This window comes from Carlito syrichta, unplaced genomic scaffold (genome assembly GCF_000164805.1).
Source record: "Carlito syrichta isolate Samal-C Ts95f unplaced genomic scaffold, Tarsius_syrichta-2.0.1 Scaffold246438, whole genome shotgun sequence".
NCBI lineage: Eukaryota > Metazoa > Chordata > Mammalia > Primates > Tarsiidae > Carlito > Carlito syrichta.
The window spans coordinates 102,103-174,191 of record NW_007190534.1 but is presented as its reverse complement, the minus strand read 5'-3'; the positions used below and the strand labels follow the sequence as shown (position 1 = coordinate 174,191).

Here is a 72,089-nt window from a genome sequence, read left to right as displayed (position 1 = left end):
AACAAACTGCCAAATTGTCTTCCAAAGTGGCTGCACAATTTGCATTTTCACCAGCAATGCGTATAGTTCTTGTTCCACATTCTTGCTAGCATTGGTGCTGCCAGTGTTTTGGGAGTTTGACCATTCTGGCAGATGTTCAGTGAGATCTCATTTTAATTTTCATTTCCCTAATTACATATAATGCGTAAATCTTTACTTACACTTGTTTGTATTCATATATCGTTTTTAGTGGGGTGCCTGTTCAGGTCTTCTGCACACATTTTAATTAAGTTGTTTATTCTCTTACTGTCGTTTTTGAAGGAGTCTTTATATATTTCGATAAGTGTTTTTATCAGAAATATATTTTGCAAATATATTCTCTCAGTCAGTGATATGCCTTCTCATTCTCTTGATGATGTTTCTCAAAGAGTAAAAAATGTTAATCTTAATGAAGTCCAGTTAATGAAGTCCAGTTTATTGATTGTTTATTTTCTGCATAGTGCCTCGATAGCACATTTTTAAAAATCTCAAAGAGTCTTTATTTTATCCTATGCTATCTTCTAGGATTTTTGTGTTTTGCATAGAAGTCTGTGATCCATTTTGTGTTCATTTGTTTGAAGGGCAACAAGGCCTATGTCCACATACCATTTTTGCATGTGGATGTACAATTGCTCCAACATCATTTCTTGACCATTAAATATTTTGAAACCCAATTTTTAGGTTAAAATAGGTTCATAATTATTATATTTTCTTGTTTTATAGTAACTTTTTTGTTATTAAATCAGACATAATAGTTCAGATAAGTGAACAAATTTTGAAAAGAGAATGCATAATCTATGAAATAATAAAGAAATATTTCCCAGATGGAGCAAATACACATATCTGTAACAAAAAGCAGAAAAACAAAAGGAGCATCTTCTTAACATATTGCGATAAATTTACAATGTCAAAGATAAACAGTTTATAAAGACATAAAAATAACTACTAACAAAAAGTAATAAACATATTTTTATTAAATAACCTATTGTCAAAACTTGATTCAAGAAGACAACAAAGAAAGATATTTATTTTTGAAGAATCGAATCATTTTGAATTTCAAATTTTGCACATAGCCAAAATATGATTTAAGTGGAAAAGAATAAAAATTATGCTTATGATAAGTGTTGTAAAGACTAAGGAATTTTAACACTAATAAAACACATCTGAAATAAATCAAAAGAATGCCATTCAGTGAAACAAAAATAAATTCGCAAAGTAATATGTTGGATACATGAAAAGGGTCAAAAGCAAATAATTGAAATAATACATAGAGATAAGTTTAAATTTATCCTAATTTTTTTTTTTTTTTTTTTTATAGAGACGAAGACTCCAAGTTGCCCGGGCTAGTCTTGAACCTGCGGGCTCAGGCAATCCACTTGCCTCCGCCTCCCAAAGTGCTGGGATTACAGACTGAGCCACCAAGCCTGGCCAATCCTAATTTTTATAGTAAGTGTAAATGTATTCAATTTTTCTGAAAAAGACATAGATTCTCAAATTAGATTTTGGAGAAAACAGTTCTAGAGTATTTGTAATAGAAATGCTTAAAAATATTACCAAAAAAGATTGAAAATAAAAACATGGAAAGGAATTGCCAGAAATGCATATGACTACAAAAAATAGTAATATTGGTTATAATTGTAAGCAACATAAAGAGTTATAGAGTAAATATTTTGGAAGTGTGATGTTCTGTTGTTTGGTTTAAGCAGTAAATTAATAGCTATAAATGTTCGCTCATACTAAGGAATAACTTGTATGTATTAAATATTTCATGATATAGAGATGCAAATCAAGAATGTTTTCAAATCCAACTACATGAAACAAATGTAAAAACTAAACATATTAATGTGTATAATTCCCAGATTATGTATATATATTCCCAGATTAAGTATGTACATGCTTTTGTCCTAGCAGCAAATTATGCTTCATATATTTGTTCTGTGGACTTTAAACATATATGAGAATTTCCTATGAATTTAAAAATTTTAAATGTTATTGTTAGCAACAAAGTAACTTTTATTATATTTGTGAAAGCTATAAATAATATCATTACTTGACTATATCGAGGCCATTGCATTGTTTTAGTTTTAGTCTTGCACTTGATTTTTTTATTAGAACAATCTTTACTTTGTACTTTATTATTGATGTATCACAGTTGTAATTATTTGGAGAGTGCATGTGAAATTTTAATGTATGTATACAATATATAATCAAATCAGAGTAACTAGAATGCCCATCAATCACCTTATTTATCTTTCTTTTGTGTTGAGAGTATTACAATTTTTTCAGCTTTCTTGAAATGTATAATAAATTATTTCTGACTATAACTTTTCTATTGTACAAAAACTTATTACTTCAGTCTAATTGTGTTTGTGTGTCCATTAGCCTCTCTTCATTCCCCAAGTCTCCACTTTCCTGGCCATTGGTAACCATCATACTATGCTCTAACTCTGTGAGATCAACTTTTTAAATTCTCACATATAAATAAGAACATGCGATATCTATTTTTCTGTGCCTGAGTTATTTAACTAACATAATGTTTTCAAGTTCCATCCATGTTACTGCAAATGATATAATTTTATTATTTTTTATGGCGGAATAATATTCCATTGTGTATATATACCACATTTTCATTTTATTGCATATGACCAATAGTGTTCTAGAATTCTCCATTTCACCATTTCACATTCCCCATTTCACACAATCTTGCCAGCATATATATATATTTGATAACAGTCATTTGCTAATAGCCATTTTATCTGGGATGAAATGTTAACTCATTGTAGTTTGATTTGCATTGTAGTTTTGATTTGAATTCCTTTTACAATTAGAGATATTGAACAGTTTTTAATATTTTAGTTGGCCATTTGTACATCTTTTTTGAGAAATGTCCATTCAGGTTTTTTACCCATTTTAAAATCAAATGATGTGTGTTTTTCTTATTTAGTTTTTTGTGCTACTGGTTTATTCTGGTTATTAATCCCTTGTCAGGTGGATATATTGTCTTGTTTTGCTTTTGTTGCCTGTGTTTTTTTAAGTCCTACTCAAAAAATCTTTGCCCAGACTCAGGTCTTGAAACATTTTCCCAATGTTTTTGTCTAGTAATTTTATAATTTCAAGTCTTATGTTTAAGTCTTTAATGCATTTTTATTTGATTTTAGCATATGGTAAGAGGTAGAGTCTAGTTTCATTCTTCTACAAATAAATATCGAGTTTTCCAGTAACACTTACTGAAGAGACTTTTTACCAATGTGTGTTTTGGCACCCTAATTAAAAATAAGTTGGCTGCAAATATTTAGATTGATTTATGCAGTCTTATTCTGTCTCTTTATTCTATGTGCCTGTCTTATGCCAATATCATGTTGTTTTGGTTACTATAGATTTGTAGTACATTTTGAAGTCATGTAGTGTGATGCCTCTAACTTTGTTCTTTTTGCTCTGAATGGCTTTGGCTCATCATTGTTTTTTGTGGTTCTATAATCATTTTAGAATTGTTTTTTCTCAACAATATATTTGAAAAATATCATCAGTATTTTGAACTAGATGGCCTTGAATCTGTAGATTGATCCTTTGTATTTTTATGTTATCAGTTGCAATGTCTTTTTTTCATCTCTGATTTTATTTTTGTCTTCTTTCTTTTCTTAGTCTGGCAATAGGTTTGTCACTTTTGTTTAACTTTTTAAAAAACAAATTTTCATTTTGTTTATCTTCTATTTTGTTTTTGAGTCTTAAGTTTGCTTATCTCTGCTCTTATCTTTCTTATTTCTTTCCTTCTATTAAACTTATGTTTGGTTTGTTCTTGAATTTCTAGTTCCTTGAGGTGAATTGTTAGACTATTCATTTGAAATTTTTCTACTTTGTTGATATAGGTGTTTATTATTATAAACTTCCCTCCAAGGAATGCTTTTGCTGTATTCTATGCATTTTGGTATGTTGTGCTTTTATTACTATTTATTTCAAGAAATATTTATATCTTCTTTTTAATTTTTTGACACATTTATTATTCAAAAGCTTGTAGTTTAATTTTTAAGAATTTATACAGTTGAAATTTGATTTTTTAGAATTTATTACAGATCTTAATTTTCCACATATTCTACCTATTTATATTAAACTTTTAAGATTTACATATGTAACATACCTATATTTCATTAATTTTATTTTAGATATAAATAATTTATTCTGCATTTGTTTTACCTACTTTATTTTTTACTCTGACTCTTTACTCTTATTACATTTTTAGTTCCTTAACTTTTACTTTGCATATTTACATATTTTTGCCTTATGTTTATTTTTTATCTTTTTATCCTTTTTTCTTGTTATATTTAACTTTCTATTATAACTTTTTGATCTCAAAACTATTTTTTAAGAGGAATTCTTTGGTTCTGGCTTGAATCCTTGTTTATTTCATACCTAAAATCTTTGTTTAAAATAATTCCAAAGGGAAAGACAGATTATTAATTTTCAGGTGGAAGTGCCACAAATTAAATAGAAAAGAAAACTGAATAGTCTAGTAAGCATTCATTATGTAATTTAGCTGAAAGCAATGATAGTATCCATCTGGACTTATTTAAATAATTAACTTATGAAATTTAGAGAGAACTTGGAACAATGAAATCTTGAAGTAACATATATATTATTTGAAATAACTAATTTACTATAAAATCATAAATTAAGTTATAGAACTCGAGAGGTTTTCTTTAAAAATAGCTCTTTTAATCTATAGCTGTAAATTTTAAAAATCTGTCTTGTTCAAAAACATGAGCTAGTGTCTTGACTTTTTTATATCACTTTTACTCAGTAAAATTTTTTCGAAAGAGGTAGCAATGCAGTATTATCTAATTATAAACATATTTTATTAATAGAGATTTTGAAAAGATTATACTCTTTTGTTGCTCTATATCTGATAAAAAAATATACAGAAATGCCAGCATATAGCCATAGAATCAGAATTGTTCCTGCTTGGGTATGAGGATAAGTCTTATTTTTGCTGTCCTGGAATATTTACCTTTTTTTTTTCCTTATTTACAATGCTTGGGCCCATACTTTTACCAAAGAAAAATCTTTTAACAAAACTCAAAACTCTATTGCTTTTTATTGTTTCATTACACTTCAACTGTAGATGAACTCAACTATCCCATTTCTTCATGAGTACATCCAAAGAGACAAAGATGTGCAAATTTCTTTAGAAATTCACAAGCATGACAACTGGTTTAATTTCAAATCCATGATCTCAATTTCAAAGCCTAGAAATCAAGGGAATTCCCTGATCACCTTATTTAGCTACTCTTCACAATGATAATTTTATTACTTTGAATTTATCTTTCATTCTATTTACCTTTCTTGCCTCATCTGTTAAAATGAGGAAACCCTTTTTTTATATCTAAGAGTAATAATTTCATCATTATTTAAATATGGATTATATGATTTCTTGCTTATTTTCTCTCTGCTTTTCCACATGACCGTTCATACTGATTATAAAACATTTTTATTTAAACAACTACATTTTACTGATTAGCTTCACCCAATTATGCATCTGCCTCTCTCAATACATTATATTAAAAATTTGTTTATAAAACAACACTTTTCCCTTGTTGTCACTCACTTTATGTTGTGCTTGGTATACCAAGGGTCTTCCTGGGGCCTACTTTAGTTTTCTAATTAGTGAAAGGACAGGCCAAGAGCGGGAAATGCATATTTTTTTACTCTTCTTCCTAAATCTTAATAGTATGCTTTTGGAGAAATGAACACTTTAGGTAAAATTAACTTTGCCGGCTTTGTCTTTTCAGAAACAAACTTCCTGGTGCCAGGTATCAGAGGTATCTCATAGTGTCAATCAACCTTGCCTAGAATAAAGGGAATTTACAAAGCCTAAGGCATCATACATTGGTCAAGGATTGTAAAAGTCATGAAACTTGTAATTACAAATGTTATGAATGCCCAAAGTGGGAGCAGGTAGGGATTCAATCTTCCAGTAGAATGGGCCCTATCTACAGGGAAGTCAGGGATCCCCCGAAGCTACCCACTGGGAATGCCTCAGAGATAAGGAAAGAGTGCACACTCCATTAGCTCTAAGGAATATCATCCAGGAAGGTGCAGGTAGATTAGAATCCTTGTCACGCCCTTCTCTAAGGGTTATGATAAAGTGGGTGAACATTAGTGGGTCTCTGTGTCACAGGATCTCCAAGACATCCACAGGTGGTCAATAAGGAAGTCACGGAAGTCATGTCTACCTGAGTGCAACATCTCCAAGGAAAGGATTTAAGCCAGGACTCAGGGGGCTATGGGACCACTCTCACCTAGAGCATAGGCCCGCTCTCTTTCTGTGGGGGGCAAACTTTTTTTAAATAAATCTTATCTTCTCTCACCTCTGTGTGTTGCAATTCTTTGCTTTTTACTTGGATCTCTGGGTCGCCAGTGGGCACCCCTGGTTTGCTGAATCCGGCAGTACTGCACCCCTCTGTGCCGCACCTCTCCCTATCCATCTCACCCTCACCCTATCTGGACTGTAACAATTAGTGTCTGAGCAGTCATTGTCCATGCTATATAATTGTAACTAATTGGAGAAATCTTTTTCTGCCAAAGACCTTTATTTTATAAATGCAAATTACATTTTTTAAATTCAGAAATTATATGCATTTTAGAAACACAGTCTTTATGTCTCTTTTTCTTGAAATGCTTTTTCTCTAATATTATGATTAAATATGTTCTTGATTTTCTACTTTATATTTTTCATTCTTCTCTTTTTACCTTGGGAATTTAACTTCTTCTGTTTTTTAACCTTATACTCAACCTTAGGTCTTGTTCCTTTTCAGCTTTCTAGCTTCCTAAGCAAATTTTTCCATATTCATAGCTTTAAAGGCCACATATAAAATGACTCACACATTTACATGTTCAACCCAGCAATTTTATTTAAGATTTAGACCCACATATTCAATTGTTTTATTGAAATCTTCACTTGTGTGTCTCAAAAGAAGCAAACTCAACATGTCCGGAATGAAAGTCTTGATTTCTCCCCCTTACCCAAAACTGTTCCTCCAATTTCCCGCTAGTAAACAAACTTGTTATCCTTCAACCAAGTCAAGGAATAAACAGCATTTTTAAAATTAATATTCTCCCTCTTCTCACCCATTTATTAGATTTTTCTTGACTCTATTTATTATATTCAGTTTCCACTAGTTCCACCCTAACCTAAAATTAGTGTTCCTAGACTATTAGTATAGTCTTCTAATTGACTTACCTACTCTGACTTCCACTGCCTGACACACAAAATTCTAACTTCAAACCAGCCAAATTCTACTTCTTAATATCCCAAAGACCTCTTGATGATCTTATCATCAGAACAACATAATGAAAAGTTCTTTATATATCCAGTCTTACCCAATTTACATCCTGCTCACCTTCATGATCATGATTATAAGCACACTTATCTTTCCATAACTCTATGTTCTTTTAAATTACAGAACAATTCACATAATATTTATCCTTCTGAAAACAATATTTGTGAAAGTGGCTCTACCAGTAGGAAGGTCCTTGCCAGATGCAAGTCCTTGACTTTGGACTTCCCATCCTTCAGAGTTGACTCTCCTCTGGAGCTGACTGCAACCCACCACAGTGCTCAGATTGGAGCCCCTGGTGCACAGGATCATCTGTCATTTTCAGCGCTGTCTTGAGAGGAGGCAGCTGAGCACTGTCACTCCTCACCACCTGGCACCTGGCCCACAGCATCACCTGTGGCAGCAGATGGAGCACAGGCAGCAAGAACCGTGGAGAAAGCAGGGCATGGAAATCTGGAACAGACTTCCACCATCAGTGAGGAGACACTGAGCAGCATGATATTTTCTGTCCCAAACCATGCAGAGACCTGCATTGCACCATCAGCTCTGTTTAGCCTCCAACCTGGGACTTAGAAACGATCTCCTCATTGAACTCAGAGGGACAGATGCCCTCTCCCTCATGCTGGAACAGGCACAGACACATCAGATTTGAGTGGGAGACCTAACAGCAGAAGCAGCAGTAGACAAGTCAAATGAGTCTGAATCTGATCCAATTTCCTCCCACAGTACTCTGTGGATCATCTAGCTCACCCTGAGAGAAAGCCTATCAGCCTGCACTGAGAACAGGGGGAGAGGAGGACTGGAAAACAGAACCACTCCTTAACCTAGTGGTGGCAGCTTAAAGGAACCTAGAGATACAGAAACAGCCATAGAGCAAGTTTTTGGTTTTGTTTTGATTAGTTTTCATTTTTCTCTCTCTTTCTTTGTTTTTATTTACATTTTTGTACTTGTTTCATTTCTGTTATTTTAATGCTGTTTTTCTTAGATTTTGTGTTTGTGTATAAGTCCTTATGAGGGCAAGTACATCAACAGGGGTTTTGTGTTTGTTTATTTGTTTGTATGATTATATTTTTTGATTACTATCTTTTTTCTTTGTTTATTCATTAGTTGGTATGGCTATGTTACCTCATCATCTTCTTTCTCTCTCTCCACCATCTTTTCATCTTTCTTCTGCCTTTTTCCATTCTCTTCTATTTTCTTATCTCATTTTGCTTTCAGTGGGCAAACATACACCCCCACTGCATGGACAGATTGTAAGGCAGTAGGAAGAGGCCTCCAAGGTGTGTGCACACCTGTTAGCAGACACTGGGACTGCAGATAGCTTCTGAATCACAGCTCCCCTTTAATTAAATCTCAAAACTACAAAAACACCAGTCTTTCACCCTGAGTCCTGCTCAAAATTGAGCAAAGCCAGAGGATCTACATAAGGAAGAAGATATTGAGCAAATAGAAGTAAAAACTATCCCTCTATCACTAAACAACATAATTAAAGAAGAGGTTATTTTTAAAAAAAGAAAGACTACCTACACAAATGAAGAAAAACAAAAGGAAGAAAATGGGTCTCATACAGACCCATGGGAAGACAAAAACTGTGAATATAGATTTCAAAACTCAAACAATGAAGAGACTCCAGAATGACTAGTCTCAAACCACAAACCCAGACATTAATATACTAATAGAGAGAATAAATAAAAATGAGGAGAGACAAGAGGAAAGAATGAAGGAGTTGTGAAATGAGATGACAATAATAAAGAATATAGTGAATGAAATAAATAACAAACTGGTAAACATGAAAAGCAAATTAACCAAGCAGAAGAAAGTATCTCAGAGCTTGAGGACCAACATATGGAACTAACCCAAACTGTTAAAAACATAGAAATGAAATTTAAAAGCACAGAACAAAGCCTCAAAGAGATGAATGATTTTATCAAGAGGTCAAGCCTAATATTAATTGGAATCCCTGAGGAAGATAGAGAGACAGAGATCACCCTGGAGCAAACATTTTGTGAAATTAGCCAAGAAAATTTCCCTCATCTCATCAGAAATGTGACCATTCAAACACAAATGATTCAGAGAACCTCTGTAAGACAACAAAGGAGAAGAACAACTCCTAGACACATAGTAATTGACTTACACAAAGGTAGGTATCAAAGAAAAAATTCAAAAGGCAGCAAGAGAGAAAGGTCAGACTACCTACTGGGGAAGATCAGTTAGAATAGCAGCAGACTTACCTACAGAAACATTACAGGCTAAGAGAAAATGGAGTCCAATATTCAAAGTTCTCAATAACAAACGATTTCAACCAAGAATTGCCTGCCCAACTAAGCTAAGTTTCATCAATTATAGAGAATTAAAATCCTTCCAGAGAGTCAATCCCTAAGAGTTTATGTCACCTCTAGACCAGCTCTACAAGAAACACTTCAAAAGTATTAAACACAGAAGAAAGGAAAAAAAAAAATGATAGCACTCTTCCTAAGAATGCAGGAAATGATTGAAAACACACATAAATCAACCCCAAACTCAAAAGAAAGACAACAAATAAATAAACAGCAACAACAACAACAAACTCTACAAGAACCTTACACTGAGATAAACGCTCACATCTCAATAATTAGCCTGAATGTGAATGCACTAAATGCAACACTGAAAAGCCAAAGAATGACAAATTGGATAAATTATTCTGAGGTAACAATATGTTGTCTCCAGGAGACTCATTTCACCAGAAAGGGCACTCACAGACTCAAAGTAAGAGGGTGGAAAACAAATTTTCAGGCAAATAAAACACAAAAGAAAGCAATGCTATGATCTTAATATCAGACAAAATACCCTTTAAGCTGTCAAAAATTGAAAAAGATACAGAAGGTCACTATATAATGATGAAAGGTTCAATACATCAACGAGAAGTATCCATCCTAAACATATGTGCATCCTACATAAGAGCACCAACTTTCAGAAAGCAACTTCTAGATAAACTGAAAAAAGATATTAACTTTAACACTGACATAGCTGGGGACTTAAATACCCCACTCACAACCCTAAACAGATGATCAAGACAAGAAATCAGCAAGGAGATCCAGAAGTTCAATGTGACACTTGACCAAATGGACTTAATTGATACTACTTCACCCAACAACCATGGAATATACATACTACTCATCACCACATGAAAGTACTCTAAGATCAACCACATCATCAGCCACAAATCAAACATAAACACATTTCATAAGATTGAAATATTCCATGAAACTTCTCAGATCACACTGGACTAAATATAAATATCAAACCAACAAAGTTCCCTCAAAACTCACAAAGACATGGACATTAAGAAATATGATGCTGAACAACTCCTGGGTTAACATGGAAATCAAAACAGAAATTAATAGATTCCTGGAAACAAATGAAAACAAAGAAGCATCTTACCAAAATCTGTGGGATGCCATGAAAACTGTCCTAAGAGGGGAATTCATATTTCTATGAACACACATGAATAAAATAGGAATATCACAAGTTAACATCCTAACAAATCACCTAAGGAACCTGGAAAAGGGAGACCACCAAAATCCTAACTTCAGCAGAAGAATCTAGATCACCAAAATAAAAGTTCAGTTTTGGGACATAGAAGACAAGAAGATAATACAAAAACCAAAGAAATAAAAAGCTGGTTATTTGAAAGGATAAACAAGATAAATGAACCCCTAACTATACTGACCAAGAAAAAGAGAGAAAAAGCCCAAATAATCACAATCAAAAATGCAAAGGATCAGGTCACACCTGACCCCACAGAAATACAAAAGATTATCAGACATTGCTGTGTACACTTATATGAAAACAAACTTGAAAACCTAAATGAAATGGAGGACTTTCTGACATCACACAATCCTTCCAGTTTTAAACAAGAAGAAATTAAGACCCCAAATAGACCAATAACAACCCAGGAATTAGACTCTGTAATAAGAAAACTATCCACAAAATTAAAAGTCCTGAACCAGATGACTTCCCAACAGAAGTCTACAAAACATACAAGGAAGAGCTGATACCAATCTAACTGAAAGTATTCCAAGCAATCAAGAAAGATAGACCTCTCCTAAAATCATTTTATGATGCTAACATCACATTGATACCCAAACCACATGGATAGTTTTCTCTACAAAGAAAGAGAACTACTGTCCAATATCCTTGGTGAACATAGATGTTAAAATTCTCAACAAGGTTCTAGCAAACTGGATCCAAAAACACATCTCAAAAATCATTCACCATGACCAAGTAGGCTTCATCTCCATGAGGCAAGGCTGGTTCAACATCCACAAGACCATAAACATAATTAAATACATCAAAGTTGCAAAAACAACATGACTATATCATTAGATGCAAAAAACTCTTTTGTTAAAATTCAGCAAATACATTTTTTTGATAAAAATCCTGAAACATCTAGACGTAGACGGAACTTACCTCAAAATAGTAAGAGCCATCTACGAGAAGTGCACAGCCAACATACTGCTAAACAGGCAGAAATTGGAACATTTCCCCCTGAAAACCAGAACAAAAAAAGGATGCCCACTTTCACCCCTCCTGTTCAACATAGTAATGGAAGTCCTAGCTAGAGCAATCAGACAAGAAAAGGAAATCAGGGGTACCCAAATAGGAAAAGAGTAAGTTAAGTTATCCCTCTTTGCAGACAACATGATTCTATGCCTCAAAAACCCAAGAGAATCTTTCAAAAACCTCCTTATACTGATAAAGGACTTTGGCAAAGTTTCAGAGCATAAAATAAATGTTCAAAATACAGTCACATTCCTATACACCAACAATAAACAAACAGAAATCCAAATAAAAAGCATGATCCTGTTCACAATAGCCACATAAAAAAAGGAAATAAAAAAAAGGCATCTTCCTAAACAGAGAAGTGAAAGATCCTTACAATGAAAACTACAAAACTCTGTTCAAAGAAATCAAAGATGACACAAGCAATGGAAAAATATTCCATGTTCATGGATTGGAAGATTCAGCATTGTTAAGATGCCCATCCTATCCAAGGCAATCTGCAGATTTAAAGCAATACCCACTAAATTACAAGAGGCATTCTTCTCAGACCTGGAAACAACAATACAGGAATTCATTTGGAAAAATAAACAATCACAAATAGCCAAAATAATCCTCAGCAAAAAACAAACAAACAAAAAAAAAAAAAACCAAAACAGGAGGTATTATATTCCCAGACTTTAAACTTTATTATAAAGCTATAATAATCAAAACAGCCTGGCATTGGTAAAAGAACAAGCATATAGACCAATGGAACAGCATAGAGATTTCAGAAGGAAAACCTCAACTTCTCAACCAACTCATCTTTGACAAAGCATTCACCATCAACCACTGGGGAGAGGAGAACCTGTTTAGTAAATGGTGCTAAGAAAACTGGCTGACCATATGCAGAAGATTAAAACAAGATGCCTAACTATTCATACACAAAAATTAACTCTAAATAAATCAAAGATCTAAATGTAAAACCTCAAACTGTGAGACACCCTTAAAGAAATTCGAACTGGCAACCAATCAAAACCCCAAGTGCCGATGCCATAAGGGATAAGATAGATAAGTGGACTACATCAAACTGACAAACTTCTGCAAAGCTTAAAGAACCATCAAGATAGCGGGAAGACAACCCACAGACTGGGAAAAAGTATTTGACAACTGTATATCTGACAAAGACCTAACATCTAGGATCTATAAGAAACACAAATGTGCTGAAAAAACAAAAGCCCTGTTACAAAGTGGACGAAAGATATGAACAGACACTTCTCAAAAGAAGACATACAAGCAGTCAACAAATACATGAAAAAATGTTCAGCCTCACTAATAATCAAAGAAATGAAAATTAAAACCTAACTTCAATCAGGATGACCATCATCAATAACTCAAAAAACAGCAGATGCTGGAGAGGATGGAGGGGAGAAAGTAACACTTCTACACTGTTGTTGGGAGTGTAAGCTAGTACAACCTCTATGGAAAACAGCTTGGCGATTTCTAAAAGATCTAAAAATCAACCTTCCATAAGATTCTGCAATCCCCCTACTGAGAAAATACCCGGAGGAACTCAAATCATTCTATGAAAAAGATGCCTACACATATATGTTTATTGCAGCATTGTTCACAATAGCAAAAATATGGAACCAACTGTGCTGCCCATTGAAAGAGGACTGGATTAAAAAAAAAATGTGCTGCATATGCATGTTGGAATATTAGGCAGCCATAAAGGACAAAATTATGAACTTCACAGCAACTTGGATGGACTTAAAGTCTATAATACTGAATGATCTATCACAGAAACAAAGAACTGAGTATCACATGTTCTTACTCATAAGCGGACCTTGAACAATGATCTTAATACTATAAGAAAGGGATTGGAGGTAGTGGGAAACTGCCAGGGGAGGGGGGGGTTGGCAGTAGTGGGAAACTGCCAGGGAAGGAGGGGCACACCTCATCAACAAGGGTACCTGCATAATGAACATTTGTATATCTAACCCTGAATTGTACCCCACATCTTTAAAATAAAACATTTTTAAAAATAGAAAAAAGAAGATCATATTTGTACAAACTCCACTCAAGTGATTTGTTTAGCTAATCCTCATACTTTTTTTAAGTATCAGCTAAATTATCTTTAAATTCCTAAAGTATATTCCATTAGCATGATTTCTTAATATCACATAATTCTTCATCACAATTATCAGACTAGATTATTATAATACTTTAAATACTTTAAGTTCTTGCATGCATGGTGATAGCAATTTGTGTGTAAGCTCATGTGTTTTTTTTTTTTTACAAATTTCTACTGAATTCTGAAATTGACAACTTTAGCCAAGGCTTATATAATTAAGAAACAAAATGACTTACGGAAAAAAGATGTGTAGTCACTGTGTGGCAGAAGAATGTTCCTCAATAAATGTGTAATAAGAATTATTTAACTGAAGAAAAGCAGGGCCCTTACGAGTTTCTTAATTAATTCCAAAAACAAGAAGTTTATGGTTATACATTTGGTAGAATATCGGTATGTATGTCTATAGATTCACACCAACAATGTGGTCTTTGGATTACTCTCTCTTCCTTACTCCACCACCATACTACATGTATCATCTATATGGTGCCGAAAAGTATATACATATTTTAAGTATGATGTTCTCTCAAAGGATGGCATTAATCAAATGAATGCCAGCAACCGCATGTGACAGGTAGGATGGTCACATAAAATGACAGAAGCACAGTTGAGTGAATGTCCTACTACATATTGCTACTGTAACTTAATTCAGCTTAAAAAAGTAATACATAGATAACATTTCCTAAAATGTGTATACTTTTTGGCACCGCTGTATATACATATATATGCAACAACAAATAATTTTCAAATCAAAATTGTTAATTACGAATAATGGAAGAAAAAAGAAAGGAAGGAAGATAATAATGTATAAAAAAATCTTATTTAGGAACAAAAATCTAAATGGATAAGAGATGTGAAATGTGATACCTCACGCTGCTGCACAAAACTCAATGATATGCCAATAAATATAAGTTTTTATCTACAAAAAAGAAGTGATGGTAACTATTTAATGAATATGTGGCTCATAAGAAGATGAAAGTCATTAATAGTGTAATCAAGAAAAAAAAATTATTTAGAATACTTAATTCTAGTGCATACTTGGGCCTTGATAAGGCACAGAAATTGTAAATAACAAACAGTTCAATAGTTTGGGGACAAGAAATCATTTGTGATCATGAATTGTCTTAAATAAAAAACATATCAGAGTGCCTGAATGAAACATATTTGTATACCTAACCCTTAACTGTACCCCACAAAACCATAATAAAAAATATTGATTATTGATTAAAAAATAATAATTAAAAATAACCATTTTTTTTTCCTGAGTCAGAGTGCAGTGGCATGCTCCAAACTACCATAGTCTCAACCTGATGGGCTCAGGTGATCCTTTCACCTCAGCCATCCACGTAGCTGGAACTACAGGCGCACACCACCACACCTGGCTAATTTTTTTATGTATTGTAGAGACAAGATCTCACCAAGTTGACCAGGCTGGTCTTGAAGCCCTGGACTCAGGTAATCCTCTTGCCTCTGCCTCGCAAAAAGCTGGGATTACAAACATGAATCACCACACCTGGCCAACCACTAAATATTTTAATGCAATGAATGATATATTCAACAAAGGAATTACTGTAGGAAGTTGACTTAAAGCTAGATTTCTTACCCAAAAAAATGAATTAATGAGTGATATGAAAAAAATTTAAAAGAACTGGCACACCTAACAAAAGGATTACAGAAGGAGACAACCAAGTAAATATAGGAAAAGTAATTCAAGAAACAGTAGTAGACACTTCTCATGTGAGTGAAAATTGGAGGCCAAGTATCAGGAAAAATAAATAAAATGAGAGCGGGGAAAAAAGTCATTTTGGAAATATAATTCCCTAAATAATATTTTTGAAGCATGAAACATACATTAGTCCCATCATTAACAAATAAGAAGTTTATGAAACGTATTTAAGGTCATTCAGCAGTTCTCAGAAAACACCAGAAATAAAAGTAAGGTCTCATGATTAGGCTGCCTTACACACAAAGAAATTATATAATAATGATAATAAATCTCTTTTATAGGACATTTCTTTACTAAGTACAGGCAATCGTTATAAAAATTATTTGTTCTGTTATGGTGATTATTGCAGGAGAAAGTCATTACCTCCACAGTCATTACTGATTGAAAAGAAAGGTCAAGTGAATTGTGAACGATTGACAGTGGCACTGAAAATAAAAGCAAGGACTTTTGAAAACTACATTTTAATCACTGTACTTAAAATGAAAATTAAAAGTTTAAGTGAGGAAAAATTTGGATATTTATTCCAAAGTGATTCACCAAGGAGGCAGGGAATAGTGGATTCAATAATTAGAGTGTATCCAAAGGGATTTTTGCCTTTTTTAAAAAAACAAAAGACCCAAAACAGTATTTTTTTGTTGTTTGAAACATAAAATATAATAGATATGTCATAATTATAGTGCTACAGTCTGTAAAAATTTTGGTTATTTGTCTCATATTTCCCATTCTGAATTAAAATAAAATTGCTATAACAATTCTAGTATAGACTCAGCCTCACCTTTATTAGTGTTAGATCTCTTTGAGGTGAATAAAGAACTTTACAGATATAGTTCAAGGAAACTTCAACAACCATACAGGCAATAAAAGTGATAATCCCTATTTTACATTTTAAAAGAAGCCTTCTCATTTCTAGCTGAATTACACATACTTTCATTTAGTTGCCTGTAATGATGAAAATAATACAAAAATTTCATTAAAAACATGAGCAAGAAGTCATGCTTCCTTATATGCTCAGACGTAATTATAAACAAAAATATAAGAATCCCAAGCATTATTGTTTTATGGATATTAACATATGGCAGTGATATAAGAGATTTCAATACGTAGAATCAAGTGCTTATTAAAGAAAAGAGAAAAACCTCACAATGTTCAAAATCACTTCTTACTCTATTTTGCTATTCAAGATAGTTTCTAAATGTCATAATGAAAACTACATGTATTCAAAGTAATTTGTAACCAAAATGTAAAGATTTTTTCCCTCACAATGCAGTAGCTAAAGCATGGATAAGATACCAAGCTTAAAAAATTGAAAAACTACTGAGATAGGATAGTAAGTGTAGGTTAGACATAGATATATACATTTCTTGTAGACGGTTATTAGTTTAATACAGGGAAGTGTCCAGACACCTTTTCTGCAGGCTAGACCGCCCTTCCAACTGCAATGTGGGCTAGCCAGTCCACCTTACCCCCTCAGCTCATCAAAAGTAAAGCCCATCAAGAGATATAGAAATGGTGCAGCCCAACCTTCAGGTACATGGTTTAAGTATAATAATTAATAAAAATTGTTCTAGTTCCCTGTTGAAGATAAAGTCTCAACCCCACCCCTTAGCTTATCAAGGGTGTAGAAATGATAACCAGATCACCTTTTAGCTCACAAATTAGCATATTCACAAAGTCTAGCTAGTTTCCTGTCAAAGGCAAAATGTGTGCTCTGGGAAAAGGCCATCCCCTCACCCGTCAGAGTCAGAGAGTAGGTAAACTCTCCACAGTAGATATCTGTATCCCACCCTCTTTAGCATGACCATTATTGTGAAAATATATAAAACTTTTTGGCAAAAGCTAAAATGCAATCTTTCTCCAAGACACCCATGTTGAGACATCTTTTTCTATATCTCTCCCCTTCTCTCTCTCTCTCTCTCTCTCTCTCTCTCTCTCTCTCTCTCTCTCTCTCTCTCTCTGATAAATTTTACTTTAGAACTTTGCTGGGTGCTCTGAAATTCCTTTCAGTAGTGTGGCAAAGAACCCACAAACAGCACTGCACCCTACCTAGGAACACTACTAAGATGTGGTGACTTGTCAGATACTTTGATTTGTTTAGGGACAGAGAACAAGGCTTACTAAAAAGATTAAACTATCATACCATGCTTTAAGTCAAATTTTTATGTATAATATATACATATATGAACAATAACCATATCACAATTTTAAATGTAAAAGTTAATAAGCAACCTGACAAAAGAAAAATATAAATGGAGATTTTTAAAATAAAAACATAATCTTAATCTTTATTTTCCACAAAAGGCTGTCCAGCCAAAAAATACTACAGAAATGGTACAAAATTTGAGAAAAAAATTCTTAATTTTATCACAAAGGTTGTTCATGTGTGTAATCAAAGCAAAATAAAGCTTAAATGCTCAAAGAATCAAAAGATACAGCAATTATATATTTCCTGAAAAGATGCTTAAAAATCATGAAGCAAAATAAAAGTGTAAAAAATAGAATATCGCTATAGGAAAGCTATAAAAATCAGTATTAAATGCACTGGCAGGCAAAATAAGGCTAAAACCATCTCAAAAATATTCTTTCTTTCAAAAGACTTACCTCCCAGAGACTTTCATGGAGAGAATTGCTTAATAACTAGCTTTACTCAAGTCTACACCACTTCAGCTACAAGCAGGGAGAAACAAGAACAAAGGAAACAGAATTTACTTCATCTTGAATATCAAAAACACATTTTTAAAAATTGTGTGAGCCGGGCTTGGTGGCTCAGCCTGTAATCCCGCACTTTGGGAGGCTGAGGTGAGTGGATTGCCTGAGCCTGAGGGTTCGAGACCCGCCTAGGCAACTTGGCGAGACCTCATCTCTACAATAAATCAAAAAAAAAAAAAAAATTGGCCGGGCGTGGTAGCGTGCACCTGTAGTTCCAGCTACTCGGAAGACTGAGGTGGAAGGATCGCCAGAGCCAAGCAGGTAGAGGCTGCGGTGGCCGGGTGTGACCACTGTGCTCCAGTCTGGGCGACAGAGTGAGACTCCAACTCAAAAAAAAAAAAAAAAAATTTGTGTGACTTGGCAATTTTGACTATTTTTAATGAGATTGAAGGAAATAAAGCTATTTTACGATTTCATGTATTTCTTTGACATATTTTGAGATGGCTACCACAGGGCAGGCAGACTGAAGTCTTTCCACAAATCTGACTTTTGTAGGGGAAATTTGCACCTGTCGAGAACCTGCAGTGATGCAGCCTGGTCTCCCATTTTCTGGATCTAAAAATAACTGAGAGTTCAACACCTTTAAAAATCTAAAAGAAATTTTTACTATCTATTCTTTCTGAGAGCTGCTGCCTGTGAAATTTTTATTTACATAACACCTTTATTAGCCAGGCTTAGTCTTCTCTCCATCCCATAATCTGTTTTGACATGAGCCAATGCCCATTTTTTCTGTAATAGAAATAATGAAAATCTAATGAACAAACATGTCTACAATCTTTCTTCCTCTTACAACTTCTATCTTCTGAGGCTGGGCATGGTGGCTCAAGCCTGTAATCCTAGCACTTTGGGAGGCCAAGGTGAGAGGATTGCCTGAGCCCGTGGGTTTGAGACAAGCCTGAGCAACATGGTGACACCTCATCTCTAAAAACACAAAAACTAAAATAATAATAATAGGAATAATAATAATAATATCTTCTGACTCCCTCCATATATTCACTAAATTATACTCCTCTCTAATTAACACCTTTATCAATAGTATAATCTATGTTTCCCTTTTTACTTTTCTTCAATCAATATAATAATAACTGCAATATGTATCATCTTAAAAAAAACATTTCAATCTGTATTCTTTATCATTTGGTTTCTATTTTTATGCTGTCTTTCATGGAAACATAACTTGAATTTTTAAATGTTTTCATTTTCTCAACTTTTTGATTTCCCACTCTATTTTATAGTCACACCCGTCTAGCTTTGTTTTCATTAGGTCTTTTTGATACTTTTTTCAAGATCACTAATAAGTATCCCCAGTGCCAAATCCAATTATTTATCTCTCATCCTGGCTCCTCTGAGCAACACTAGAGAAAGGTAGTTGTTCCCTTTTAATGGAACATGTGAAACAATTAAGAAGAGGAGAAAAGCGAGTGAGCAGAACAATGGTAAGTTTATTTTGGGACGTTTTCCGTTGACTTTAAAATACGCATGTATAATTTTTTTTCTTGTGATGAGCCCTGTCTTAGAACCTATCTTGCATAATTCATAAAGTAAATGGAAGGCAAATAAAGGTGTGTACCTTTTGATTAACTTTTGGATCACACAGAGTAACTACACAGCAGAAAGTTCTTGGCTTGCTAATGTGGTTTGGGCACTGTAACAACACTTAGTAGTTTCATAAGAATGAAAGAAAGCAATAAACTAAGCAGAAATAAAGACAAGAACAGAAGCATGTAGGAAGGGTATACTGTAGGGAAACCAATATTAGATTATAAGAAATGCTCAAAAATATGTAATGCTCTCTATTAAGGGAAAATAGTAAATTATAAAAACAGAAGCAATGGATTCATTTTTGCTGCATCATAACTCAGTTTACAATGAAAATTAATTATATCCTCTGATAAAGTATGTTAACCGAGTGCAAATTATTATTTTTTATCATGAGCTACTATTCAAAATGACCAGATAGCATGCTTATTTACAAACGTATGTAGGTAACACTATGCAAGAATTGAGGACATCTAAAAATAACTTCTACTGCTTCCACCATCGCCAAATTACTCCTAAAATGAAGAGAAAAGCAGATCTGCATGTTTGTTTCTTATTATTTCTACAATGATAGAACTGCAGTGGAAGTCTAATGATAGTAGCCCCAGTAACTCCATTCAGAGAAAGAAGTGAGAATTGCACATTTATTTTAGAAAATTAGCATGTGGTTAATTATAGCTCTTGGCTTTAGTCTGCCTTTCTCTTGCATTTTTGGAAGCTAAATTCACATAGTTCATTAAAACAGTAGTTTTTATATGAGTTAAAATGTTTCTTCGAAAACAAAGCAAAAAAGCAAAAATGTTGGTATAGGAACTCATCTGTTACCTTAGGAGAAAAAGCTTCTTCTTCATTGTAAGGACTCAATAACTAGTACCTAAGCCAACAGGCAACTGAACAGTGAAGTATTTTGAACATTGTTGTTTATCTAGCTTTCTAATAACTTTGTGCTAACCACCATATTTATTTACTTTCCACGTGTGCTCTTGACTCTATATTTTGTATTTGTATGTATTATTCATTGGAATTATCCTAAATTCTTAATCTTTTTGTGTGAACCCAGAATGAATACTCATGTTATATAAATATGATTAAAGAAGTATTCTGTGCTTCAAAGATCCTATGATAGCACAGTGCAATGGAGGCTAAGAGGCCACCTGTAAGCTTAATATGAAGTGTAGAGAACAAAGACACAGCCAAGGTCTTAGGATTGGCAACCTAAGGAATTTGCTGGAATATCACTAAGAGAAAACAATTTCCACAGGTAAAATTAAGAGGAATTTTTAAAGGAAATAACAGAGAAGCTGGACATTGCTACATATGACCCTGTCTATGCAGTCTGTACAAGGAACTAAATAGTTGTAAACTCTCATTCTACCTCCAACAGCAAGAAGTGATAAAATAATCCCTTTTACGTGTCACAATAAATACCCTCTGTGATGGATTTTTGGTCATTTTAAGGCACCTAGTAAGGTCAAATAGTATATATATATATGTAATGCCCTCAAGAATAATAAAAGTCTAATGAACATCACGTCCTGTGAAATTGGTCCTCAAAGGGTTCATGTTGTTTTGACAGCACTCCACAAACAATATGGAATAGAGAAAAGAAAGAAGCCTAACTCCTACTGCCTACATTTTTATTGCAGTACTTATATGAGACTCTGCTGATTGGACATCATGGCTTATGCCTGTAATCACAGCACTTTTGGAGACCCAGACGAGAGAATTGCTTGAACCCAGGAGTTCAAGACCAACCTGGGCAACGTAGTGAGATCTTATCTCTACCAAAAAAAAAAAAAATTAGCCAAGCATGGTGGTGCATGCCTGTAGTCCCAGCTACTCAGGTGGCTAAAATGGAAGAATTTCCTGAGCCCAGGAGGTTGAGGCTGTAGTAAACCATGATTTTTCCACTAACTCCAACCTGGATAACAGAGTGAGATCCTGACTCAAGACAAAAAATAAATAAATGAGCCTCTGCTTTGTGGGTCCGGATACAAGAGTACTTCGAAAAAATTTTTCAAAAAATAGAGAGAAATTAGAAGTATTCTCAAATGCTGTCATCTTTACATTCCAACAACAACGTGGACCTAACATGAAAACATTTCATGTATGCAACAGAATAGTATTGTTCTCTTGTCTTTGAAAATCTATTATTGCAGTCTAAGAAGTTCAAAATTTGCTAAATCCGATACTAAGATAGTATGCATAATTTTAAGAGATTTTCTTGACTATTATATTGCTGAGAATAACTATAAAAATAGACATCACAAGAGACACCACAATCTAAAAATATGAGTATGCTTACACAAAAATAATGACGTCACTTTTTTCAATAATGAAAGATATCTCACTGTTCCTTTCCAATTCAGCCAATTAATAATACCTTAATCAATCCCATTTCACATTGAACAGTTACAACACTAAAATAAAAGTAATAATGTCTTCACAAACATGACACTATCCATAACTGGTGTTAGGGTTGGTTGCCAGAAGTAACTAAAGAAGTGTATGCATGCTTCAGGAACTGTAAATGCAATTTTGTCATCTTCATTCTTGCTGACCCTCAGAATATGAGATATAGAAGTCACAATTAGCATTCACAAGCCTCTCATTGTATGTGAGCAATCCTGGACACTGGAGCCAGGATACTACTGTGCTTATTCTCCTTAACATCCAGCATCAACAACACATCAAGATTAAGTAAAAAGAACATTAAATGAAACCTGCATGGCAATTTTGGTGAACCTAAAAGATTGAAAATCTAACTATATTCAGTTATATGCACAGATACACATATACTCGTATGCACATAAGAATAACAAGAACATACATAGTGATTTAAAAAAGCATTAATATCTCAGCAACATAAGTGAACTCAAGCAAAGAAGGAAGGAAGAAAGGAAGGAAGGAAGGAAGGAAGGAAGGAAGGAAGGAAGGAAGGAAGGAAGGAAGGAAGGAAGGAAGGAAGGAAAGTTTAGCTAGATGTGGTAGCTCATACCTATAATCACAGCACTCTGGGAGGCTGAGGAGGGAGGATTGCTTTAGCTCAGGAGTTCAACACGAGCCTAGGCAACATAACAAGACTTTGTTTCTACAAAACAAAATCAAAAAATTAGCTGGGCATGGTGGTGCACATCTGTAGTTCCAGCTACTTGGGAGGCTGAGGCTGAAGGATTGCCTGAGTCAAGGAAATCGAGGCTGTGTTGAGCCATAATCATACCACTGCACTGCAGCCTAGGTGACAGAGTAAGAACTTGACTCAGGAAAAAAAACTGACAGACAAAATCCCCTAGATTGAATTTAGTCCTCAGATGGTGTTTAATAAACATAGTTTTGGGCCTGTTTGAATAACATATTTTAATCACATTAACATGTTCATTTTAATGACAAGCTTTGTTAAAAAATTAAAATATCATTATGCATCAAAGATCTAGTTACTAATAAAGGGTAGCCATTTACTTAATATCTAAAACCAAAACTTTGTGTCATATTTTATTTCTCACATTTATAGCACCACAACATTTTATGAAGATTAACAGAAAATATCTTCCTAATAGTGACTATATTTATCCTATGTAGAATCCCATTGAAGTGCATATTTGTTGAGTAACACACAATCTTTTTTCCTGAGATTTACAATAGCACCCTAATATGTTCCTCTGTCATATCCCTTAAATTTCAGATCACTCTCTACTTTGTAACCAAAGTTGTTATTCTCAATATTAATATTGATCATACTTTACTATGATAGACTAAATAAACCTCTTCTCCCTCCCCTCCAAATGTCCATGTCCTTATCTCCAGAATCTGTGAATACATTATTTTACATGACAAAATGGATTTTTCAGATGTGATTATGTTAGGAATCTCGAGATGGTGAGTTTTCTCTAGATTATTCAGTGGGTTCAGTGTATTCACAAGTGTCAGAGGCCAAGGTAGGAGAATTGTTTAAGCTCAGGAGTTAGAGACTATCCTAAGCAATGTAGTGAGACCTTGTCTCTACAAAAACAATCAAAAAATTAGCCAGGCATGGTGGTGCATGCCTGTAGTTCCAGCTACTCAGGAGGCTAAGGTGGGAGGATCCCTTGGGCTTAGGAGGTTGAACCTGTAGTGAACCACACTTCAGCCTAGGAAACAAAGAGAGAGAGAGAGAGAGAGAGAGAGAGAGAGAGAGAGAGAGAGAGAGAGAGAGACAGTCAGTGGGAGAGTTCATTACAGAAAAAGAAGATAATAGAACCAAAGACTGGGGTACCTTTGAAGGTAAAAGCATTGAGCCAATGGGGGGAGATGACTTGAAGCTGAAAAGGCAAAAAATCGACTTCTTTTTCTGAACCCCTAGAAAGAATGCAAATAACATGATTTTAGACTTATGAACCCAATAAGCCTAAGAGAATCAATTTATGTTGTTTTAAGTCAGTAAGTTTGTGATATTTTGTTGCAGTGGCAACAGGAAACTAATATAGATTTTAGTACCTGGAAGCGGGTGTTGATGTAACAAATATCTAAAAATGTGGAAGTGGCTTTGGGATGTGGCAATGGGTGGAATCAAGAAGAATTTTGAAAAATGTGATGGTAAAAGGCTAGACTGCTCCGAACAGACTGATAGCAGAATAATGAATGGTAAAGACTTTATCCAATAGGCCCAGAAGGAAGTAGATGCATGGTGAAGAAAAACATATTGTTTTAGAGAAACAGATAGTTGGTAGAAATAAGGATGTTAAAAGCACCGCTGAGGGCTCAGAATAAATGAATATGTTACTGAGAACCGAAGGAAAGGGGATCTTTATTATCAAGTGGAGGAATCTTAACTAAATTGTTTACTAGTTACATGGAAAACAGAATTTGTAAGCAATTAACTTGGATATTTAGCTGAGATGATTTCCAAGGAAGATGTTTCTTCTTATGGTAAAATGAGAAAGGAAAGATGTTTTGAGGAAGATCCACTAAGCAAAATAAAATCAGGACTTGATTATTTGGGAAGTCCTCTGCTGATTCAAATTTCAAAAGACAATGAAATTAGGAAATTTACTATCAGGGAAACATCTTCTGCAAAGAAAGTCAAGAGTTTGAACAATCTCTTCTAGTGACTGAGAAGAACAAAAAAAAGGTCATGATAGTCAATCTCACATAAGGTTGTTTGAAGAGATCAGGCATATCATACATTGACCTCCTCAGTCATCTCAGTAGAATTCAAAAGTAGAGATAATAAAATCTAGGAAAAAATTTGTGGAGAAGTCTCTTGCCTAATGGCAGGAATCTCTAGGACATATATGAGAATCCCTTCGTGTTCTTGGGGATATCAGCAGGAAAAAAAAACAGAAAAGAAACAAACAACAAAATCAAGGAAGGCAGATTACCAAAATTCTGTACGCAAGAAACAAGTTGATAAAACTGCTTAATTGCAAATACAAGCTACCATTTATGAAAAAGAATGACTCAGTTGTCAGAGCCTTGGATCCAAGAATATTAAGCTGAGGGCATCAGGAACTTGTGGGTAAAACTTCAGGGGATGAAACTGAGAGCTACAGATTATTCCCGGGCCTTGAGCCCTAATAGAGTTTGCCCAGTTAGATCTCAAACTTCATTGGAACTAGTCACTCCTTTCTCCCTTCCATTTTCTCTTTTTTTCAGTGGGGATTTCTATACCTGGTCTCTTATGACTGTTCCTCTGTTGTATTTTAGGAGCAGATAACTTGTTTTCTGGCTTCACAGGCCCAAAAATGGAGAAGAATTTTCCTCTAGATTGGATCACACGCAGACTTACCCATGCCAATTTAGGTAAGTTAGATAATGGGATTTGGAATTCCTGAAATGATAATATTTAGATGAAATTTTGGACCTTAAGTTGATGTTGTAATTGGTTGAGCTGCTAGGTATGAGGAAAAAATGCATTTTGTATTTGGAGTTGATGTGAATTTGGGTGGGCCAGACGGTAGACTCTGGTAGGCTGATTAGTGACCCCTGGCATATTCATTAACTAACCTTCATACTGGTGAATATTTTACTTTACATGACAAAAATTAAAACACTTTGAAGTTGCAATTAGGATCTTGAGATGGGGAGGTTCTACCAGGTAGGCCTGATGAACCTAATACAATCACAAGTGTCCTTATTAGAGAAAGACAGAGGAGATTTAACTACAGGAAAATAGATGTAGAGGTAAAACCAGAGATTGGAGTGATGCACTTTGAAGATGGTGGAAGGATCATGAACTAAGGAATGCCGATGGGCTCTTAAAGCTGGAAAGACAAAATAAAAGATTTTCCCATCAAATGTTCAAAGGGACTGAAATCCTGCCAACATCATGATTTTAGATTTCTGACTTCTAGAAATGTAAGACAGTAAAGTTATGTTGTTTTAAGCCACTAAATTTGTGGTCATTTGTTACAATGGTCCAGGAAATTAATAAATTTACCTTATTAGGAAGTAAATGGTAACTTCCCATCCTTTAAGGACAATGTCGAAACGTGTCATGACTTTGAGATATCTATACTTTTGTCCAAAAATACCTCACTAATCATACTTATAAGTAAATGCACTTATGATCTACACTCTAATTTTCATTTTTATTTCAAATATGACCTATCAATGTTAGATAAATACGTCAGGAATATTTTTCTATGTCTAAAGTGTTTTCCTTGAACTTTATCACTTTCTAAATGATCTTCTCTAAATATTAACTCAAATTATACTTGCACTCTGCTTTATCTCTATAAGAGGAGATAAATCTAGTCTTAATCTAGTCTTCTTATGTAAGTACTATAATGGCTGTACCTCAACTATGCAAATTATTTGCTGGCATTTATAGCTGGATTCACACATTTGGTTCTCCTATGAAACTGAAAAATTCTCCACAACTAGATCTGTGCTCTAACCATTTCTACCTCTGAAATGATTATAAGAGTGATTGATACATGGTGGGGGAAATTCTATGCATATTTTTAGCCAAAATTATGAAAAAAGAAAAGATGAGTGAAAGTAAGATGAGGATAATAAAGTTTATATGCAGTATTTAAATAGCATTGCAGTTGAATGAAATCTGATCAGACATTGCAAATATATAGAATCATATTTAAAAATCTGTCTTAATTTTGCTTTTGGACACATATTTGAAGAACAGAGGTATGCATAAAAGGTAAAATGAAAATAATTATTTGAGAGCATATACAATAGTTCTTCAAAAGAAGAAAGATAACAATTTCTCATATATTGTGATTAGATTATCTGTAAGATGACAACAATGATATACATATATACAGGATTTGTAATAAAGAGTAGTTGTTCTCCTTTGAAAAAGGACAATAAGAAAATGAAATAAAATGTCCCTAAAAATACTTTTAAATTAGACCTAAAAAAGAACAAAGGAAAAATGATAATTACTGTATTTTTATTTTATAGTAATTCAATGACCAAATTAAACCATATATCTGTTTTTTAAATATAAAAATAGGATAGTAATAGTAATTTCCTGCCTACATTTTGAGATCTACTTCCATTCTAAGAAACAGTGAACTCTGTGATGCTATGAAGAATCAATGTGCTTGTAAAGCATCTGGTTGTGAATTTTTTTTCAAATTCCTTGAAATAAGTCTCTTTGTCAAGTGTGACTGTAAAGTGGATTAGATTTTTTCATTAATCACAATTTATGTATTTATTCATTCAGAAATGTTTACCAGTATCTTCACACTTCCAAACACTGTAATCGGTATTGCAAATGTAATTATGAACAAAAACCAGCACGGTTCAAGTCTCCAGTTCAGTAGGAAAAACAAAAATTAAATTAAACAATTACAAAATATGTCTATAAATATTAACAGTAGCCAGTTCTATGAAGGGAAAGGACATAGTTTCAAAAACATCTGTAATAGAACTGATTTTGTTTAGTGGGAAGGAAAGTTTTCTTTGAGAAGTTTATATTTGAGATTTTGTGGGACTGGGCGCAGTGGCTCAAATCCTGTAATACCGGTACTTTGGGAGGCCAAGGAAAGGATAGCCTGAGACCAGGGGTTCGAGACCAACCTGGAAAACTCGACAGATCTCGTCTCTATAATAAAAATAATAATAATAATTTGCCAGACGTGGTGGCACACGCTTGCAATTCCAGTTACTTAGAAGGCTGAGGCAGAAGGATCGCCTGAGCCCAACAGTTCAAGGCTGCAGTGGGGTGACCGTGGGTGTGCCACTGCACTCCAGCCTGGGCAACAGAGTGAAACTCCAACTTGGAAAAAAAAAAGAGATTTTGTAGCTGAGTAAGAGTTCGTTTGATGAAGTCCATAGGGGTATTATGTATCTTAGGTCAAATAATGATTTTTGGAAATGTGGTTCTGAAGTTAGATATACCTGCAAGAGAAAGATTTCTTAAATAGAAGAAAGACACTTGTCAAAACTCAATAATAAGTAATAACTAAGCATAAAGTATCTGAGTCAAATTACGTTCTAACTTGGGGATGGGACATTAGATTGAAACTGAAAGATGAAAAAAGGAAGGAATATTTTGTTTGGGATTATGATAGAAAAATGTCCACTTCTGATTATAATTATGTTATAGGCACCAGGGAAAAGTCATGGCAGCTCTGACATCATAGAGCACACTTGCCGAATCCAGTATCAGCTGTTTGTCAGACTTCTCATCCTACGAGATTGTTTTTTAAAAGTCTGATTTTATTATGTGCCTGGGAGTAAGATTCTGTAACTTGCTGCCCTAAATATTCCTGTTTTGTTACTTCTGAGAAATACACAATTTTAGTATTGACACATCGGGATCTCAAGTCTACTTTATAAAGAGACACCAAAATAATGTCACCTGTAAGTAATCTGGGGAGAAAGTCTAGCAGTATCATCCACTTGTCTATCTGAATAATTTGCTTCAAATATGTATTTTGTTTGGGCCCAAGGGACAATGGTAGTGTTGGTTAGAATCGATCTCTCTGGCTCATTTATCTTCAGAGATCTGATTCCTTAGATACGCTGTATGTTCTAAATGCAGAATAGAGTTATAATCTGAGCTAGAGTTCTGGAAATAATCACCACAACCTACTTATTTTAAAATGTGGAGAGTTAGTCTATGGGAACATAATCTATAAGTACTGCTATTTATACTGGATATATATTTAAATTATTTTTATGATTGCATATCATTTCATGATATTTATAAAAAGTTAGAGTAGGTCTGAGAACCAATGCAAGCAATGTATATGTCTAGTTCAAAAGTTTTAATATATTATTTTCCCTATAGAGATGTTAAATGGATTGATTAAATTAAGGATTTCGTGTCCTTTCATCTTAAATTGGTAACTTATCACCATCAAATATTTTTGCTTATTTATAAAACAATGACAGACTCAGAACAAAGTGAGCCCAGGTAGTTTTGAAAAATAAACTATCCAGGTATCAGGTTTAAAATGTTGATTGATGAGGAAGTTGTTTCTATTTTCTAAGTAAATTGAATTATATTCTATGTCCCTACAACCATTTTGCCTAGAACTGTGTGAAGTGCATAGATTAGGGTGAAGAAACCTAGTTTGAAGTGAGATAGATCTGAGTTTACTTTTTAATTCTGGCATTCATTATATGTGATTTCTAAGCATTCGTTTTCCCATGCAAAAATAATTAGAATAATGGCTAACTTGTTGGATTGGAACATCACTGTATTCATTAATGCTGGTGACATATACTACTGGGAATAGTCGTCATTGTTATTTGATACTTCTGAATTTTTTCTGATAACAAGGTTCTAGAATAAAATAACTAATTTTAATGACCAGTGAAGTAGTTTTCATTTTTAGGTTGAAGGTACAGAAAATAAAAAAGTTGTAATTGAGAGAAAAGATGGAAGAACTCTGCTTTGTGTAGAGTGTGAAGATTTTCAGGAACTTTGTTCTCTAAAATGAAGTTTGATGTCTAGAGCTGAAGGTAACTGACAAAAGTTAATGTATTTTAAAGGAATTCGCTTCCGTGGAATTTGGTTGTTTTTCACAGAAAACCAGTTAATGTTTTCTTGAAATGATAGTACTAATGGATAATAATAGAAACCAGGACAAAATAGCAATGACAAGTTCACATTTTATACTTCAATTATTTCTTTAGCATACACTGAACAAAAGTTACCACTCCTATGGTCACTATGGTGCTATCAAATAATCACAGTTAAAATTATATATGATATAAAAATAAATAGTGCACATATGATGTATGTCTCTCTCCTCCGCTTTCCCTCCCTCTCTCTTCATCTGCACATAGAAAAACATTCCCAGACACCCACACAAATACGTAATTTTAATGTTTCAAAACTGAGAATATATTTCCTCTGCATCAGGAAGTCACTATAAAGAAGTCTTTATCTAAAAATTGTTTCATTTCCTCAATATTATCTTTTACAACTCATACATATTTTTTAAATGGTATACTGCATTTTTAAACTATGTCAAAAAGTATAACTAACACTATAAAGTGATGATATGCTATTTATGTTTTGCAAATGCAGACACTGTGATATTTTTCCTTACTCACCCAGTGGAAAAGAATGCCTATTGTATTGTATTTCCAAATATAATTAAACAATGATTTGGACTTTTGCAATGCTTATATTTTTCTAATTTTACTCTATGTCTAAACTATCATTCTTCAAGAGAAGATAAATTTCCCCATAATTTTTCATGCTTATATTAAAAATCTGACTCTGGTGTTATAAGCAAAACAAATTATCATCCTGGGATAAAAAAGCTGAAAATCAGAATTATCTTGTTTAAGTTGTCTATCTAATTACTACATTCTAGAATAATAATTGCCATACTGCCTTTTCCATCCTATAGTAAATTTATTATTGTAACGAAACAAAATACCTAGCTGTTATCTAATTTATCTAAATCTGTAGGTTGCCTTGGGTAGGATGGACATATTAATAATGTTGATTCTTCCAGCCCATGAGCGTGGAATATTTTTCCATTTGTTAGTGTCTTCTTTGATTTCTTTGAGCAGTGTTTTGTAGTTTTTGTTGTTAAGGTCTTTCACTTCTTTGGTTAGGAAGATGCCAAGGTATTTCATTTTCTTTTTGGCTATTGTGAATGGGATTTTGCTGTTTATTTGGTTCTCTGCCTGTTTGTTGTTGGTGTATAAAAATGTGACAGTCTTTTGTACATTTATTTTGTACCCTGAGACTTTGCCAAAGTCCTTTTTCAGTGCGAGGAGGTTTCTCACGAATTCTCCTGGGTTTTCAAGGTATAGGATCATATTATCAGCAAAGAGGGATAGCTTAACTTCCTCTTCATCTATTTGGATATCCCTGATTTCTTCTCTTGACTGATTGCTCTGACTAGGATGTCCAACACTATGTTGAACAGGAGGGGTGAGAGTGGGCAACCTTGTCCTCTAGTTTTCAGAGGAAATGCTTCCAATTTCTATCCATTTAGCAATATGTTGACTGTGGGTTTATCATAGATGTTTCTTACTATTTCGAGGTATGTTCTCTCTATACTTGGTGTTCAAGAGTTTTTATCAATATTTTTATTAAGTAATTTATTTTATTAATATCGATACCATAAAATAGAGGGATATTTAACTCTGTGAAAAATAATAAAATTGGAAGAGAAAATATTAGAATTAAGAATGCAACACTGGGACTGAGCGTGGTAGCTCATGCTTGTAATTCCAGCCATCTGAGTGGCTAAGAGGATCACTTGAAGCCAGGAGTTCAAGAATAGCTTGGACAACATACTGAGATCCTGTCTCTACAATTTTTTGGAAAATTAATCACCTGTAGTTCTAGCTACCCAGAAAGCTGAGACAGGAGAATTGCTTGAGCCTAGTCTTTCGTGGACACGTGGAACAGAAGACTGGGTGACAAAATAAGACCCTGAATCAATACAAAGAAAAAAAAAAAAGGAATATAACATCTTTTTAGTGACTTTATTATTGTGGTAAGCATTACAGAAAGTTTACAATTTTGAAGTGAATAATTCAGCGGCATTTAGTAGAATAACAGTGTTAAACAACCACAACTAATTTCTATTCTAAAAAGTTTTTATCACCACAAAAGAAAGCCCATACTCATTAAACATTTGTTCCCCACCCTCTCTCTTCTGAACCCCTTGCAATACCAGTAGGCTACCTCTATTAATTTACCTAGTTTGGACATTTTATATAAATTCCATCATTCATTGTATGGCCTTTTATATTTTTATTTGTGTTTTTTAGTTAGCATAATATTTATGAGGTTTATCTGTATGGTAGCACGTGTAAGTACTGCATTCTTTTTTATGATGAACAAAATTCCATATACATACTATATTTTATTTATTTACCTTTTGACAAACAGTTGGATTGTTTCTACCTTATGGCCATGGTGAGTATTTATTAGTATTCATGTGCATATATTTATTTGAGTACCTGTTTCCATTTTTTTGCATATATATCTAAGCATCAATTTGCTGATTTCTATAGTAATTCTGTTTAACATTTTGAGTCAAACTGTGTTGCGCTGTAGCTGCACCATTTTACATTCCCATAAGCAATATTTGAGGGTTCCAATTTCTGCAAACCTTCATGGACATTTGCTACTTTCAGTTTACTTTTTTGTTATTATTATTGTTGTTGTTATTATTATTGCCATCCTAGAAAGTGTGAAGTGGTATTAATTGTAGTTTATTTGTATTTACCTAGTGACTAATGGTGAGCATCTTTCCATGAGTTTATTGGACACTGTGCATCTGTAGAGAAATGTCTTTGCTCACTTTTTAATTGTGTATTTGTTGTTCTCTTGCTGAAATATGAGTTTTTAAAATATATTCTGTATATTTGACCCTTGTAAGATACACAACTTACAAATATTCTATTCTATTTTGTAGGTTGTCTTTTTACTTTATAGATAATATTTTTTAGAAGCCTAAAGGTTTTTAATTTTGGTGAAGTAAAATTTATCCTTTTTTGTTGTTTTTGTTGTTTATGTTTTTGTTTTATATTTAAGAATTACTGCCAAATAATTCACAAAGACGTATATGTATGTTTTCTTTTAAGAGTTTTATGGTTTCAACTCTTATATTTTAGATCATTGATCCATCTTGAGTTAATGTCTTTAAATGATGTGGATGATCATCCAACTTCATTCTTTCACATGTAAATATCATCAGTCCGAGCAATACTATTTGAAGAGAGCGTTTTTGTTTTGTTTTGTTTTTTTCTCCTTATTGATAGTCTTGTCACTTGTGTTAAAAATCAATTGATCACCAACGGATGTGAGAATTTATTTTTGGACTCTCAAGTCTATTTTATTGGTCTGTATATTTATCATTAGGCTAGTACCACACTATTTTAATTACTCTAAAATTGTAGTAAATTTTAAAATCAGGTGTGTGTCATTCAACTGTGTTCTCCCTTTTCAAGATTAATTTGGTGACTTGGACACACTTACAAATCCATATAAATTTAATGATTGACTTTTCCATTTCTGCAAACAAACAAAAAAAGCCATTTGTTTTAACAGAGATTGCATTGAACTGATAAATAACTTTGGTTAGTACTGCCATCTGAATACCATTCAACCATTAACACAGGATATCTTTTCTATTATTTAGGCCTTCTTTAATATATTTCAAGAATGTTTTGTAGGTTTCAGTGTACAAATGTTGTATCTTATTTGCTAAATTGTACCTTGGTGTTTTATTCTTTTGGATGTTTTTTAATGAAATTATGTGCTTTTTAAATTTTTTTTTGGATTGCACATTGCTGTTGTATAGAAGCACAAGTAATTTTAATGTTTTAATTTTATGCCCTGCAACCAGACTGAATTTATTTTTTAGCTGTGGTAGTATTTGTGTGGATGTGTATGGATTCTTTTGGATTTTTTATATATAAGATCATGTTATCTGTGACTATATATGATTTTACATCTTCTTTTCCATTTTTATGTCCTTTATTTATTTTTCCAGCCTAATTGTTCTGACTAGAATGTCCAGTGCCATGTTAAATACCAGTGGTGACAAAGGGTGTCATCTTTTTCATCTTAGGAGGAAAGCTTTTAATCTTTCACTATTGAGTATATTGAGTATATTGAGTTGTGATATATTTTATCAATGTCCCTTTTCATATTTAAAAAGTTATCTACTATATTTTTTCTGAGTTTATTTGTAACAAAAAGGTATTGGATTTTGTCAAATGCTTTTATTGTATCAGTTGGGTAATCATGATTTTGTTTCTGCTTTCTTCTGTGTTCTATTAATGTGGCATATTAGATTGACTTACTGTCTCATATAGAAGTTTTCTTGCATCCCTAGAATAAACATCACTTGGTAATAATATATAATCTTTTAAATGTGGTGTTAGATTTAGTTTGGCTAGTACTTTGTTGAGGATTTTTTAATCCAGATGCATGAGACATATGATATATAGTTTCTTTTTAAGTGATATCTTTAACTGGCTAGTACAAGGACAATTTTGACCTCATCAAAAAAAGATACAAAAATGTCCTTCATATTTATTTTTGGAAGAGTTTGAGAAGGAATAGTGTTAATTCTTCTTTAAATATTTGTGGAATTTACCAATGAAGCCATCTGTTTCTGAACTTTTAATTATTGACAGATTTTCAAATAGTAATATAATCTCTCGGTTTCTTATATGTGTGTTCCAGATATTCTGTTATTTCTTGTGTCTGTTTTGTTATTCAGGGGTTTCTAGGGATCTTTTAAAATTTCTTGATGTGATCTAATTTGTTGCCATACAATTATTTATAGTATCCTCATACTATTTTTAAAAGTCTTTAAGGTCAGTAGTAATACCCTAGTTACTTTTCTGACATTAGTTATTTGCTTGTTCTTTCTTTGTTTCTTTGTCAGACTAGTTAAGTTTTTGTCAGTATTATTAATCTTTAAAGAAAACAATTTTGGTTTTATTGATTCTCTCTATTGTTTTTTTTCTATTCTCTATTTCATTGATATCCACTTTAATCTTCATTATTTTCTTCCTTCTGTATGTTTTAGTTTGATTTGCTCTTCTTTTTTTCTTGTTCCTTCAAGTGTAAAGTTAGATTATTAATTTGAGATTTTTGAGATATTTTTATTGGAGATATTTATAACTGTTTCTTATCTGAGCGTTGCTTTTGCTATATCCTAGAAGTTTTTGTTTTTACTTATCTTTAAAAATTTCTTAATTTCCTGTGATTATTTCTTTGACTCATTGATTTTTTTAAGGGTGTCTTGTTTTATTTCCATGTATCTTTGTATTTTCTGTGTTGTTTTTTTTTTTTAAGGAAAATTCATTGAGAGGACAGAAAAACTCTCACAGTGGGAGAGGACCCGAATGGGTTACCCCATTTTTGTATTTTCTAGTTTTCCTTGTGTTACTAATTTCTAGCTTCATTTTATTCTGGTAAGAAAAAATTCTTTGTATGATTTCAATATTTTTTGGTTTATTTAGAGTTATTTTTAGCCTAACATATGATCTATTCTGAAGAACATTCTGTGTGCACTTGAGAAGAATATGTATTTTCCTGTTGTTTGCAGGAGTGATCAATGTGTCTGTTAGAGTAGTTGGTCATATAGTTAGGTCTAGAAAATCATGATAATCTCAGTTGATGTCAAGGAAAATATATGTCAAAATGCTTTCAGAACAAAAAAAAATGCTTAACTAGAAACAGAATGCAACTACTTCAACACAATAAAGACCACACACACACACACACACATACACACACACAAAGCTAGCATCATATTCAATAGTGAAAGACTGCAAGTTTTTTCTCTAACATTAAGATTAGGAATAGGATGTCTGCTTTGTCACATCTTAAATTTGCACAATATTAAAAGTGTTAGCCACAAAAACTAGGCAATAAAATAAAATAAAAGGAAGAAGTTAAATTATCTGTTTACAAATGATATAATTTTGTATGTAGAAAATCCTAAATATTTCACACACAAATATATGACTATTAAGTAGATTCATAAAATTTCAGGGTACATAGTCAATGCACAATAATATGTTCTGTATCTATTCACTCATAATTATCAATTCAAAAATGAACTTAGGAAAATAATTCCAGTTACAATTGCTTCAAAAAGAATAAACTACTTAAGAATTATATTAACCAGAGACAGGAAATATTGTACACTGAAAACTACAAAATATTGTTGAACTAAATTAATGAAGACATAAATAAATGCAAAGGCATTCTGTGCTCACTGAGTGGAAGACTTACCATTGTTAAGATGTCAGTGCTACCCAAAGTGATCTACAGTTTTGATATAAGGCCCAATAAGTGTTCCTGGTAGAAACACTTAATGTAATTGGAATATAAAAAGGAGCAAACAAAGCAGAATAAGTGTTGGCATTCAAATGTTTATTTTTGCTCAAAAACTTTTTTAAAATTAATAACAGGCAAGATACCAGACAGCCAGGAGGTTCAGAGACAGTGAGGCAACATAAACAAACAAACAAAATTGTAACTATCCATACCAAATTTAAGCTGCAGAAAACCTAATGCAAACATAAAATCTTAGAAGAAGGGAGAGGGAGGTGAGAATTAAACTAAAGAACAAGCATAATGATTATAGTGGATTTCTAGTGATTATTCATACAAACAAGAAGAGCTGAGTGAATTATTCAAAGTGTTGACAGAAACCTCTTTCAACCCAGATATCTATATTCAGTAAAATTATCCTTCAAAAGTGAAGAAAAAAATAAAGGTTTTGTCACAAAACAAAAACACACAAAACAGAGGGAGTTTGTAGCCCGTTGATTTATCTTGCATGAAATATTAAAATAAAAATAAGATATTCAGAGGGGAGAAAAATAATATTGGTTAGAAATGTATATCTGTAGGAAAAGGAAGACCATTAAAAAAAAGGAATACATGGAATTCAAGATGTCCACCTAGAAGCAGTCAACTGATACTTCTCCCTCGGAACAAACCAAGGAAGAGAGTCCCAGCAGTCAGAGATATCCAGCAATCAGAGCAAGTTGACACAGAGGTCGCCCCCGACAACCCATAGAGGACCACTGGGACACACAGAAAGCAGGGAAGACAGAAAACAGGCATCCTGTTTAAGAGTCAGGAAGCCCCCTCTTTGCCAGGATCACAGTGGAAGCTGAGAGCAGCCACTGAATGTGGGAAATGGTGTGTGGGGGAAATTAGGAATTTGAGGCTTCCTCCTCCATGAACAGGGAGGGTCCCCTGAGCCTCATGGGACTCCAGTCCCACATGAACCGGTCTGGCTCTGGCACAGCTATATACCCAGGTGGAACTGGGAAACAATCCAAGCTCTTAACACCTACAGCTGAACCATCCAGAAAACTACACGCTACAGTCAATGCTTGGCCATCAGATCCCAGGCTGGAAGAGAACCCCAGCCTAGCTACCTTCACTCACTCCAAGAGCAAGTTCTGCTGTTGCAGGCTGCATGCAATTCTAGTTTGGAGCTAGATCTCTCTAGTGAGAGATCCTGTTGCTGAGAGAACTTTTGAGTTCTGAACACGCAGACTCTAACAAGGGAAGGGAAGCCAGGAGGAGCTCTGTCACTCTGGGAACCCCTCTCTCCCTGCATGAAAGCTTCTGTGCATCAAATAGCTCTGCCATTCCTGCAGCACGGCCACAGAGGCAGGGGACCCAAGGCGCATCCCAGTTTCCACTGAGTGAAATAGCTAATGAAATGCAGCAAATAATTGCAATCACTTGCTTGACATAAGTAACTCCGTTTTGTTGAAATCCTCCATCTTAGCTGCCTGCCTAACCTCAAAATGACCCCCCAATGTATACATATAATTGCTGGAACGTTCCCATAACTACAGACCCACAGCTTAGTTCCCCTGAGCTGCTTACGCTGACCGATCATGCTGACCGTTTGCAATACTCCCTAGCTACAGGTTGCGTGCAATTGTATGCTTTATTGACTGAAATCAGATGTTGTGCCAAGAAATTGTTAAGGAATTATTACTTACAAAATTCCCCCCACCATGTCTCGATAGTTTGTTCTTATATTTTGTTCCTTTTGTTTTTAGTTCCTTGTACACTCACCCCCTGCTATGTAGCCAACCTGCAGATTTTACCTATATAAGCTTTTTGCTGATTATATTCTGTATCAAGAACTTCATGCCAAGAGCCTACTCTTGACCGCGCGCTACTAAAGGATTCAGTATTAATTTGGACTTGGCATACTGGCGTGTCTCCTTCTCGCAATCCAGTCATAACAGAGTACATACAGTTGAGGAGCTGGAAAGCAGACCAGGCAGTTCCAGCCTGTGGGAAAAACATTGCTGAGGAAAGAAACTTTGAGTTCTAAGTATGGACAGCCTCAGACACAGGAAGGAGAGCCAGGGGTGGCAGGGGATGGTTGTTGTCCTCTTGGCAATCCCTCTTTCCTGTGTGAACTCTTTTGAACAACAGAAATGACCCAGCCATCCCCACAGCATGGCCACAGCAGCCAGGAGACCCGTTTTCCATCATGTGCTCAAGTGGAGAACTGGAGCACAGTCCAGTTTTACCTAGCACTCCCCAACCAGTTTTTGCCCTTTGCCCAGCTAGAAAGTCCAGGGACTGAGAAACTTTGGGAGTTTCCATAGCCTCACCCATCTCCCAGGACATATGTGTACTTCTCTGGAAAACAAAGGCCAAGCAAAAAAGCACAGCCACCACCATAGCTGGCTGTCTCTTGCAATCACCACCTCCTGGCCGGAGGTCCACTAGCACAACCATGACAACATCTGAGACGATAATACAGCTATTAAAAGGAGATCAGAACAAAGTTCTGGTCACCATTCATTTCCTAGACTAATCTATAGACTGAGGCATCAGAGATCTTCTCCAGAGGCAGCATATACATGATGGAATACTATGCAGCCTTAACGAAGAACAAAATTATGTCCTTTGCAGCAATGGGATGCAACGGAGACCACTATTCCCAAGTGAACAATCCAGAAAACAAAAAATTGAATACCGAATGTTCTCACTCATAACTAGACCCTGATTACTGCAGAGTACAAAGGTAGGAACAACAGAGCTGGACACTGCTGAAGGAGGGAGGGAAAAGGGGCACACTGGGGTACCAGGTTCAACATTCACAAGAAGCAACCCAAGCCTCACTTCCATGCAACTGACTTATGTAATAAACCCTCACATGTACACCACAACTCTTGCATTTAAAAAAAAAGTGAAAGAAATGAAAGCAAAATAAAATGCTTACTTATCTGTAATCTAAAGATCACTGGTTAATATAATCACAGTGACAATGTATAGAGTATAACATAAGGGAGTTCATCTCAGCATGCGTGGTCATGCTGGGATTGATTCCTCTTCCTTTTCCTCCCTGGCAGGTTTGGGGACGGTGGACCTGCAGTTGCAACATTTCATGGAGGTGGAGATGCAGAAGCAGTGCTTCCAGCAGCTGGTACATCAGATGACAGAACTTTGTTGGACCAAAGTTGGACAGTTGGGCTGAGGCCTGTTTTGTGAACTGCATTGAACGCTTCATTGATACAAGCAAATTCATCTTGAATCGACCAGAACAGACTCAGAAATCCAAGCCAGTCTTCTCATAAAGCCTTTCTGACTGACCTCAGCCTTACCTCTTTAGAAAAGGAAAGTAGTTCAAGAAATGAAGAGCTGTTGATGGAATGATTGAAAAAACAACTATGGGGGGTTTGACTTCCATCTTTTGTCACTCTTGGGACAGCCTGTCATCTGAGAATGAACAAAGACCAATTTTTGTGCGTGTGGGGCTCGAGAGTCATATGTGTATTTGGTTGTGTTTTTTAATGCCAGTCTTGTGGAAATAGTTGACAGATGAATGGAAAATTCTATTAGATGCATATTACTATAGGTGGGACTATGCTTTTCTCAAAGTCCCGTGAACTGCTTCCTATAATTTTGATAGTGAAACTGCTTTCTGTAACTTGACAGTGAGACGACATAGGTAAAATCTCTCATTTATGTGGATTCATTTCAGATTTCTGGGGAGATCTTTGTGTCTGTCAGAAAGAGCAGCATTGGAGGAAGAATAATTTGGCCATCTCCAGTGCTTGACCATCAATGCTAGAAAAAAAGATCTGTAGAATGTTCATCAGTACACCTCAAGTTTCTAGATTATGTCTTTCCCTCATACTATGATTTACTTAAATATCTCTACAAAGTATGGTCTCAAGGTAGTATAGGCAACCTAAGAGTCTAGAGGCCTTTAGTTCTAAGGAATCTAGCCAGTGAACATTATTTTCATCACTAGACTGCCACAAGGAAGAAGTGAATTTGCCCTGTTTGTCAGGGCACAAAAATTCAAAGATATGCCTGAACAAGTTATAAAGATTTAGGCCAGTGAAAAACCAACAGCAGTTTCAGGTACAGGTACATGACTAATATTAATCAGTGTAGATGCAATTTACTACATTCTTTTTTGATCACTGAAATAAAAACTTCTACAAGATTCAACTCTGATTGAGAAGGTTTTCTATTCTGGTTATCATCTCCAACCCAAAGCGATTTAGCATGGGTTGTTTCCAAGGCTGAAATGCAGTCATTCAGTCTAGGTACCTGCTTTGTGCAAGGTACAGCACAGTATTCCAGGGGTCCCTGACCTTTTTGTGACAAAGAGAACCTTGAGGTGAAATGAGAGGGAAGGAATTCTGGGTTGACAGTTGATTCCCTGAGAATAGTAGAAGTTGTATTCACTGGATTCCCCTCCTCATTTCAAATCCTAGTAGACAGCAGTATAGACCTAAAATAGACCTACTTGTATCCATGAAAGTTGAGGAAATACACAATTCTAGAAGCCTCAAGTTCTTGTTTAGCTTTTCCTCATATAAGCACTACAAGGAAGTTGTTTTTTGTTTTGTTTTAGTTGGGGATCTCACTCTATTGCCTAGGCTAGATTGCAGTGGCACAATCATGACTCACCACAGTCTCAACCTCCCAGACTCATGCAATCCTTCCACCTTAGCCTCCCAAGTAGTTATGACTACAAGTGTGCGCCACCACACCCAGCAAATTTTTTGAGTTTTTGTATGTCTCGCAAGGTTGCCTAGGCTGATCTCAAACTCTTGACCTCAAGCAATCCTCCCACCTTGACCTCCTAAAGTGTTAGGATTACAGGCATAAAAGCATAAGCTACCATGCCCAACCCTACAGGAAAGTTCTTTTTTTATAAATCATGATGAAAATAAAGTTCATCAAACATTTAAGTGCTTGTTTTGTGCCACTGTTCTTTCTCAGTGACAGGATTTGAGTAGTTCACAAAAACAAAGTCCCTGCCCTTTGAAGAGCGTATGCTCTAGCTAGAGGAGACAGGCAGTAAACATAAATATGTCAATTTATTAAGTGCTGTGGAGAAAAAGCAGAGTAAAGGGTGTTAAGGAAGGTTGTGGGGCATTGTTCTTTTATATAAGATGGTTTAGAAAGCCTCCTTGGGAAGTGGCATTTCAACAGAGACCTGAAAGAATGAAGTGACCAAGTCTTAAGGGTATCTGGGAGAAGAACATTTCAGGTAAGAGCAAGTCCAAAGGCCCCAAAGTTGGAGCTGCATGCCATGATGCCAGGGACAGGAATAGTCAAGAGGTCAGTATGGTTGGGATAAAAAGAGTTCAGGAGAATGGGAAGAAATAAGACCAGAAAAATACATGAGTGGTATTGGGGCAGGGGTTGTGTGTTCACCGATCACATAGGACATTGTGGGCCAAACGGGTGATATAATAGAACTTGCTTTAGGAGTGTCTGGTTGCTTTTTGGAGACTATGCACGTGGTGAAGAAGCAGTAGCAGTAGTAGTAAGAATAATGGCATTTTGAAATCCAAGAGAAATCAGGCGTTTAGGGCAGGTATCTGGTATATACCTTGTATTTGTATGCCCGTGTTGATTATTTTTTTCTACAAAATTTGATATGTTCACGTAAAACCTCAAGTCGCATAAAAGGGTTTCTTATTCTTTAAAAAAAAAAAGAGTATAACATATGGATAATTGAAATAAGTGGCAGTAATATAAAGATTATGTAAGAGAAAAGAGAGGAATTCACAATATTCTGTTATAGGTACTTGCACTACTTATAAGGTGGTACAGTTTTATTTTGAGCTTAATGTCGATTAATTTAAAAGGTATATTATAAATGCTATGAAAAATACTAGAAGTTTTAAGTTATAACCAATATGCTTTAAAAGGAAAAAAGAGCATAATATATGCTCAAACAAAAAGCAAGAGGGCAGAAAACAAGTGAAAAAAAGATGGGAAAAAATGCAACAATTACCAAAGAGTTACAAACATGATAGATATTAATCCAACTATATCAATCATCACTTTAAATGTGGATAGTCTATGAGTATCAGAGGATGTCATAGTGAATTAAAAATAACTCACTTATGTGATGTCTACAGGTAACCCCACTTTAAATATCAACATCAAATAAGTTAAAACGTCAAGAGAAATATTACACTCTAACAATTCTGTAAAGAAAGCTGAAATAACTATATTAATTTCAGACAAAAATAACTTCAGGAAAAGGACAGTTATCAGGAATAAAGAGCATCCTTATACATAGACATACTTCTTGTATTGTTTCACTTTATTGTGTTTCACAGACATTTTATTTTTCACAAATTGAAGGTTTGTGGCAACCCTACGTCAAGCAAGTCTACTGCAACATTTTCAACAGCATGTGCTTACTTAATGTTTATCACAAGTTGATGATTTTCACAATATTTTGAACTTTTCATTATTATCATACTTATTATGGTGATATGTAATCAGTCATCTTTGATGTTACAGTAGTTTTCTATGCTGCCATGTACCATGCCCATATAAACAACTGTTACACGTTGCATGTGTCCTGACTGCCCCACCAATCAGTATTCTTCCGTTTTTCTCCTTCTCCTCAGACTTTTCTATTTTCTGAATCACAGCAATATTGAAATTAAGCCTGTTAATAACCCTACAATGACCTCTATGTGTCCAAGTGGAAGAAAAAGTCCCACATCTCTTTAAATCAAAGTGGAAAATGATTAAGCTTAATGAGAAAGGCATGCTGAAAGCTGAGACAAGAAAAAAGTCATGTCTCTTGTGCCAAAAAAGTTAGCCCAGTTGTGAATGAAAAGGAAAAGTTCTTAAGGAAAATTTAAAGTGTTACTCAAGTGAACACACAAGTTGAAAGTGAAACATACTGGCCAGGTGTGGTGACTAACACCTATAATCCCAGGAATTTGGGAGGCCAAGGTGGGATGATCACTTGAGGCAAGGAGTTTGAGACTAACCTAGGCAACATAGCAAGAACTTGACACTACAAAAAAATTTTTTTTTTTTTTGAGTTGGAGTCTCACTGTCACCCAGACTGGAGTGCAGTGGCCACTCCCGGCCACCGCAGCCTCAACCTGCTGGGCTCTGGCGATCCTTCCGCCTCAGACTTCCGAGTAGCTGGAATTACAGGTGCGCGCTACCACGCCCGGCTGATGTTTTGATTTATTGTAGAGATGAGGTCTTGCTGCCCAGGCGGGTCTTGAACCTGCGGCCTCAGGCAATCCATTCACCTCAGCCTCCCAAAGGCATGGGATTACAGGCTGAGCCACCGAGCCCGGCACAAAATTTTTTTAAAAATTAGCTGAACATGGTGGTATGTGCCTCCCAGCTACTTGGGAGGCTGAGGCAGAAGGATCGCCTGTGCTCAGGAGTTGGAGACTGCAGTGAGTCTCGATATGCCACTGAACTATAGCCTGGGCAATAGTGTGAAATTCTGACTCAAAATTAAAAGCTAAAAACAAAAAGAAAGAAAGAGAAACTCACATTGTTGATTTGGAGAAAGTTGTTCTGGTCTGGATGGATGATCAAACCAGGCACAACATTCCCTTGTGCAAAAATCTACTCCAGTGTAAGATCCTCACTCTCTTTGATTCTATGGAGGCTGAAGTGAGAAAGCTGCAGAAGAAAAGTGTGAAGCTAACAAAATTTGGTTAGTAAAAAGTAAATAAATTGTCCCCATTAAATAAAAGTGCAAGGCGAAGCAGCAAGTGTTGATGTAGATGCTACAGCAAGTTATCCAGAAGATTTAGCTAAGATAATTGATGAAGGTTGCTGTAGTAAACAACCGATCTTCAGTGTAGATAAAATAGTTTTCTGTCGGAAGAAAATGCTATCTAGGACTTTGTAGTTAGAAAGGAGAAGTCAATGCTTGGCTTCAAAGTTTCAAAGGACAGGCTGACTCTCTAGTTAGGGGCTAATACAGTTGATGATTTTAAGTTGAAACCAATGCTCATTTACCAAAGTAACAAAAGCATCTAATGGAAAAAAAAATACTTTTTAACAAATAGTACTGAAAGAATTTAGTCCGCATACCAAAAAAAAAAAAAAAGTAGAAAAAGACTATACATTTCACAAAATTTGACTCAAAATGGATCATATAACTAAATATAAAATTCAAAATTTAAAAGAAACTTTTAGAAAAAATATAAGAGAAAATCTATGTGACATTAGGTTTGGCAAGAGTTTTTAGATACATCAAAAGCACAACACAAGAAAGAAAAAAATTGTTAAATTAAACTTTACCGAAATTAAAATTTGTGAAAGATTGTTAAGAGAATAAAAGGATACACCGTAGGCTAGGAGAAAGTGTTTACAAAACATACACATTAAAGAACTTATTTCTAAAACATAAAACAACTTTTAAACTCAACAATATGAAAACAAACACCAAGACGGGAAAACAATCTGAAAAGATGCCTCACCAAAAAAAAAAATAGATGGCCAATAAGCATAAAAAAGATATGCAACATCATTTGTAATTATGGATTTGTAGATTAAAACAACACTGAAATACATTACAACTAATTAGATGACTAGAATCCAAAAACAAAACAGAACAAATAAACAGGTATGGCATATGCTGATGTGGATGAGAAACAACAGAAATTCTCATGCTTTGGTGGTAGGAAAGCAAACTTTACAGCTGCAAATCTGTACAGTTGCTTGGGAAGACAGTTTTGAAGTTTCTTACAAAGTTGAACATAAACTTGATATATGATCCAACAATTATGTTTCTAGATATCTACTGATTAATTTGAAAATGTATGTCCTCACACACGCAAATTTGCAAATATTAATAGTAGCTTTGCTTATAATCACCTAAACTGGAAGCAACTTAGCTGTTCTGTAGTAGATGAATAGATAAAGTGTGGTACATCCGTACGAGAGAATATTTATTGAATAAAAGAATGAAATATCAAACCACAAAAAGACATATGTAACCTTAAATGCATATCACTAAGTCAGTGATAAAAGCCAGTCTGAAAAGGCTATCGGCTGTATGATTTCAATTACATGACATCTTGAGGGGAAAAAAAAGAAAGATTTTAGTAAAAGAAAGGAAGGTTGAATAGGTAAAGTATAGAAGTTTTTGTTTGTTTGTTTGTTTGTTTGTTTTTGAGTTGGATCTCATTCTGTCGCCCAGACTGGAGTGCAGTGGCCGCTCCTGGCCACTGCAGCCTCGACCTGCTGGGCTCCGGTGATCCTTCCGCCTCAACCTTCTGAGTAGCCGGAATCATAGGCATGAGCTACCACGCCCGGCTGATTTTTGGTTTATTGTAGAGATGTGGTCTCGCCAAGTTGCCCAGGCGGGTCTCGAATCCGCGGGCTCAGGCAATCCACTCACCTCAGCCTCCCAAAGGTGCGGGCTTACAGGCTGAGCCACCGAGCCCAGCTAGTTTTTTTACATAAGTAAAGCTATTTGATTTATTGATATAATGGTGACTACATGACACTGTGCATTTTACAAAACCCATAGGAATTTACAGCACAAAGAGTGAACATTTACACTTACATTTTTTAAAAAAGCATTTAGGATGAGATGCAGAAGTCACAAAACTAACTGTATTATGAAACCTCACCGAAAGGGGTGGGTATAAAGAATGCTGACCTAAGTAATTTTAGAAGTGGATGGATTCTGTAAGACTAAAGGCAATAAACTGTGTATAAGCATTATTTTCCAGTTAATGAAATGTTGGTTATGGGAATATGATTTAAAAGTTCTGAAGCAATATTCTATACACATATGCTAGAACTAAAAAATTAAGTAAAGGAATGACACATGGTGGGAGCCAGGTTTCTCATTGTTGCAGTGGGAAGTTATCATACAGATGAGCAAAAGGAAATTACTAGAAAAGTCCATATGATAATAAAATAGAGTTGGAGACATCAATATGAACATATTTTAGACTATCATAGATGTCATTAATTTTCTATAGATATGTATATACATGGGTTGATATACATACATATATTTCCTTTCTTTGTCAACTGAATGGGTCTAGAAAAAAATGACTCTCAAAATCTTAAAGTACACCTTGCACCAAGATCAAATGCCATTCTTCAATCTCATGAACCAGGACTCCTTGTAAAAAAGGGCTGATTCTAAGACTGAAGCCGGAGATATGCAAGACATACCTAGTACATTTTTTAGTGTACAAACATGAACAAAAAATAATGGTGGTATAGCAAAGTGACACAGGAGCTCACAGAAACAGTTGTCACTGGTCAAAGATAAAACAATTTAAGCAACAGAATTATAGAGTATTATTCAATTACTGTCACACTTTAAAGCAAAATAGCTGTGAATCATTATGGATATAAATAAAAACAATGAAAGTCAAAGAGTGTCATAGCCAACTGGAGCCTAGAACTGAGACTTGGACTACCTTAATAAAACGTAACATTGAATTGCAAGGACATTTCCTAGCATCATGATTATGTTTTGCTATGGTCATTCAAATACAAGTCTAGATTCTGGGTTTTAGGATCATGTAGATCAAATAATCAATTCAACCAAAGAGAAAGTCAGAAAAATAAAGCTTACTAGGTATGAGGTTGGAGGAGGAATGATGCATCATTCTTGTTTGTGTTGGAAATATTAGAAGGCATAGTTTGATATCCCGCTATAATTCATTTACATCATCATCTACATAATAAAAATACATTATGTAGTTTTAATTTCAAAGAGAAATAGCTTTCACTTTATCCACCTTCTATGAGTGAGTTTAGTAGACTATAGAGTTCCATTAAAATTGCAAGTAGATTTATGGGCAAGTTGTCAAGTAAGTGATTTTTTTTCTTAATATGTATTCTACAAGATATCTTTTCTCATACCATGATTTATTTGTGAAGAGAACCAAAAGAATTCCCCTCTATTTCTTACATCGACCTGTCCCTTGGCTCTGAGCAGTCAATAAGTTATTAACCCAGGAGTAATGCATTATTAACTTCTCCCTTTATATGTGTATGCATCTGTGTGTGTGTGTGTGTGTGTGTGTGTGTTGCATATGCTCAATATTATTATTAACTAGCTGTTTATTAGACAATAAACCATATACCACAATGCAAAGATCTGGGATATAATGATGTTATCCCTTAGGAAATTTAAGGATTAGTAGAAGCACCTCATTGAGTGCATAATTATTGCACTCACATGTCCCTACAGAATTGTTTTACATAGCATTTTAAGAAAGTGCCAATTGGAAATATTTTAAAAGGTACCATATAGCATTTTTTTATGCCCCCACTGTCCTTCAATTGACAAAAGATCTTTTTACTCATATTTTTTCATTGCCTAATAAAATCTTTCACCTGATGAATTGAATGAGCATAGAATTCAGATAGTTTTTTATTTTTCCCAACAGTTTTTCAGTGCAAAAGGTAAGATATAACAGCAATGTACTTGCAGAGAGAAAGCATGTGCTTGAGAGAGAGAGAGAGAGAGAGAGAGAGAGAGAGAGAGAAGGAGGAAGAGGGGAGAGAGAGGAGGGGAAAGGGAGAGCACATTGAGAAAGAGTGCAAGAGTGAAAGATCTTTCTCTACTCTCTTTTCCGGGGGTTCACTCACTCTCACTATCAGTAATCAAAATAATTCTTTCATTCTAATTTGCTATATTTTTAATGTTTCAAGATTTTTCTCTGGAAGATAATACTTCTAGGTGACTATCTTATTTATTGAATTGAGTCTAGGTTGGACTGAATAGATCAATATCCAGTCCTTTTAGTATTACCTAATTTTCCTCTCTTCCCTGGTGTCATAAAATTAGTTGTCACAGTATCTTTTAACAATCACCTAGAAGGTGAGCATTTCTGCTACTGGTTTGAGGCTATATTTTGACTAAGTGGTTTCCCAATTTCCAAATGGTTCCCAACCATGTTGAGGTTTTGATGATAATTTTTATTATTACTAGTACGTAGCTCTAGAATCTGGAGATGTTACTAACGCTTATCAGGATAAAGAAGGAAAGAAAACCATTCATTTACTTTCTGGCCATGTCAGTGCAAGCAGTAGAAATTAGTTCTGTTTGGTCTCCTTGCATATTTTGGTTGAACCTTTTACCTTTTTATAATATTTAGTCGGACTTCTCTCTCTTTTCAGCCACTGTGTAGAATGGTTGCAATCTTTCATTGGGCACAATGAAATCAACAATTAGTCATATTAGCATCCTGGCCTCTGACACACATGTTTTCACATTTTTTCAAAACCTCATATTCATTTGATGTATTTTTGCTGTACTATAATGTTTAACATATTTAAAATCTAGAATGAATACTAATAAACTTTTATGTATGCATCATTCTTCCTTGTCACGCTATAGTCCACTGTAGTCAACTCAAACACTAACAGTAGAAGGAATAAATGGATTGTGGTATATTCATACCATGGATATTATTCACTAATTAAAATATACAAACTATCCATCGTAAAAAGAATGAATTTCACAGATTTGATGTTGATTAAAACCAACAAACACAAAGACATAGAAGAGTACATATGGGAGTATGTATGTACATAATGTGCAAACAGGCCAAATTAATGTGGCATTCAAAACAAGTTTATTTGGAGTTGAAAATGCCTAGGGTATGAGGGGAGTTCTCAGATACTGCCAATATCTGTTTCTTGATGTGGGTGGTAGTTACTAAGTGTTTTTACTTTGTAAAAATGTGTTGAGCTGTAAATACATGTTTTTTAAAAATTTTTTAATATATGCTATGCTTTCAAGTAGTTTAAGTGAAATAAAGTGTAGGAAAAAGGAAACTGCAATTGTTGGACCAATACCCAGATCAGAGCCAATGGTGCAGGTTATCGTGCGCCAGTTTTGTATTTGATTGTGAGACCAGCATGAGGTTGAAACGGAGATTTCTCCAATTTCTTCCCTGAATAGGTCTGACTGTGAGGAAGTGGAGAATGATTATTGTTCTTTTTTTTTTTAAGTCTAAGCAGGCGTTTTCGACAGTCTCATCATCTTCATACTTTCTGAAGGGTCAACATAGAAGTTTCCATTAGATGCATTTTGTTCAAGACTTTAGATGGCCCATCAGTCTCATTTTTCTTATTTTATTGGAAAAATCAAAAATAATCATAATTTTGCCAATTTTCTCCACCCTGTTGCCATCTTCCAATTTCACCGCATTGTAGTCAGAGGATCTTAACTGGATCTCTTCCCACCTCCCTCACTGACACCAATCCTTCAGACCATTCTCATCTCAAAGAGCAGAGTGATCCTGAGAAAATGTAATCTGAATCTTGCCATTGCTTTTCTGAAAGTCCTACAGCGACTCCCCATTTTCATGACATTTTTAAAGCCCTGCTATTTTTCTTACCTCACGTCCTCCTCCTCTCTCCCTCCCTGTCAGCCACGCTAGTCGTCCTGCTGTTCTTACACCTACAGTTCCTTCTGCCTGAATGCCTATCCTCAGATAGACTCTTGGGTTAGCTTTCTCATAACTTTCAAGCACGTATTTAAATTTGAAATCCACCCTTATTCCAAAATGTCATACCGCACTCTGATTTGTTTTTTCTCCCACACGTTTGTAACTTTCTTGAGTATTCTATTTATCTTTCTTCTATGTTTCACTCATTCGGGTCCCCTCATCCCACCCTTGCTCCCCCATTTTCCTCTTTTCTATTTCCAGAACTTAACAAAGTGCTGGCAAAGGGTAGATTCTCAATAAACATTTGCTGAAAGAATGAATAAAATATGTCAGAAGATGTCATTTTCAACTACAAACTCCTTGGTTTCCTTAAGCTGTGTAGATAAATGCAATATTAATAAAGAGACCATTCTTGTCTATACTGACATGAGATGCAAATCTCAGTTTTCATTCCTTGCTGTGTGAAAATTATAAATTGACAGATGTGAATAATTTTAAATGAATTCATTATACCTTTGTATATATTTCTCCTGATAAAATTAGTAGCATCTATAGCAAATGTTACCACAGAATCTGGTATTTAGACACTATTATTTTAAAAAAGAAAAAAGGAAGAGTTTTGGGAACATTCATCTAAATGTTTTAAAATACTTCATAGTATCAGATTGATACTTATTTATGTTCTTGATTATGGATAAGAAAATATTCTATGCACTACACACACATCATCATACAATTGAATCTTCTTAGATTTTTTTTTTAATTTGTTTTCTTTTCACCTCCTACCCCTCTACCACAGTGAATATATTTGCTTCTTAGGATAGGCATAGCAACAGCATTACTGGGGAAAAAAGCAAATGAAGTAAGATTGTGTTTCTTTAGAGAACCCTTAACTGTAAGAAAACTGAAAACAAATGTTGGCTGTTATATTCACAGCTTTAGTGAATCTGAAATTATGAAACAGATAAAATGAGAAAGAATGAACTTATATCATCAAAATTAAAAGAATAATGGATAATAATGTAAATGGATCATATAGTGACTTGATTAATTAGTTTTTATTTAGTAAATGTGGAAAGCAATGAGATTTTTATTTTTAGTGTGTTACATGAAATCAAACGCACAGATATTTTTCATGTGCTCCCTCTCACAAACTCATCGACTGATTTGCTGTGGTATAGACAAGGTTTGCAAATGTTTTGCCTCTCCTTTCCATTTCCTTTTTAATAACTGTTGCTCCCTCACTTCAGAAGATTTTAGAGGTCATGGAAGCAGTGGATAGTTTGTGGGTATCATCACATACCACGATTGTGTGTATATTTCCTTGAAATGTTACTATTTTGTTATTTCTCTAATGTTACTATTTATGTTAGTCCTAGTGGTTTGGGAAGTTGAAAACAGTTAAAGTATAATTTGACATATTTTCTAGTGTTTATTATATTTTTAGTATACAAATTCCCTCCAGAGAAAGGGAAATTAATATTGTCAAAATGTTGTTCAGCTCTAATTGAACTGGATATCCAGCTATGGCTGTGGCCCATACCAACCTTTTTTGATAGGGCCTCATCAGCAGACACAAGGGCCAGAAGACTGTAAGAAACAAAGCTAACTTCCATAGACATCAGATAACAATTATACAAACAAATAGACAAACCCCAGCTCCTGAAAACCAGCAGAAGAATAAGTTGCATCCAATCTCAGTACAAGTTGCCCTGCAAGTCATGATGTTCTCTGATTGACACTGGAGATTAAAACTGTCAGGTACTTCGTCCAGTTTGAACTTGGAGTCAGTGCCTTCCCCTCAGCCCTTCTCTGTGAAATTTTAAATATTCTACACATCTTCCTAAACTCTATTCCAGGACTTCCCTCTTTTGGTAGTTGCAAGAATGTCTAAATAGTGCAATCCTTTATCAACTTATAATGTCTGAGTCTCTAGTTATTGTTTTGCCTGAGAAAAATTCTTACTGACAGGTATACTTAAAGAACGTTTTAAAATTTTTATTTACATTTATAAAACTACATGTTTATCACTAAACTTAATACATTTAACTGTTTTATATCAGCAGTTTTTCCTAATAATCAATCTGGTCTGTCAACTATGACTATGTAACCTGTAGTCAGATTTGTATAAATAGTGTTCATACAAATTCATACCTCTTACCATGATGTCCCTGTATAATGGCGTGATCCTATCATGATATATTCCTGGCCCTGTGTTCTTTTTTAACAGCCTGTCATTTGCTTCAAATGTGTATTAATATGGTTTTATTAGTTACCAGACATTAAGTAACCGGTGATAACATTTGACGTTTCTCTAAGATTCCAAATGTGAAATCAAATATATTGATAAAATCATAGTAGCTTGAGATCAATTCTTAATGAGAGTTTTATAAAGTAGATATTTTAATAGACACTTACTTACAAGTCATTTTCTCCTATATTAATTCACTGTATTACAGAAAAGCATTCTCAGCAACAGAAACAATCTCCCACATACTACAATGAAAAATAATAAGCAGCATTGAATATACAGATAATTTCTATAGAAACATGTCATTTCAAAATAAAGACATTTAATACAATGTAAGACCTTCCTTACTATTTAATAAGTATTTTTTAATTTTATAATTTAATCTCTCTCAAGCATTGCGACAAAATTTAATGCACTTTATTATTTTGCCATGACAATTATTTTTGTTCATTGCAACTGTAAAATTCTATGGTGGTTTATCAACACCTACCTTCTTCTTTTAGAAAAATGCACTTCTACGATCCTTCAGTGTAATTATTGTGGTTCATAAAAATTGTGTTATTGTGTTGGCTTAGTATAATATGCTTTTTTACATCAAAATAACTTATAGTTATTCTCTCCTCTCTTGGTAATTATAACCCAAGTCCATTGCAGTAATAAACTTGGGCTGAGCACTTGATGGACCACTTTATTTTATTCTAACTGCCCTTTTTCTATTAAGACTATTTATTATGTCTTCATAAATGTGATGTACAGCAACAGTAAAGTGCAAAGACACCAACACATCTAACTCTTTTCCTGAGGTATGCATTTTTACCTCAGGCAAAGACTTCAAATTTTATTCATTTGGAATATTGGAAAGTATTCTAAAACCATATTATCACAGGTGTTTTTTGTTTTTTTAATCATGAAAAAGAGTTGTATGAGCACATATTATTGAACAGAACCAACACTCTCCATAATACATGGATTTATAAAGCCTATGGAGGGTTCACTCTTAACTTTACCACCAAAAAAAAAAAAAAGCATTAAGATTGAACAAAACACATTATTTTAGTAGGTGAAAATACGATTAGTGGTGTTCTCTATTGGGGTTGCCAAAAAGTTTGAATTCGTCAGTGCATTTTCTTTCCTACACTGACCATTGAAAAGATGAAATCTATCCATCATATTTTTATAATATGTCTCATATATGTCCCCTTCTTTCCATACCAACAACTACCAGTTTGTTTTTTGCTTTTATATATATATATTTTTGTTGTTGTTGTTGTTGTTATGACAGCAGAAAACATGCAAATTCACCTGCAGTGATAAAATATTTTCTGAAATTGAACCACACAAAATATATTATTTGATCTGTTACAGAGGGCATGAAATTATCTCACTGTCATGACTGCCATTTTACAGAAAAACAAAACAAAAAATACCACCCAACTAGATATGTTGATTTTTACTTTATTACTCTCAGTGAGGAAGCATTTTTTCCCCTAAGCTGAACATTCCAATCTTGGACAAATGAAATTGTAAATAAATATTTCTAATGATTCAATTCTTGTATCTTTAAAACACTCACTTTTGGGGGCTAGATCTACCTCTAAGTGGTAAGGTTGTGGAAGTCAGAAATCTGAATCAACCTGCAACAACAAACAGAAAAAAATCAATAAATCAATAAAAATAAAACTAAATAAAAAATCAGACATTATTTTAAGTGATTTTAGCCTTAATTTTATGAATGACATTATCTTTTCCATTTTATTGAGTTTAGACATTTCAAAATCTCATCTAAAAATGCAGATGCTTTTCTTGAAAACTATAAAGAAGGTTTTTAAATACTGCATAGGAATTTTAAAATATGATTTTGTCAGTGGACTCTGTTAAGATAAACCTTTTCCTCTTTGTTTCTTCAAAAGTAAGATTCAGAATTCAGCATATAAGTACCAAAGATCCTCATGGCAAACAATAGGTAAATTAACACTAGTAGTATTCTTTATCTATCTACTGATTTGTCTACGTATCTACCTACCTATGTACCACAAACAAGTGAGCACATCAGTAGTTTTCTTTAAGATTTATTTATACATTCTTAATAAATTTCTCTGGATGGTTTATTCAGTAGTACAATAACAGTTTACAGTGTTTTTATATTTCTTGATACAGAGGGTGGGAAACTATTGAAATTTATTCCAATATCCCTTGTTCCCTTAAAAAGGGCTGCTTCTTAGCATCGAATACATAATAGAAAAGTTTCCATTTTCATGTAAAGTTCAGAATTTTTAAGTCTTATTATCTTTCAATATGACATCAGTAGTGAACAATAATAAAAATTCTTTTGTAAAAGTAGATGATACTATGAAATGTCGGTTTTTATTATGTACATCTGAGTATTCTTAAATGACAGCTTTAAAATGAAATTGTACTCTGACCCAAAGCTTTCAAAAAAGTTTTATAAACGGAACTGTTATTTCTTATAAATGTGCTACATTAGGAGGGGGTATAGATGTTTCTTTCTCAGCAGTGACAATGTCAAAAGCTAAAGCAATAGCAACAATAAAGGTACAAAGAGTATTTTCCTTCAATAATTTAGTTTCAAAACACGTATTTATTCATTTACTTTTTTGTGTATTCATTTAGCAGAACCTAAGGATCTGAGTTAAAAATGACAGAAAAGACAACAAAAAATACATATTAAACACTGAATACCATTATAAAATTGGCATGACTATTATCATAAAAGTAGTAATTGAATAGTTTTTGTAAATATTCTAATACATTGCCAGTATTTGTGAAACCCTTTAAAGCCTGACTTCCTGAATTGGGAAACACACACACACATACACACACACACACACAGGGAGAGAGAAAATAAGAAAATAATGATTTAAGAGTAAAGTTTTCACAACTGAACTATGAATTCAGTTTTGAAGTTAATTAGCATTTATCAAGCTCTCACAACAAGAAAACTGGTAATAGAAAGATGCAAAATTTGCTCTTCATTAAAAAATTGCAATGTTGCAATGTTTTTTAAAATACCAATTTTGAAAAACAATATTCCTTAAAGAGAAAACATTCAAATGGTCTCTGTATCTCACAGTGGTCAAGAGTGAATCCTGAGTTCTAACTCTGGTCTCCCCACCCTCAAAGTGCATGCACTGTGCATTAAACGTCACTACTTTCTTGTTTAGATCTAACAAGAAGTATGATGATAAATTGGGTTGGGAGAACAATAGATCACAGCATTGAAGGCTGAGTAGAGGAGATTATAGAATAGAAAACAGGGTGATACATGGATACTGTGCTTTGAAAAGATGTTATCATGTGTTCATAGGATGCATAGACTATAGAAGCAGGTAGCCACAAAATAAGCAAGGAGATACACTTTGGCTACATTCTAATTAGTTAAAAATAAGCCAATGGGCCCTGGAAAATAATGGCACTGGCCATTACTGAGACAAGTCAAAAAGAGAAAAAAGGGAAAACACTAAAAAAAAAAAAAAAAAAAAAAAAAAAGGAATCAGGTTAAATTACATAAAATAATGAAAAGATCGCCAATTTAAAATGATATACGGTCAGGTTCAGTGTCTCAGCCTGTAATCCCAGCACTTTGGGAGGCCAAGGCAAGTGGATTGCCTGAGCCTGTGGGTTCGAGACCAGACCGGGTAGCTTGGCAAAACCTCATATCTTAAAAAAAAAAAAAAAGATATAAGATTGTGTCATTAGGGAAATTTGAGATAGCGTGAATATTAACAATAACTGTCTTGAAAATTCCTCTAGTAAGTGTGGAGAAAGGAATGATGCTTTTAATTTTTTATATATGAAGCATAATATTCTATTTTTTAAAAAAAGACTTTGTGTATTGTAGTTATCATGTGTCCCATGAATCAGCCAAATAGAAAAAAATAGTTATAGGATTTTTTTTGTCCAACAACTCATGATTTGAAATATGTTTCTTTATTTTTTACATTATATTTATTGGGGGGAAAATATTACCTTTGTCAGCTTTCTTTATCCACATGTAAAGCAGAAACATAGACATGGTAATATCATAATAAAGGTCATATAAGATGCATGTAAATTATGCCTGTACAATGTAGGCATCCAATAAAGAATTACTGGTAGACTATTATTCCATTATTATTTTGTCACTATACATCCCCTTTTAAAAGTACATTTAAACAATTGGTTTTATTTTTATAATCAGATTTAAAGGAATTGTTTAGATATAATCTCAGTATATATTAAGTAAATGTTCCCTATATATGTTCCCTATATAATTTTTTTTTTTTTTTTTTTTTTGAGTTGGAGTCTCAGTCTGTCACCCAGACTAGAGTGCAGAGGCCGCTTCCGACCACTGCAGCCTCGACCTGCTGGGCTTCGGCGATCCTTCCGCCTCAGCCTTCCGAGTAGCCGGAATTACAGGCATGCGCTAGTACACCCGGCTGATTTTTTGATTTATTGTAGAGATGAGGTCTCGCTGCCCAGGCCGATCTCGAACCCGCGGGCTCAGGCAATCCACTCACCACAGCCTCCCAAAGGCGCGGGATTACAGGCTGAGCCACTGAGCCCGGCTCCCTATATAATTTTAAAAAATATTTTATATTAAAGATGTGGGGTACAATTCAGGATTAAGTACAGAAGTGGTCTATGTACAGGTGAAGTTTGGGTCTCCCAACCGTCCTCACTTCTGCAGGATTAGGATCAAGTTCCCTTATCGATTTTATGCACTCTTGCCCTCCCCTGGCAATGTCCTGCTACTGCCAATCTTTTTCTTGTAGCACATTTTAAAGAACTTATTATTTAGGCCATTGTTTTGTTACGCACTGGCCAGATCATGTGTTCTTTGAGCTATGGCCATCATGGTTTCCTAGCTTTGGCCCCCTCCCCTTCCTTGGGGAGGTGAATATCCCCTATTTCTCTCTATCATTTACTTTCTAAATAAACTACATTTTCTAGTCTTAACAAAAAATACAGATAATAAATAAAAACTTAGGAAAGTTATCTTAAAGATGTGGGGTACCATTCAAGATTAGGTACATAAGTGATCAATATACAGATAAGTTGGGCCTCCAACTGGATTTCACTTCATCCAGTTCAGGATTAGGTACCCTTATTGATGTTATCTGTGCCCCACCGTTTCCCCTGGCGATATCCTGCTATTGCCAATCTCTTTCTTGCAATATTATGATAAATGTTCAGGGTCCACTTATGAGTGAGAATATGTGTGTGTTACTCAGTTATTTGTTTTGGTGATAGATCACTGAGTGTATGATAAACTCTAAATCCATCCAAGATGCTGCAAAGTCCATACTTTTGTCCTTCTTTATGGCTGCGTAATATTCCATCGTGTATATGTACCAGTTTTTTTTTTTTTTTTTTAATCCAGGTCACTTTCAATGGGAAGCACAGTCGGTTCCATGCTTTTATTATTGTGAATAGTGCTGCAATAAACTTTTTTATAAAATGATGCTGGTTCCTCTGAGTATATTCCTAGAAGAGAGATGGCTAGGTCGTAACGAAGGTTGATTTTTAGATCTTTTCAAAAACACCACACTGTTTTCCACAGAGGTTGTTCTAATTTACACTACCACCAACAGCATAGAAGCATTCCTTTTCTCTGCATCCTCTCCAGCATCTGATGATTTTTGAGTTATTATTATTATTATTATTTTGAGTTGAAGTCTCACTCCATTTCCCAGGTGGGGTGCAGTGGCACGCTCACAGCCACTGCAGCCTCAACCTGCTGAGCTCCAGCGATCCTTCCACCTCAGTCTTCCAAATAGCTGGAACTACAGGCACGTGCTACCATGCCTGGCTAATTTTTTTGAATAATTGTAGAGACGAGGTCTCACCAAGTTGCCCGGGCTTGTCATGAACCCACAGGTTTAGGCAATCCACTCACGTAGGCCTCCCAAAGTGCTGGGATTACAGACTGAGCCACCGAGCCTGGTCAATTTTGGAGTTATTAATAAGGGCCATCTGACTGGAGTTAGGTGATATCTCAGTGTGGTTTTGATTTCTTGGATGATTAATGAGACTGAACATTTTTTCATGTATCTGTTGGTTACTGGTATATCTTCTTTTGAGAAGTGTCTATTCATATTGTTTGCTCACTTTTTAATAACGCTGTTTGTTCTTTCAGCATGTTTGAGTTCCTTGTGGATTCTGGACACTAGGCCTTTGTCAGATATACAATAATGCAAATATTTTTCCTATTCTGTGGGCTGTCTTCCCACCCTTTGATGGTTTCTTTGGCTTTGCAGAAGCTTTCCAGTTTGATGAGGTGCGACTTGTCTATCTTATCTCTTATGGCATGGGTATCGAAGGTTTTCATCAGAAATTGGTTGTTTATTCCAATTTTCTTGAGCATGTCTCCTGCCTTTTCTAATATTCTTATAGTTTGAGGATTTACATTTAGATCTTTGATCCATTTAGAGTTGATTTTTGTGTATGGTGTTAGGTAGGTGTCAATTTTTCAATTTTCTGCAAGTGGTCAGCCAGTTTTCCCCACACCATTTTCTGAATAGGTTCTCCTCTCCCCAGTGGTTGCTGGTGGATGCTTTGTTGAAGATGAATTGGTTGAGAAATTGAGGTTTTGCTTCTGGAATGTCTGTCCTGTTCCATTGGTCCATATGCCTGTTCTTGTACCAATACCAGGTTGTTTGGATTATTGTAGCCTTACAGCAAAGTTTAAAATCTGGTAGTGTGATACCTCACCTCCCACTTTGTTTCTTTTGCTGAAGATTGTTCTGGCTATTTTTGGTCATTTTGCTTCCAGATGAATTTCTGTATTGTCATTTCCATGTCTGAGAAGAATGATGTTGGTAATTTCTCGGGTATTGTGTTTAATCTGTAGACTGCCTTTTTGGATAAACATCTTAACAATCTTAATTCTTCCAATCCATGAGCATGGACTATTTTTCCATTTGTTTGTGTCTTCTTTGATTTCTTTGAGCAATTTTTTGTAGTTTTCGTTGTAAAGATCTTTCACTTCTTCGATCAGGGATATGCCAAAGTATTCCACTTTGTTTTTTTGTGGCTATTATGAATGGAACTGTTCTTTTTATTTGGTTCTCTCCCTGTTTGTTGTTGGTGTAGAGAAATGTGACTGTCTTTTGCACATTGATTTTGTACTCTGAAACTTTGCCAAAGTCCTTTATCAGTGTAAGGAGGTTTTTCACAGAATCTGTTCGGTTTTCAAGGTATAGAATCATGTCATCTGCTGAAGGGGATAACTTCACTTCCTCTTTTCCTATTTAGATTCCCTTGATTTCCTTCTTTTGTCTGATTGCTCTAGCTGAGACTTCCAACGCTATGTTGTACAGGAGGAGTGAAAGTGAGCAGTCTTGTCTTGTTCTGGTTTTCAGGGGAAATTCTTCCAACTTCTGTCTGTTTAGCAATATGCTGTCTGTAGGTTTATAGGAGATGGCTCAATATTTTGAGACAATGTTTCCTATATAATTAAATTTTCCATTTGTCAATGACATTGCACAGTAAATTGTTTATTTTTATTTTTGTTTTTATTTTGAGTCAGGTCTTACTCTGTCACTCAGACTGGAGTGTAATAGCACTCATGGATCACTGCAGTCTTGACCTCTTAGGCTTGGGCAATCCTTCTGTCTCAGCCTCTTAAATAGCTGGAACTACAGGTATGTGTCACTCTACTTGGCTATTTTTTTGTAATTTTTTGTAGACTAGGTCTCACTATGTTGCCCAGACTGGTCTTGAACTCCTGGCCTCAAGCAATGCTTCTGCTTTTGCTTTCCAAAGTGCTATAATTACAGACATAAGCCACTAGAACCACCTGAAATTAACCATTTCATAATAAGTGTGAAGAGTTTCATGTTCATTTGTTTAAAAAAACCAACATGTATACGAATATTTTTGCAAAAATTAGATAACATAAATGGCTATCTGTTGTGAAAGTCACTCAGAAAAAAAGTGTGATATCAAGAAATGCAAAAATGATCTGATTATTCCCCAACATTATAATTATTAAACATTGCAATAATAAATTCTTGTGTGTTTTTCTAAAATTGATTTTGTTTTACCTTAAGTGACTATGTCAATATTCCTATAAAGGCTTTCTTTAGTACAAAAACACATTATCTGTTCTATTTTTTTAATCATTTTTTTCTGAACAATCAGATTCATAAATGGTCTTTGTATCAACTCTTCAATTTTATCTTCATATATGTTATTTTCAATTTTTTGCTTAAATATTCGTATACATGCTTAAATATTAATATAGGTAAAGCTTCTTAAGCTTGTTTTTCATCTGACAACTTTTGTCTTTTGCAGTATTACATTAGTTTTTTACTAACACCAGTGTAGATTCTGTGAATTTATTTTAATTTCTTTACACATTTTGCTCCATGCATAATTATTTCATTTTTTCCCATTGCCTGTTTTCTTCTCAGATTTTATTTCCTTCCTTCTATCTTTTTTCTACTAATTCACAGAAGCTAGATATTCAAAAGGGAGTATAAAATGCTTTCTTCTGGATCTTGAATCACTGACTCTAAGACATGCTTCTCTTTATTTGTGATTTTCAATGTGTTCAACTTTGCCAGATGAATATTTGCAAGAAATAGGGAGATTGAATTGTCATTGGACCTGTTTGCTACTTATTTCTATGGTAGTAATATCAACATATTTCTCAGATCAAAAGAGAATGTGTAGGTTAATACACAGAAATTCAAGTTACCACCACAGATTAATCCTCAGCAAATACTGCTACTTGGTTTCTTTCAATATTTTATATTATTTTACTCAGCCAGATCAAACCAGGAATTTTAGTGCCAAATTGCTTGGCAAAGTATAGAATTACTGTGAAAACTTAAGGGATTGCTATCGTAATTTCTCACCTGTGCAATGTTTTGTTCCTTTTACAATGCCTAAAACCAAAGTGTGATGGGTTTCCATAGATGAGTTTTCATAGGAAACAGACTCTAACATAGATTTGTATGCATGAGGTGATTACTGAGAAGAGCTTTGGGGGAAAGTGTGAGTGAGTGAGGAAAACAGATTTGGTTAGAGCAATATGGTGTATATGATGATGCAGTGACCAAAGTAGGCAATCTGGCTCCAAAATCTCTGTTTTTACTATCATGGTCAGATTTTCTGGGAAACAGTCTGAAAGGAGGTTCATTTGCAGGGAATTGATTGAGGATACCTCTCAGAACAACACCCACAAGGAAATGGGAGAAGCTGGCTTTCACAGAGGAAAAGGCTGAACTGAAGTAAATTTGCTTTTAAAGTTTTGGCAGATTGTATGGGCAGCTACAGCTGGGATAGCCATTCAGAATTGTTTTAAAATAAAAAGACTTTGCCTTTGTTTGCTACATCAACCAGTATTTGAATATGGGCCTGACCCAAAGAGAGATAATTACCTCAGAAGAGACAGCTTCCTTCAGCCAAGATCAGCCAATGGATAGAGAATCCATCCTGTGCCATTAACAAGTGATATATTTCCAGCACCTGGAAAGACTGAGTACCTTTATTTTGAAAAACACCACTGTATCCACTACAAGGATATAAAAGCCATTGAAATGTGTATACTGGTAAAGCGTATTTGTACATGTTTACTCATTTATTCTAGAATCTTCCACACCTTTTTGACTTATATCTTCCTTATGACCTATCAATGGATACTTGATACTACCTAGAACTAAAATGCAGTCATTTATGCATACGTTTCAAACAATTCTTGTGCTTGTATAAGCATAGCAATAATATCATTTAAGGGAATCATTAAGAGAAAAGACAAATTTCTAAATTAATTAGCATGCTAGTGATGTACCAAGAACCATGATTGCAGGATTTCGCCTTGGTGTTTCATGTAATGGACATCTTCTATGAGAGAAAGAGGAAGGGGAGAAAGCAAGGGTTTTCATGCAGAGGACTGCAGTAAAGGCAAAAGATAGGCATGCCCACCTGTGTGCTCTTTTATTTTTTTTTCCATTGGATAGCTGCAGATGAGTAAGGGCATGCTTTGATTAGAAAGCATTGCTTACCGGGCATGGTGGCTCAAGCCCGTAATCCTGGCACTTTGGGAGGTCGAGATGAGAAGATTGCCCAAGCCCAAGCATTCAAAACCAGTCTGGGCAACTTGGTGAGACCTTGTCTCTACAATAAAAAATAAAAATAAAAATAATCCGGCCTGATGGTGCACACCTGTGATTCCAGCTACTTGGAAGGCTGAGATGGAAGGATTGCCTGAGTTCAGCAGGCCAGGGCTGTGGTAGTGGTGGGCAGTTTGCCACTGTACTCCAGCCTGGGCAACAGAGTGAGACTCCAACTCAATAAAAAAATAAAAAGAAGAAAGAAAGGAAGGAAGGAAGGAAGGAAGGAAGGAAGGAAGGAAGGAAGGAAGGAAGGAAGGAAGGAAGGAAGGGAAAGGAAAGAAAGAAAGAAAGAAAGAAAGAAAGAAAGAAAGAAAGAAAGAAAGAAAGAAAGAAAGAAAGAAATCATTGCTTGTGGTATTCCTAGTCTCCATGCTACAACCAGTAAGTCCTTGAAGAGAGAGTACACAATATGTAGCCTAACTGACAGCATGCACACATTCCAAATACTACAAAAAGTCACAGTGAGGGAACATGGAAGGGTTTAGAGAGCTGGCCTGGTGCAGAAAATAGGTGGAGAATGTGAATTCTTTTATGCTGGTGCAAATTTTTGAGTCCATAGACCATGGCAATGGGTACCATTAAAATTCTCAAAAGACTGGATTGAACAGGTTGCAAATTAGTAGTCATAAATTCAATGACGAGGTCAACATAGACCATCATAGACCAGAAAAGTCACTCTTCAGCAGGGATACTGAAGGCTTCTCCCCTATCTCAAACCATCCAGGAGACGAGCAGGCAGTTTAGGACATCTGATCACTCACCTGAAGGAGACGGAGTCATCAAAAGGAGATTATTAAAACTAGTTCACAAAAACACTAGGAATATGAATTGATTGCAGTGTAGAGACTGCTCAATCGGGGGACATTGTGAGATAATTAATTAGTGAGTTACTTTTTTCATCTCCCCAGTTAAGAGAGGAGTATGGAAGTGATTGTTTAGCTATTAGATATAAAGATGCTACATTTTGAGTGTATGAGTAGTTTGAGTGAATTTGTTATGCTATTACAAATATTCTAAATATGAATTGAATTGAATTCAAAAACTTTGTTTAGAACCCTGCATTTTTTATTCACTTGTATAGTTAGTGTATAAAATCCACCAAAATAATAAAAAAAAAAACTCATCTACTGAGACCCATACTGATCAAAATACACAAATACCAACCTGTTTTAAAATAAGGAGAAGGATCTTTTGGAGCTCAATAAATCTAAGGCAAAAGTTCAGAGAAGTAAAAATGAATATAAAAGAAAATCATGCAATGTTGCAAATATATGTGAAGAATTAATGTGTCAGAAAGAAGATGAACATTTTGGAATTCTGAAAAGAGGAAGCTAAAATCAGAAACTGATCTTGTTCATGCTTCATTGTCTGGTAGACATGAAAATTCCTGTCACAGGGAAAGAGTAATCTACTTTAGGTCAAGAGGTATATTTTTTCATTTATTCAATCAATGAATACTTGAATACTTACAGCAATTGACAACCTAAGCTGCACATGAGGCATTCAAAGATGAATAGTGCATGGTCCCTGTATCTAAACACTTCACAGACTTCTGGGAATAATAGATTAAAAAGGAAATTATCTCAAGTAGGGATATTAAATGCTATAATAGATATTTATGAAGAGATCAGGGAAACATTTGGCATGGAATGTTCACAGAAGACTGTTGAATAAAGGTAGGAGGTGGGCAAAATCATAAACAATTAGGAATTGTTATTGTTTATGATATTTCTGACATAAAGCATAACATATTTGATATTAATAGACAGAAATGGACTGACAATGTGTAATATGTTTAAAGAAGGACAGCTATCTCACATGGGAAGAAAATAGGATATATGATGGTGAAGATCATCATTAATTTGTTTTAAAGATAAAACCAAGGAACATTTTATGTCACAATAAAACTCTTGAAATTTATTTTTAATGTCAAAAAAAATAAACCTTTCTGAATTTAAAACAGAAGTTTAATGTGATGAGATTCGCTCTTTAGCCAAAGCTATCTTCTTGTATATAGTAAAGAATAGTTTGAACAGAGACAAGAATTAATTGTGAGGAAGTATTAGGGTTATATTCCAGATTTTGAAAAAAATAAATATGATGAACTAATCTGAAGCATTTAGACCAACAGTAAGGAAAAATACAAGAGTTATTTAAGTTACTGAACAAATTGAGTTTGTTGATTGAATATGGGGAAATTAGAAAGGATAAAACAAATATAAGCCCTGACTTCTGCTTTTTTGACCAGACAGAAGTTAATGCCTTTTTCTGAATGGCAGAATACAAGGAAGAGAAGGAGAGGATTGCTGTTTGATTTTTTGTTTGTCAGTTATGGGGATGGAGAGAAGAAGATGAGTTCTGTTTCCATTTGATCCATCCTGATTATGATATGTTTAGTAGTAACTCATATTTATCAAAATGTATAATAGGTAATCAGCAATATAGATGATAACTGAAGAGAACATTTATGAGTGAAAAATATATTCTGCTAGCTTCAGATGGTCAGTGGTATGTGAGGCAATATATGTGAATTAGAACAACCTGAGACGATGTTCAAAATTAAAACGTAAGAGAGATAAAGGGGCAAATGTAAAGAGAATTAAGTTTTCAAATGGTAAGTAAAGAGATGCAGAACATGTATGAGAAAAAGAATAGGTGTGGCTGGATATTAAGAGGAAGGTAAAATTGAAGCCATTATAAAACATGTGCTTTGTTGGCCAAGAAGCCACAATTCCAAAATAGAAGTATTTGTTGTACCATTCTATGTCTCAGAGACATGAGATCTCTACCAAGTCAAAGAAGAGCAGCAGAGGAAGAAGAGAGGACTGGGCAGATTCTAGGGATTCTGACTGTGATGTAGTGTTAAAAATGCCAGAAGAAATCTTTCCTGGAATGCTATCATTTCAAACAATCTGACTGGCCTTAGTCTAATACAATGAAGACGATTCAAAAGACTGGAAAATACAAAACCAGGGGCTGCCTCATTTTATGGTGCTGAGTTCAGTTAGCCTTCCATTTATTAATACAATGGTTAGCCATGCTCGGTGGCTCAGCCTATAATCCCCCGCCTTTGGGAGGCTGAGGTGAGTGGATTGCCTGAGCCCGCAGGTTCGAGACCTGCCTGGGCAGCAAGACCTCATCTCTACAATAAATCAAAAAATCAGATGGCTGTGGTAGCGCATGCCTGTAATTCTGACTACTTGGAAGGTTGAGACGGAAGGATCGCCGGAGCCCAGCAGGTCGAGGCTGCGGTGGCCGGGAGCGGCCACGGCACTCCAGTCTGGGCAACAGAGTGAGACTCCAACTCAAAAATAATAATAATAATAATAATAATAATACAATGGTTGCTATAAATTCAACTTGTTTCATGTTGAACAATTCACAAATATTCTTTGCCCCAGTTTCTTATGTATGCAATGTTAAATTCATAAAATTCTAGAATAATTTTAGTAACTCATAACTTACTGGATATTAAATAAGCATATCTAAATCCAACCTCACTGGTTTGAAAGATGGGCAAATGTCACAGTTTTAGTTATTCAATGTGAAAAAATTAAATGAAAATTTTAAATATATTATGTAGTATATGGCATATAAAATGTAGTGAACATCAGTAAACATTAATTAATTTAAATGACCATATTACTGGATCTCAGGACTTCATAGCTTAGCTTACAAATAAAATTTGAAAATTTGGTTTTGTAAATGATCTTAAGGTAAACAATTGTATTTAGGAGTAATAGAAATAAATTCTGGAAGTATTTCAAAGCTAAATTGAGAAGCAGTTACCTACTTTAAGGTATTTGTTAGATAATAGCACCCTTTATTCACTTGAAGTTTCATGTAATTAATTGTTATTGTGGGAGTGAACTAAACATACAAGAAAAAATTTACATGGGCATTTTTGGAGAGGCTTTTATATTGGATGAATTGTTCTCTAAGAGGGTAATGCAAATGAAAGTATCTTTCACTAAAAGGAAAGAAGCATAGAATATGTAGCTTGTCATAATTGTTTAGTTCCTTGTTACTACCAGCATTCTAATGATAAAAACAGGTCATAATGCTTGTATATCTTCTGTCTTATTTAATGGATTCTGTTTGAGTTTTAGGCACCAATCTAAAAGCCTCACAAATTGCTTTCTTTTTATCAATGAAACTTTTTGGGAATATGTTTAGCATATTTATTTTATTTTATTTATTTTTGAGTTGGAGTCTCACTCCTTTTCCCAGGCTGGAATGCAGTGGCACACACTTTCACACCCATTCCAGTGTCAACTTTCTAGGCTCCAACGATCCTTCCACTTCAGCCTTCTGAGTAGCCAGAACTACAGACACGCACCAGGTTGCCCAGGCTGGTCTCGAACCCACAGGTTCAGGCAATTCACTAGCCTCGGCCTCACAAAGTACTGGGATGACAGGCTGAGCCACTAAGCCCTATCTAGCATATTTATTTAAGAGTTTTTAAAGAACAAACAATATCTGAATTCAAATCTTAAGTTAAAATGCAAAGATAATCATATTAATTTAAAATATTAATATTGTTCAAAAGTCATATCTCAAAAGCTTTTTGATCAAACCAGTTTGAACAGCAAAGTATTTTTCTTCATCTAAATTTCAGAATTAAAATTATAACAGTAGTTGAATTATATCTAGATTAGAATTTAGTTAATGGGCAGTATATTCTAAATCTTGTCTTTTATTTGTACTATGTATTTTATTTCCCTCATTACAAAGATAATTCCAGAATCATGAAAAAAATAGAAAATAAAAATGAAAAGAAAATATATAAATCATGCAGAATCTGATTGGCCTAATACACAGTGCAATGTCAGTGTTTATATCTGATAGCAAAAGTGCCTTATTATTATACAAGTCATTTATTGAAGAAAGAGTAATGTTATCGATGAGTAATGCTCCAGCAGCTGGACATTCATAGCCAAGCATCCAAACAGACAACAAAACCACAAACAAAAACTTCAACTTAACTTAAAACTTGTGACTTATACAAATTCACTCTAAATGAATTATATGCTTAAGTACACACTATAAAAATTTTTGGAAGAAAAAATAACAGAAAACACTTGGGACTTGGGACCTAGATGAAGGTGAAGACTTCTTATAATCCATAAAAGAAAAAAAGGTAGATAAATTAGGCCTTGCCAAAAAGAAAATTGTCATAGGAGAAACTTGAAAAGCTGAAAAGAATAAAATACTTGCAAGTTACATATCTGACAAAGGATATATTTCTAGAACATGCTGAAAACTGGTCCAACTAGTTTAACAGCAGGAGTGAAAACCTGAAGCAATGAATATCTACCACTGGATGGAGCAAGGAACAGAAGTGAATGCTTTTTCCTCTCTCACTGAGCAACAGAATTATAGAGAAGGAAAAGAGACTTGTCACAAATGAGAAAAAAGTGACAGAAAAACACAGGCAACCCTCCGAATCCTAAAGAGACAGCCAGCACACGCATATACAACCATCAGAACATAGACAATGGAGACAGAACGATCTACCCCAGATGACAGCCACAGAAATTAGAGATTAGATTGCAAAAATAAACAGGAACCAAAAGAAATATGAAGTGATATTCAATGAAATCATAAAAGAAGTAAAGGCGGAGTTGGGCAATTTCAAAAAAGTCTTTTTTGAAATGATAGAAATACAGAACTCCATCCTCAAAATTAATGACAAAGTAACAAGCATAGGGAGCAGAATCAACCAAGCAGAGGAAAGAATCTCAGAACTTGAAGACCAAAATACGGAATTAACCCAGTGTCAAAAAACATAGGGGGAAGAAAACTTTAAAAGAAGGAACAAAGCTTGAAAGATTTGAGGTGCTGTCAAAAAGCTAAATCTACACCTGACCAGTATCCCTGAAGCAGAAAAAGAAATTAGAACATCATAGAACAAGCATTCCCTGAGGTCATCCAAGAAAACGTCCCCCCTCTTGACAGAGATGCAGTCATTCAAGTACAAATGGTATCACATGATAAGACAATCCTCTAAACACAGGATAATCTGCCTCCACAAAGTAAGCATGAGATAAAAAAAATTATAAAGGCAGAAAGAGAGAAAGGTCAGACTACCAGGGAGGCCCATCAGAAATGGTCCAGACTTATCTGCAGAAACACTACAAGCCAGAAAGGAATGAAATCCAATTTGCAACATTCTTAAAGAGAAGCAGTTCCACCAAGAATTTCCTACCCTGCCAAGCTAAGCTTCATCAGTGATGAAGAATTAATAGTCCTCCCAGATGTCCAATACCTAAAAGATTATGCTGTCTCCAGATCTGTCCTTTAGGGGATTCTTAAGAAGGTGTTAAACACAGGGGGAAAAAAAAGGAATGGTTATGACAAGCCTAAAAGCATAGGCAAACACAGAGTTAACAGAGCATACAAAACACCCACAAAAATAAAATTAAAAAATATATATAAATACCAAAGTATTTATATATGTTTATTAAATGTGATATGTTTGTATATTAAATGTAATAAATTCTCACATTTCAATAATAACCTGAATGTGAATGTAATAAATGCATCACTGAAAAAACATAGAGTGGCAGACTGGATTGAAAAGCATGATATAGCAATCTGCTGTCTCTAAGAAACTCAATTCACTGCAAAGGATACCCATAGACTCAATGTTGGAGGCTAAAAAGCAACCTTTCAAGTAAATGTAAAACAGAAGAAGGTAGGAGTAGCTTCCCTGATATCAGACAAAATAGTCTTCAAGTAATCAAAAGTTTAAAATTATACAGAAGGACACTACATAATGACAAAAGACTCCATCTACAAGCAAGAAATATCCATCCTAAACATATATGCACCCAAGAAAGGAGCACCAGGTTTTATCTATTATGTATTTATTTATTTTTGAGCTGGAGTCTCATTCTTGTTGCCCAGGATGAAGAGCAATGGCACACTCATGGCCACTGCAGTTTTGATCTGCTGAGCTTAGGTGATCTTTCTGTCTCAGTCCTCCAAGTAGCTGTAACTACAGATGCACGCCACCATGCCAAGCTAGTTTTCTTTGTGATTTATTGTAGAGACAATGTCTCACCACATTGCCCAGGCTGGTCTTGAACCCCCAGCTGAGGAAATACTCTTGCCATGGTTTCCCAAGTGCAGTGCTGTGATTACAGGCTGAGGCACCAAGTAAACCAAAAAAGGGCATGAACTCTCACATAATCATAGCTGGAGACCTAAATACCCCACTAACAGATTTAGATAGATAATCAAGACAAAAATCCTACAAGGAGATTCAGAACCTCAACTGGACATTTGACCAAATGGACTTAACAGAGATCTACAGAACATTCCACCCAATGACTACAGAGTATAAAATCTACTCATAAGCACATGGAACATACTCTAAGATTGATCACATTCTCAGGTGTAAATCAAGCATGAACAAATTTCAAAAGATTGAAATAACACCATGCATCTTCTCAGATCACAGTGGACTACAGATAAATATTGCAACCAACAAGATCCTCTCAAAACACAGAAAGACATGGACACTAATGCTGCTGAATGCCTTCTGGGTCAACACAGAAATAAAGACAAAATTAAAAGATTCCTGCAAACAAACAAAAACAAAGACATGTCTTTTCAGAAATCGTGGGATGCCATGAAAGTAGTGTTAAAAGGAACATTCATAGCATTGCATACACACAGGAAACAGAAAGATCACAAGTAAACAGCCTAACATCACACCTAAGGGAACTAGAAACACAAGATCACCAAAATCCTAACTTCAACAGAAGCATCCAGATCACCAAGACAAAAATCACAATTGCAGGACATAGAAGACAAAAATATCCTAGAAAGGATCAACCAAACCAAAAATTGGTTCTTTGAAAGGGTAAATAAGATTGATGGACCCTTGGCTATATTGACCCCCCCCAAAAAAAGAGGAAAAAGTCCACATAAGCACAATTAGAAATGCAAAAGGTGGCCTGGCTTGGTGGCTCAGCCTGTAATCCCATGCTTTGGGAGACCCAGGTGAGTGAAATTGCCTGAGCCCGCAGGTTCGAGACCCGCCTAGGCAACTTGGCGAGTCCTCATCTCTACAATAAATCAAAAAAAAAAAAAAAAATAGCTGTGCATGGTAGCACATGCCTGTAGTTCCAACTACTTGGAAGGCTGAGGTGGAAGGAGTGCCATTGCACTCCAGTCTGGGTGACAGAGTGAGACTTCAACTCAAAAAAAAAAAAGAAAAAGAAAAAGAAAAGAAATACAAAAGGTGAAGTCACAACTGACTCTAAAGAAAGTCCAAAGATTATCAAATATTATTATGAACAATAGTATGCAAATACCTTTAAAACCTAAATGAAACGGAAGACTTTCTGATATCACACAACCTACCAAGATTGAAATAGGAAGAAATTGAAACTCTAAGCACACCAATAATAATCTAGAAAATCAGCTCAGTTATATAAAATCTTCCCACCAAAAAAACCCTGGAGCAAATGGTTTCCCTGATGAATTCTACAAGACATAAAAGGAGGAATTGATACCAGTCTTACTGAAAGTATTCCAGGTAACTGAGAATGATGGAATTCTCCCCAAATCCTTTTATGAATCTAACATCATACTGATATTCAGACTTGGCAAAAAACCAACAAGGAAAGATAATTACAGGCCAATCTCCCTGATGAACACAGATGCAATTATTTTAACAAGATTCTAACAAATCAGATCCAACATCATATCTCAATGATCATCCACCATGACTATATGGGCTTCATTTCTGGGATGCAGGGCTGGTTCAGCATTTGCAAGGCCATAATTCAGCATATTAAAAGATATAAAATCAAAAGCATCATGATTATATCACTAGATGCAGAAAAACCATTTTACAAAATTCAGCACCCCTTCTTGACAAAAATTCTTGAGCACCTAGACATAGAAATAATATTCCTCAAAACAGTCAGAGCTATCTATGATAAAACCACAGCCAACATTTTTCTCAATGGGCAGATATTGGAAGCAGTCCCCTTAAGAATGGGAACAAGACAAGGTTGACCACTCTCACCCTCCTGTTTAACATAGTGCTGGAAGTCCTAGCCAAAGTGAGGGAATATTAAGTAAGAGAAGTATATCAAGGGTATTTAGCTAGGAAAAGAGGAATTTAAACTACCCTCTTTGCAGACAATATGATTCTATACTTGAAAACTCAAGGAGTCCTTCAAAAGCCTCCTTGCCCTGATAAACAACTTTGTAAAACTTTGGGATACAAAATCAATATGCAAAAGACTGTTGCATTTCTGTAAACCAGCAACAAGCAGGCAGAGAGTCAAGGAAAAAGCACAATTTTATTCATAACAGCAACAAAAAAACAATGCATCTGCCTAATCAGAGAAGTGAAAGAACTTTAAAACAAGAAACTACAAAACACTGCTCAAAAAAATCAAAGATGACACAAACAAATGGAAAAACATTCCTTGCTCATATATTGGAAGAATCAACATTGCCAAGTTGTCCATGATACCAAAGATGATCTACAGATTCAATGCTATACTCATCAGACTACCAACATCATTCTTCTTGGACCTGGAAATGACAATAAAAAAAATTCATATGGAAACAAAAAAGAGCACAATAGCCAAAACAATTCTTAGCAAAAAAAAAAAAAAAAAAGTGGGAGGTATCACACTTCCAGTCTTCAAATTTTATTACAAGGCTACAGTAACTAAAACCACAAGAATAGGCACCTAAACCAATGAAACAGAAAGAGATTTCAGGGAAAAAACATGGTCTCAACTAACTCTTCAACAAAGTCAGCAGAAAAAATCACTGGGGAAAGGAGAGAAACAACCCTACTGAACATCAAAAGTGGACTGGATAAAAAAATGTGGTATATGTACATGATACAATATTATGCAGCCATAAAGAAGAACAAAATCACAGACCATCATACTAAGTGACTTGTCACAGCCACAAAGAACTGACCACTGCATGCTCTCACTCTTAAGTGGGCGCTGAATAATAGTCACATGAGCACCAGGGAAGCCTTGGTGGTTGCTGGACACTGCTAGGGGAGGGAAGGAGGATGAGAGGGAGGAGGAAGGAGAGTATGTGACAACAAAAAGGATACCTGATCCGCTACCAGGAAGAA

The 72,089-nt window shown here is 34.7% G+C and overlaps 1 pseudogene; it reads left to right on the top strand.

Moving 5' to 3' along the window:
* The first annotated feature begins 39,213 nt into the window (after nt 1-39,213).
* On the top strand, nt 39,214-39,502 carry LOC110595068 (annotated as a pseudogene).
* The last annotated feature ends 32,587 nt before the right edge of the window (nt 39,503-72,089 follow it).